Raw genomic sequence first — 71,250 nt, 5'->3', positions numbered from 1 at the left:
TATTTTTAGAGAGAAGGGAAGGGAGGGAGAGAGGGAGAGAAACATCAGTGTGTGACTGCTTCCCCATACCCCCACTGGAGTCATGGCCTGCAACCCAGGCATGTGCCCTAACTGGGAACTGAACCAGTGACGACTTTATTCACAGGCCAGCACTCAATCCACTGAGCCATACCAGCTGGACTTTTCCCCCAGCGTTACTGAGATACAATTGACTTATAACATGACATTTAAGGTGTACAATGTGCTGATTTGATACACTTATGTACTGCAAAATGATTACCACCATAGCATTAGTTAACACCTCTGTCATGCTGTATAATAAATTACCATTTCCTTTTTGTGGTGAGAAAATTTTAGATCAATTTTATTAGCAACTTTCAAGTATATACTACAGTATTATTATCTATACTACCCATGCTGTACAACTGATCCGCAGAATCTCTTCATTATTTAAATGGAAGTTTGTACCCTTTGACCAACCATCAGGCAAATGGTTTCTGGTACCTGATGGGACAGATGCCATCTTAAGAAGCAAGTTGCTTTCAGTGACCACCAGCTCATCTTGGAAAAGGTAGGCCCACATCACCTGAAAGGAATGTTCTTATATAGATCAATGGACCTGTTAAGCTGGCTACTGTTTTGAAACATATATGTCATAACAAGCACATTCCGTTTGGCTACAAGCCACCTGGGCTCTTGGAGTCTCTATGTCTCAAATCCATTTCCTTTCAGGTATGGAGATCCCCCATCTTGCTACTGCCCAAGACTGATTCTGTCCATAAGTTCCCTTAATGTATTAAACTCTGTTTAATTTTGAAATTGCCAGCCTTTCTTTGGTCTCTCAGTGTAGGGGGTCACTTTGAGTGGTATCAAGGACTGCAGTCCTGTGCAAGCTGGGGCCTGGGAGAGACTCCATAAGTCTTGGCCTGAACACTGGTAATGCAGTTGATAGGAAGAACCCGATAATAACTCTGAGGGCCCCTGTGGGAAATCAGACTTAGAAGTAAATTATACTCCTTGCAGCATGTTTTGTTTCTCCCTCAACCTCTGTCAATCTTATATCAGATAACCAGCTCAAGTCTGGGAAATAAATTTATAAAATTCCTGGACCCTGACTCAAATCCCATCTGGCGCCATAATGTTTACTCATCTCAGGCCCAAGCAATTCGGTGTGTTCCTGCCATTGTCTTCTTTAAACATCACCTATTGTCTGTAATCTTAAATTACTGATGTAATTAGATTACTTATACATTCCTGCTACATATTCCCCACTTGCAACCCTCTCAATAAAAGCCATGGATCATGGGCACTTAGGGCATTCCCCACTAAAGAGAATCACCTCCCCCTTTCCTTGACAGGCAAACAGTGTCTGGAATGACTCCCATCTGGGGCAAATCGGAAGGCTTCTTGGGCCAGAGTCCCCCATATCTCAGCCCTGCTCTCCTTTGGAGGTCAGTTTGAGTACACCTTGGGAAATTTTCCCAACACCAACATCTCACCTTCCCCAACCTGAGCCCCTGGAAACTGCCATTTAACTGTCTTTGAGTTCAGTTTTTGTAGAGTCCACATAAAAGTGGAGTCATACAGTTACTTGTCTTTCTCTGTCAGACTTATTTCACTTAGCATAATGCACTCGAGCTTCATTCAAATCATTGTAAATGGCAGGATTTCCTTCTTTCTCATGGCTGAATAATATTCTAATTCCACATCTTCTATATCCATTCATCCATTGATGGACACATAGATTGTTTTCATATTTTGACTATTGTGCCATGCTGCTTCTTCTTACACTGTGCCTGGGTCGTAGATACTCCATGGGATTTGTCACAAGTGAAAATTTCTTCTAAAGTTCCCAATACAAGCCTTTCAACCCAACCACGGTTGAGCCTCTAATACTTTATCCCAGAGTCTCCACTCATCTCCCTTCTCCTCAAGCCACTACCAACTCTAAAATACCTTTCAGACCAAGCTCCTGCCTCCTCACTCTTGGTAAATGCCTCCTGAGCCCCTCCTCATCTGATGTCACCTTCCTCTGACCTCTGTGGGAAATAGAATTTGTCATCTTATTGTCATCCCACATTCACTTGCAGTGTTGAAACATTAAAATGTTGTATAAATCCTTAATAGTCACAGTGCTATAAGTTTTGACAGGTGCTTAAAAAAACCCTCTGTTAAATGATTGTAATTTACATCTCTGGGCACCTGAGCCTGGCATAGAATGTCTCAGAGGGTATATAGGACCCTCATCTCTTGCAGAACTTCTTTACAAGGAAAGCTCAGGAGGCAGAACAGACAGACACACCTAGGAGTCATTCTCTGATATGACCAGTGCTACACTGAGCACCCACTCTGTGCCAGGACAGGTATGAAATGGCAAATAAAACAGACAAGTTATTCTAGTCCTGTGGGCCACAGGCATAAAAAGAAAGTACTGGCATCCCTAAAGAATTACTTCCTTTACCCATGGACAAAGCCAAAGAGGGGTAGGATTGAGGGTGGGAGGTAAAGATGGGGGGGAGAGGGGTGGCAAGAAAATGGAGATAATTTGAACAACAACAAAAAAGAAAAGAGCAACAGATAGTAGATCTATGGCTAAAGGGGGCTCAGAGTGGAATAGAAACATTTTAGAAGAGACTGGAGATGGAGGCTTTGGGGAGAGAACAGATAGTAGCCAGCAGGAACAGAGAGCAGCCAACAGAGAGGATGACTCAGCAGGACCCCGTTCTGAGTCATCATATTTAAGGCAGCAATCATTATGTTCAGGCAGACCACTCCCCTGAGGGGCAGCAGTGTGAGAGGAAACAATGGCTTCACCCCAAGGAGGGGCCTGCCCTGGCCCTGTGATGGCTAAGCCTGAATGCTGAGTGCAGTGATTAGATTAACAACTGAAGGAAACAGCCACAGACAGTACATTCCTGGAATTCTTGAACAGACTGCCTAAGGTGTCCTACCATAGAAGTTCATACCACAAAGTCAGGAAATCCAGACAGATCAGTTTAAGAAGCAGAAGCAAGAAAGAAGAGTGTCACAAATAATGGGAAGACAAAGAAACACTCCCCAGCCAAAGGGAAAGGAAGAATCCCCAGAAAGAACTAAATGAAATAGAGGCAAGTCAACTATCAGATATAGGGTTCAAAGCAATGGTTCTAAGGAAGCTCAATGAGCTTCTTTAAGAAGATGAAGAAGAACAGTGAGAGAGAGAGGATCACAAGTGCAAAGGAGAAAAATGAATAAGTACCTATCAATAATGACTTTAAGTGTAAATGGATAAAATGCTCCCATCAAAAGACATAGGATATACAAAACTTTTCATCCCAAAGAAGAAAAATACACATTTTTTTCAAATGCACATGGAACATTTCAAAGATAGACCACATGATAGGACACAAAACAAGGCTCAAAAATTTAAGGAAATTGAAATCATAACAAGCTTTTTCTCAGACCACAAGGGCTTGCAACTAGAAACTGACCTCAAAGAAAAAACTCAAAAAACATTAAAACTCGAATACTGAATAACATGTTATTAAACAATGAATGTGTCAATAATGATGTCAATGAAGAAATAAAAAAGTTTCTGAAAACAAATGAAAATAGACACAAAACAGTACAAAACCTATGGGACACAGCAAAGACAGTTTGAGAGGGAAGTTCATAGCAATGTAGGCCTACCTAAGAAAACATAGAAACCTTTCAAGTAAACAACTTAACACCACATCTTCAAGAACTGGAGAAACAACAACAAACAAAGCCTGCAGAGAATAGAAGGAAGGAGATAATAAATATCAGAGCACAAACCTCAGCAAATTCAGGAAAATTGAAATAATACCAAACTTTTTCTCGGGCCATAAGGGCTTGAAACTGGAAATCAACCTCAAAGAAAAACTTCAAAAACTTGCAAACTCATGGAGACTGAACAGTAGACTATTAAACAATGAATGGGTCAATAATGAGATATGAGAAGAAATCAAAAAATTTCTGGAAACAAATGAAAATGAACAGACAACAGTTCAAAACCTATGGGACACAGCAAAGGTGGACCTGAGAGGGAAGTTGATAGCAATACAGGCTTACCTAGAAAAGATAGAAACATTTCAAATAAAAGACCTAACACTGCAACTTCAAGAACTGGACAAACAACAACAAAAAAATCCCAGAGCAAGGAGAAGGAAGGAAATAGTCAAGATTAGAGCAGAACTGAATGACATAGAAATGAGAAGAACAATTCAGAGGATCAACCAACCTGGAAGCTGGTTCTTTGAAAAGATAAATAAAACTGACAAGCCTTTAAGCAGACTCATCAAGAAAAAAAGGGGGAGGACCCAAAGTAATAATATCAGAAAGGAAAGAGGAGAAATATCAACTGATACCACGGAAATACAAAGGATCATCAGAAACTACTATGAGCAATTATATGCCAAGAAATTTGAAAATCTTGATGAAATGGACAAATTTTTAGAAAAGTATAACCTTCCAACACTGAAGGAGGAAGAAACAGAAAGCTTGAACAGACCGGTAACAGCTGGGGAAATGGAAGCAGTCATCAAGAAACTCCCAGCACACAAAAGCCGAGGGCCGGATGGTTCCAAAGGAGAATTTTACAAAATATTTAAGGAAGAGCTAACCCCTGTCCTTCTCTGACTATTCCAAAAAATCCAAGAGGAGGGAAGACTCCCAGATTCTTTCTATGAAGCCAGCATCACCCTGATCCCAAAACCAGATAAAGACCCTACAAAGAAAGAAAACTGCAGACCATTTTCGCTGATCAACATAGATGCTAAAATTCTCAACAAAATATTGGCAAACCGCATCCAGCAATACATTAAAAAGATTATCCACCACGATCAAGTGGGATTCCTCCCAGGCATGCAGGGATGGTTCAATATACACAAATCAGTAAACGTGAAACATCACATAAATAAAAGAAAAGACAAAAACTACATGATCATCTCGATAGATGCAGAAAAAGCATTCGATAAGGTTCAGCACCCATTTATGATCAAAACACTCAGCAAAATGGGAACTAATGGGGCATTCCTCAACGTAATAAAGGCCATATATGAAAAACCTACAGCCAATATCATACTCAACAGGCAAAAACTGAAAGCTTTCCCACTAAGATCGGGAACACGACAAGGATGTCCGCTTTCACTGCTTCTTTTCAACATCGTATTGGAAGTCCTAGCCACAGCGGTCAGACAAGAGAAAGAGATAAAAGGCATCCAAATAGGAAAGGAGGAAGTAAAGCTATCACTGTTTGCAGATGACATGATAGTGTACATAGAGAACCCTGTAGACTCTACCAAAAAACTCCTCAACCTAATAAGTGAATTTGGCAAAACAGCAGGATACAAAGTCAACATTCAGAAATCAAAGGCATTTTTGTACACCAGCAATGCAATAGAAGAAGAAGAAATCAGAAAAAATAATATTATTCGATATAGCAAAAAGAAAAATAAAGTACCTCGGAATAAATTTAACCAAAGAGGTAAAAGACATGTACACAGAAAACTATACAACATCAAAGAAAGAAATTAAGGAAGACAGAAATAAATGGAATCATATACTGTGCTCATGGATTGGAAGAATTAATATCATCAAAATGTCCATACTACCCAAAGCAATTTATAGATTCAATGCCATCGCTATTAAGATACCAATAACATATTTCACAGAAATAGAACAGACAATTTGAAAATTTATATGGAACCATAAATGACCCCAAATAGCCGCAGCAATTTTGAGAAAGAAAAACAAAGTAGGAGGGATCACAATACCGGACATCAAACTCTACTATAAAGCCACTATACTCAAAACAATCTGGTACTGGCACAAGAACAGATTAATAAACCAGTGGAACAGAATAGAAAGCCCAGAAATAAGCCCAGGTCTCTATGGGCATCTAATATTTGACAAAGGGGGCAGAAGCATAAAATGGAGTAATAATAGCCTCTTCAACAAATGGTGTTGGGAGAGCTGGACGGCTACATACAAAAAATTGAAATTGGATCATCAGCTGACACCATACACAAAACTAAACTCAAGATGGATAACAGACCTAAATATAAGTCACAACACCGTCAAAGTCCTAGAGGAGAACATTGGCAGGAAACTCTCAGATATCCCACGCACCAATTTTTTCACTGATATGTCTCCTAAAGCAAGGGACATAAAGGAAAGAATAAACAAGTGGGACCTCATCAAAATAAGAAGCTTCTGCACGGCTAAAGAAAACATCAGCAAAATGAAAAGGAATCCAAACCTATGGGAAAATATATTCACTAATGATACATCAGATAGAAGTTTGATCTCCAAGATATATAAAGAACTCACTCAACTCCACTCCAGGAAGACAAACGACCCAATCAAAAAACGGGCCAAGGATCTGGGCAGATGCTTTTCCAAGGAGGAGATACAGAGGACCCAGAGGCATTTGAAAGGATGCTCAGCATCACTCGCCATCAGAGAAATGCAGATCAAAACCATCATGAGGCACCACCTCACACCAGTCAGAATGACCATCATAAACAGATCAACAAAAAACAGGTGCTGGTGAGGCTGTGGAGAAAAGGGAACCCTAGTTCACTGTTGGTGGGAATGCAGACTGGTGCAACCACTGTGGAAAGCAGTTTGGAATTTCCTCAAAAAGCTGAAAATGGAACTGCCTTTTGATCCATTGATTCCCCTGCTGGGACTCTACCCTAAGAATATCCAAACGCCAATACAAAAGAACCTATGCACCCCAAAGTTCATAGCAGCACAATTTACAATAGCCAAGTGTTGGAAGCCACCTAAATGCCCATCGGTAGATGATTGGATCAAAAAGTCATGGTACATATACACAATGGAATACTGCACAGCAGAAAGAAAAAAAGAACTCCTAAACTTTGCGACAACATGGATGGAATAGGAGAGCATTATGCTAAGTGAAATAAGCCAGGGGGTGAAAGACAAATACCATATGATCTCACCTCTAAGTGGAACCTAACCAACAATACAAAGATGCAAGGAAAATAAGATGAGCAACACTGAAAGGAAATAAATCAACAGAGACAAGAGGGAAGGGGCGAGGGGGGCGGGGAAAAGGAAGGGAAGGGGAAAGTCAAGGAACATATAGCAAGGACTTATGGACAAAACCAAAGGGGAAGAGTTGAGGGAGGGATGGAGGGAGGGGGCAAGGGAAACTGGTGGGGGGTAGGCAGAGACAAATGTATTTGAAAAAAATAAATTTAAAAAAAAGATCAGAGCAGAATTGAATGACATAGAGATTAAAAGAACAATTCAAAAATCAATATTCCAGGAGCTGATTCTTTTTTTTTAATATATATTTTATTGATTATGCTATTACAGTTTTCCCATTTTTTTCCTCCCCCTTATTCCCCACCACCCTGCACCGCCCCTTCCCCCTGAATTCCCCCACTTCATTCATGTCCATGGATGGTACAAATAAGTTCTTTGGCTTCTCCATTTCCTATACTATTCTTAACCTCTCCCTAGCTATTTTTTTTCTTTCTTTATTTTTAAATACATTTGTCTCTGCCTCCCCCCCACCACTTTCCCTTGCCCCCTCCCTCCTTCTTGAAAAGATAAACAATATTGACAAGCCTTTAAGAAGATTCATCAAAGAAAAAAAAGAGAGGATCCAAATAAATATAATCAGAAATGAAAGAGGAGAAATAAGTACTGATACTACTGAAATACAAAGAATCGTAGGAAATTACTATGAATAATTATATGCCAAGAACTTTGAAAGCCTGTGTGAAACGGACAAATTTCTAGGAAAATATAACCTTCCAACACTGAATGAAGAAGAAGCAGAAAGCCTGAACAGACTGGTAACAGCTGGTGAAATTGAAGCAGTAATCAAAATATTCCTGGCGCACAAAATCCCTGGACAAGGTGGTTTCACCGGAGAATTTTACAAAACATTTAAAGAAGAGTTAACCCCTGTCCTTCTCAGACTATTCCAAAAAAACCCAAGAAGAGGAAACACTCTCAAACTCTTTTTATGAGGCCAGCATCATCCTAATCCCAAAACCAGATAAAGATACAACAAAGAAAGAAAACTACAGGCCAATATCTCTAATGAACATAGATGCTAAATCCTCAACAAAATGTTGGCAAACTGCATCCAGCAATACATTAAAAAGATCATCCACCATGATCCAGTGGGATTCACCCCAGAGATGCAAGGATGTTTCAATATTCACAAATTAATAAACGTAATGCATTGCATAAACAAAAGGAAATTAAAAAACCTTATCATCCTATCAATAGTTGTGGGAAAAAACATTTGATAAGATACAGCACAATTTATGATAAAAACACTTAGCAAAGTGGGTATAAAGGGGCATATCTCAATATAATAAAGGCCATATATGAAACACCTACAGCCAACATCATACTCAATGGGCAAAAACTAAAAGCTTTCCTACTAAGATCAGGAACAAGACAAGGATGTCTGCTTTCACCACTTGTATTCAACATAGTGTTGGAAGTCTTAGCCAGAACAATCAGACAAGAAATAGAAATAAAAGGCATCCAAATGGAATGGAGGAAGTAAAACTATCATTGTTTGCAAATGACATGATAGTGTACATAGAAAACTCTATAGACTCCACCAAAAAGCTACTCAGTCTAATATATAAACTTGGCAAAACAGCAGGATACAAAGTCAATATTCAGAAATCAAAGGTATTTTTGTACACCAAAAATGAAATATCAGAAGCAGAAATCAGGAAAAAATCCCCTTTGCTATAGCATCAAGAAAAATAAGGTACCTGGGAATAAACTTAACCAAGGAGGTAGAAGACCTGTACTCAGAAAACTACACAACACTGAAGAAAGAAATCAGGGAGACACAAATAAATGGAAGCATATTCTGTATTCATGATTGGAAGAATTAACATCATCAAAATGTCCATACTACCCCAAGCAATTTATAGATTCAACGCAGTCCCTATTAAATTACCAGTGATGTATTTCACAGACATAGAGTAGACTTTTAAAAAATGTACGTGGAACCATAAACGACCCCAAATAGCCGCTGCAATTTTGAGAAAGAAGAACAGAGTAGGAGGGATCACAATACCTGACATCAAGCTATATTACAAGACCACTGTAATCAAAAGAGTCTGGTACTGGCATAAGAACAGATACATAGATCAATGGAACTGAATAGAGAGCCCAGAAATAAACCCATGTCTCTATGGGCAATTGATATTTGACAAAGGGGCAGAAGCATAGAATGAAGTAAAAATAGCCTTTTCAACAAATGGGAGATCTGGACGGCTACATGCCAAAAGGTGAAATTCAACTACCAACTTACACCATACAGAAAAATAAACTCGAGGTGCATAAAAGACTTAAATATAAGTCACAACACCATAAAAGTCCTAGAGGAGAACATAGGCAGGAGACTCTCAGATATTCCACGCAGCAGTATTTTTAACCAATATGTCCCATAGAGCAAGGGACATAAAGGAAGGAATAAACAATTGGTACTTCTCAAAATAAGAAACTTCTGCCTGACTAATGAAAACATCAGCAAAATGAGAAGGGAACCAACTGTATGGGAAAATATATTTGCCAATTAAACTTTGGACAAGGGTTTGATCTCCAAAATATATAAAAAACTCACATGACTCCACTCTAGGAAGACAAACAATCCAATTAAAAAATGGGCAAAGGACCTGAACAGATACTTCTCCAAGGAGGACATATACAGGGCCCAGAGACATATGAAAGGATGCTCAGCATCACTAGCCATCAGAGAAATGCAAATTAAAACCACAATGAGATATCACTTCACATAGGTCAGAATGGCCATCGCAAACAAATCAACAAACAAGAAGTACTGGCGAGGTTGTGGGAAAAAGGGAACCCTAGTACACTGTTGGTGGGAATGCAGACTGGTGCAGTCACTGTGGAAAACAGCGTGGAATTTCCTCAAAAAGCTGAAAATGGAACTGCCTTTTGACCCAGCGATTCCACTGCTGGGATTATACCCTAAGAATCCCCACACACCAATTCAAAAGAACCTATGCACCCCAATGTTCATAGCAGCACAATTTACAATAGCCAAGTGCTGGAAGCTACCTAAGTGCCCATCGGTAAATGAGTGGATCAAAAACTTATGGTACATTTACACAATGGAATACTACAAAGCAGAAAGAAAGAGCTACTACCCTTCGGGATAGCATGGATGGAACTGGATAGCATTATGCTAAGTGAAATAAGCCAGGTGGTGAAAGACAAATGCCATATGATCTCACCTATAAGTGGAACCTAGTCAGCAAAGCAAGCAGGCAAGGAAAATATGACCAGCAACATTGAAACAAAGAAGAAACTAACAGACAGGAAGGAGGGAGGGAGGGGATAGCAGGGAGGGGAAGGAGAAGATTCAGATCAAAGAACAGGTGTGAAGGACACATTGAGGAAGCCAAGGTGGGGAAAGATTGAGGAAGAAGGGAGGTGGGTGGGGCAGGGCAAATTGGTGGCGGGTAAATGGAAACAAATGTATTTGAAAATTTTGAAGAAGAAAGGAAAGGAAGAAAGAAAGAAAGAGAATGAAAGAAAGAAAGAAATAAAGAAAGAAGAAAGAAATTTAAAAAATTAATTTTAAAAATAAAAATATAAATAAAATTATACCTGTTTTTAGTGTAAAATTTTTTTATGTTTATTTTTTCTTAGATTTTACCTTTTTTCAATATTATAAACTTCTGCATAGAATTATTAAGTAGCCTTTATTTAAACTATTAAATGTAATTTCTAGAGAACATATGATGTTCCATTGAATTTGATGGCACAATACACTATTTCTTAAAAGAGACATTAAAAATATTAGAGCATTTTCTCTGTGAGAATACTTTGCTGTTACTCAGTGGTAAGAGAACAGTGGATGTTACTTCAGTGGTCTCCATAAACAGTAGTTGATTAAAGAATGGCTGAGCTCTGCTGATTGCATGGAGGGAAGGTGTGTGGAATGAAGGGGCCAAGAGGCTTCTGGTGGTCTGAGCCCTGCAAAGCTGCTGCCCTCTTGTTGTCAGGGCTCTGACCAGGACTTTACCAAATCCAGCTACTCAGGGCAGCAGAAGGTGGGTACAGGCTGAGTTCTCATTTCTGTTCCACCTTACTGGGGGATCTGGGCCACTGGGGCCCTCAATCTCTTCATCTAGAGTAAAGGGCCTTCCCCAGTGTCGCCACTGTTTGTACAATGCATGTGCCAAGGGCATTGGGGCACCCCATGCCAAGCTATGGAGCATCTTCAGCCTTGGGACTAGGGATAGTATGAGTAGCTGTGTCCAGCAGTCCAACTAAGCCAGGATCAAGCATGTGTGGAGCTTGATGTGGGTTATGGGCAAAGAACAAGGCTGGATGGAACCTCTGGGTGATACAGTAAGCAGTCTTGGGTCCTTAGGCTTGGAAAAGGTCTACCATGTAGAATAGCATTCTAGGCATAGCCTGTCCAGGGCTTTATCCACAGATGTGGGCACTGTGGGCAGAGAATGTGCTGGGTTCTTCAGGTAAATCATGCATAAGATGCTCTGGAGTCAACTGGGAAATGTTTGAACCAGGTTCTAGAACCTGCAGGTTGTCCAACTCTGGTAAGTTATGGAACCTCACTGAGCCTCAGTTTCCTCCTCTGTTAAAAAGGAGCCTCCCTTCCAGTGAGTTTCAGAGAGATATGGTAGATGTAAAGGGTCTACAGACTAGACCCTGCTACCTAGCAAGGGCTCAGGAATGGACAGTGGTTCACATCAGGCTTCTCCAGGTACATAACAGTGAACCAGCTTTTGCAGACAACTAGGGATAGGACAATTAGCCAGAAGAGTCCTGACATGGGGCAAAGACTGTATTTATCAGACTAGTCATGGGTGAGTAGGATTTTTGTGGATACAGCCTGGGGAAGTCAGGTTTAAACTGTGTCTCATCCTATCAAAGCACCTGATACAAAGGAGCCCTCATGAATGTGGAATGAGTGAACAGGGAGGGTGATCTGTGACATTGGTGTACACATCATGTGGCTGCAGTTTTTCATATGGACATCAGAGGGCAGAACTGTCTCATACATTTCCTGTGGGATGGAGGAGGGGCTCCTTCTTGGGAGTTCTGTGTGCTCCATGGGGATCAGCCCCAAGATTCAGGGCCCTCCATCCCTCACCCTGGATACAAGAGGCCATTCAGAACCCCAGGGAGGTCAAGACTCCTTCCCCAACATTCCATCTCCCCAGAAGAGAACAGTGAAGTTACAAATGTTCATCAATTTGACTAGATTTCTCAGGGTCTTGGCACAGACGTGCCCCATTCTGTCCCAGGGAATGTTCCCTTTCTCCTCTATTAGAGAAGTACTTTCCTCAGGGGGAAAGGATAATGCACAAGAATGCTGTCCCATGCAGTGGTTGCGACCAGTGTCTCTCAGCTAGGAGTTCTCCTCATGCCCATTTTGCAGGTGTAAAAACAGATCCATTGCAGACTCACCATTATCAATGAAGAGCAGAGCCCCAGTTGATCATGGAGTAGGATTCAGTGTGTGCGTACATTCTCTATGCACTCCCTCCCCAACCCACTTTGCTGTAATAATAGTTGGTGCCCTTAATGGGAGACAGGAAGGATGGCTGGGCACCTCTGAGGTAGGGAAAGGAGACGGCTGGCATTAGGCTCTGCTGGTCTAGAAAAAGGTATTTTTGAGTCTAAAATACTCCTCTTTTGGGGGGAAGGTTTCAGACTTGGGAATCAACCCTTGCATGGTGCGCAGGACCCTTCTGTTCGAGGAGTCTCTCATTTCTCTGGGCTCTATAATCCCTTGTTCAGGACTGACTTTTTGGCCTTGATCACTGTGGGTCTATAGGTGAGTGTGGTCCCCATAACACATACAACAAGGCTGTCAGTGCTCTCCCTCTTGCTCCTGGGCGAGGGGGAGGCTCAGGCTTAGCCCGACAGCACCACCTTTCCAGGGCTAGTGGCCCCCCGTTGGAGAACTGGCCACTGCACATGCACGCACACACAGACATGACACACATGCAGACACTCCTATATTAACACAGACACATATGCACATATACACAGATTTGATATGATACATACATTATCTCCACACATACCCTCCCCCTGGACACAAAAGCCACAGAGACAACAACAGACATGTCCATGGGATACATCCCAGAGACAGCTGGGTTGCCTGGATAAGCCTTTTTGGTGGAAGCAGATGTAGCTAGGGGCCAGTGTTCCTGCATCCCTAGAGTGGTCACTTGCCACTCCTGAAGACTCTGTCTATTCTGAAAGTCCCTCCACACCTGGCTCCTGACTTTGGGCAGTGTGGGGTCCATGGCTCAGTGTGTGCCCTTACATTTCAAGTGGGAACATGGCCGTGTAGCCTGGAGTTAGAGTCCCAGCCTTAGCAGGGAATGGGGGCCTTGCTAGGTTTGCAGAGGGCTGAGTTCCTCTGGCTCAGGCCATGCATGAAGCACTAATTCAGTTTTATGCACATATATTTATATTAACAGCATGCCTCAGAAAACCAAGATGGTCTTGGTAAAAGCTGTGTTAGAGAAGAGTTGATTTGAAGCTAGAGTTTTTATTTGTTCATGGCCAGTTTCTCTTAGTCAGTGAAGAACATCTTCAGCACATACCCAATGGACCTTCCATGTGAGCAGACTGGAAAAGAGCCCTTATAAACTGGGGAGCCATTTCAGAAGGGCCCAGAATTAGAAATAATATGGATGCAGGGAAGCCCTGCTTTTCCCAGCAGAAGGCAGACAATGGGCTGGTCTGAGGGACATAGGTCCCTGCCACGATGTAGGGGTGGGACACGTCCAGAAAGGATCAAGTTTTTCCCCCACTAGTCATCCAGGAACTCAACCTGAATCGTCATCTTTTATTATCTCATCAGCCCAATGAGGTAGATACTCTTGGCATGCTCTCTTTACAGATGGGAATATGAGACTTCAAGGGGCTTAGGGTGATACCCAAGGTGACCCCTCTGTCTTCTGCACAGCCTTCCCTGCCCCCCTGCATGGCAACCCTGCTTCCTTGTCTGCATCATGTTCTGCTGCCCCTTCTTTACTGTGTATGTCTCACCCAGGCTAGGACCAGGTAGGAACTCAGGAAACATTCGTGCAGGTTTGAACAAGTGAATGAATGAAGTCCATTTGGTCAAGGAGGTTGGGTGGTACAAGACTGAGCCATATTTTGGAATGAAAATGATGGAACTGATTGAGCCTTCTTGAAATCTAACACTTGCCCCCTACTTGACTGTTACACACAGTTCTCCAATTGTGAGTACAGCCAAAAAAAATATGGTCATTCCTTAGAAGATTATTTCCTTTAGAGAAGGCCCCTCAGCTGTGACCCTGAAGGTTTGGCCAGAGCATCCAGGAAGATGCTAACTGCACTGTCAGTGCCAGCCAGTGGGATCAGGAGGGTGGTAGCAGCTAGGGGACCTCCTGGTCCAGGCATCAGACTCACAGCTGTGAACATTCTGGGGGGCAGCACAGTGGGGCTGTTTGTCTTCATCCCTGGTTCTTTCTTTCTCTCTTCCCCTCATGAGGAAATGGTGAGCGTTGCTGAGGTGGACTCAAGATGCCAAGACCCCAGGAGAGGAAGCTGGTGGTGGCAAAAGGAAAGTGTGTGCTTGGAAGATGCTACACCATGTCTCAGAGAGGCAGAGGGTGCCTCAGACTCACTCAGTGCTCTCCAGTGTAACTGAATGAATCTGCCCCATGATGGAAAACCAGGAGACAAGGAGGCTATGAGGGAATGGCCAGGAGGCAGGAGGACCATGGAGTCGGGTGTCCAGGATGAAGTGAGGACAGAGTTTCCAGAAAAGGACATGCAGGGGCTTAAATGTGAAATGATACTGATGGTCCACGATGGGAGGCCTGGGCATTGTTTATTGTATTCATCAATAGGAGGTCACTGTTGATGTGGAAAAGAGCAGAGTAATAAAAAATAAGTGTAAATTTGATCAATCTCATATCTCATGCAGTAAACTCAGGGTTTTGTTCTCTTTCAGAATAAATTTCATGACCCGATATGCCTGAAGAGTGTCCATGTCTCTGCCTCATTCTGTGTTCCTCGGCCCCTCTCTCATGACACTTCAGCCTCCTTGGTCTCTTTTTTCCTAAACAGGCCACTTGTCCCATTCTAGGACCTTTGCATATGCTTTCCTTTTGCCAGCCAAGCTTGTATCTCTTTCCAAATGGCCACTTCCGTCTCATTCTGCAGGTCTCAGATGACATGTCACCTCCTCTGAGGGTACTCCTTCCCAGACATCTCTCCTAAAACTGATCCTTACAGTTATTTTCTTCCTGAAAGGCCAACATAATCTGCAAGGCCTGCCCCATGTACCTGTGCTGTTTGGCACTGGAGCCTCCTCCCCTGTGCTGAGGGAGAACTTGACCTATGCCTCCCTTAGACTGAGATGTGCTATAGATGTGAAATACACATCACATTCTGAAAATCTAGTAAGAAAAAAATGAATAAAAAAATGTGTAACAAATGATAGTCTTATATTAATTACATGTTAAAATAATGTTTTGAAAATACTGGGTTAAAAATCATTACATTAAATTTCACCTGTCTTTAAAAATTTATTTTAATGTGGATACCAGAAAATTTTAAATTATATGTGTGGTGTATATTTTATCTCTAACAGTGCTGCCCTCAAATTTAGGCAACCCAAGTATCACTGTGGACTAACTGCTGCCTGTTAAGATAGGTGGTCCTACTGCGTCTCAGCCAAAGGTGGGAGCAACCTCTTTGCTGAGATCAGGAACCTGCAGGATGGATGCTGTGAAGATGCAGGGTGAGTGGACCAAGATCTCTTTCCCTGCTCCATTTTTGGGACACTTTAAGATGAAAGCTCCAGTGATCTTCCTCGTTTCTTAGATGTTCAGGTATTTTAGAAAATGAAATCCAGACAATAATCAATACTAGGACTGAAATCTCAATGTAGGGAGATATCACTCCAACATCCCGGAACGTGCGGGCCAACCATTACAGGCCTTTATGAAGAGAAGCTATGGTTCCTTCTGAAATGCTTTCAAACATCTGGGAAGAATGGACTTAGATATTATGGCTGTAATCTGAGGTTAATAATACACAGGGTTCACAGAAGGGCACTGCACAGAGAGACTAGAAAATGTCCAGACCATGGGACCAGGAAAAGCGGCCTCTCTAGAGTTCTGTTGAAACTCTTACAGCTGGCTCAACAGAGTTGGAGAACTGAGCTCTCCTCTGGCCCTTTGTTTAGGCTGTTTCCTCGATCTGGAAGGCCCCTTTTCCCATTGCTCATACCAGCTCATGTTATTCCCTCCAAGAAGCCATCACAGAAGCTAATCCCCCTGCCCCATCCGTAGGGCTGGATGGCCCTCTTCTTTCTCTGAGGGCTTGGTCCCCACTGCCATAGTTGCTCACACTCACATCTCATCTCCTCATGCACATCTGAGGTCAGGGCCTCTGGGCCAGTCACCTTATGGTCCTCTCAGCTCTAAGCCCAGAGCACAGCTGTGGCACAGAGAACGAGGGTGTGAAGGGACTAAGCAAGGTACCCCAGCTTCCTCCATCCAATGGATTTTTTTCCCCTGCTTCATCCTCCACCTAAAAGTGGAACTCACATGGACTTTGTCTGGGTCCTTCTCTCCTACCCCATCTGCAATGAAAGCTTCAGGGAGGGATGATGAGGCCAGAGCAACATGGAAGTTTCAGGTAATAAGGCCCTTGTGAACACAGTGAGATTTTGTTTTTTCCATGATGAAAACAGAAAACTCTAAAAGAATATTTTCATTCAGGCCCAATATTTTCAGAGAATGATCATGTGACTTGATACACCAAAAATGGGCTTGAGGATAGCAGGACTAGGTGTGAAGGACTGTCCTGAGCAGCTGTACTTGTCTAATAGTCAAGGTAAGGAAATGAAAACAGGATCTCAAAGAGACATCTACACTTCCATGTTCATTTCAGCATCATTCATGATAGCCAAGATATGGAAACAACCTAAATGCTTGTCTATGTGTGAATGAATAAAGATAGGGATGTGTGTGTGTGTGTGTGTGTGTGTGTGTAAAATTCAGCCACAAGAAAGAAGGTGCTCTTGCCATTTACAACAGTGTGGATGGACCTTGAGGGCATCATGCTATCTGAAATAAGTCAAACAGAAAAACACAAATGTAATCATTTTATGATATACGTGTATTAAGTCAACACATACACCTTAAATTTCACAGTGTTATGTCTATTATACTTCTATAAAAGTTTAAAAAAAGCCAAAATGTGATGTGCTTCTCTGGAGTTTGGAAGGCACACAAGATAGTATTAAAAATGCTAAGGTCAGGGAGAAAGATGAGAAGGCTGTGTTGATAAAAAAATTAAGAGAAAAACAAATAATGTGAACTTTTAAACAAATCATCATTTTTAGGGACTAGAAATAGATTTATTTATTTTTATTTTTAATGAAATTACATTTATTGGAAAAGCATCAATGTAATATGTATTTATTTATTGAATATGTTAACTGTACCAGGGAATAACAGGTTCAATCTTTTCTTTCATGTTGTTAAACTGCACCCTAGAATACTGAAATTAAACCTTGACCCATATAGTAAATTAACTTGTTTATCCCTTTGTCTCTAGGTACAATTAAAATGAGCACAGCTCTCTGACTGTAAGGATATTATGGCAGAGAATTTAAAGGTGATTTCAGGAGACCCAGGTAATAATCTCTCTTTTTTTTCCCTTCTCTCTCTCTCTCTCTCATTCATTCCCTCCCTCCTTTCATCTCCCTTTTTCTTTTGTGAGTGTATCAGAAAGGGCAGTCAGAACACTCCAGGCCAAAGAAAAATTGTGATCAGAAAAAGAGAGACATGAAAAACACCCCTCAGTTCTGTACACTTGCAGCACCCTCTTTTTAGAGGTTGCAGAAGGGAGAGTGATGGAACCCAGGATGAAGGAGAAAAGGCCAGGTAGGTAACTGAATAGCCATTTTATTAGAATTGTATATGACACATGTTATAAATATGTTGCCATTAAGCTATGTGACTTCAATGATTAGATAATCAGGTAATTTAAGCAACTAAATAAAATACCCCATGATATTCTACTACTTTGTAACAAAAATAATATCTGACTCATGCTAATTTTTTTATTTTGATGGATCTATTGTGGTTGTATAGGAAAACATATTTGTTAAAAGTTCTGGGATGATGGAGTATCATATTGGCTACCTACTCTTACAGGTTCAGAAAAAAAATCTGTACTGCACCTCCAACTTTTCTATAAGCTTTTTATATTGCTTCAAAATAATAAAAAAAACCAAGAGTTAAACCAAGGCTGAAATTTATATAAGCTGACAAAGGCAAAAGCCACATTGATGAGTGGAAGCTCCAAATTTCAACTCAGGCATGTCTGACTCCTAAATCCACAACCTCCCCCACCAAGCACATGGCCCTAGACGACCCAGGTACCTCTCTCCACACCCTTCAGAATCTGCCCTAGAAAATATCTGTTCCTGTTCCTTCACCTGAGGAACAGCCTCTCTCTCCCAAGCAGAGTTGAAGTCCTTTAGATGGAACTGCTTCCTCAATGACCCCGGCCCTGCCCTGGCCCTGGCTCTTTCACACTTGGCCCAGCACCCACATTAGGGCACATGACTAATAGTAATGGGGTAGCTGAAAGCACTAAGTGCTCCAAGTAAGTTCTGGCTGGCTTCCTGTCCCCAGAAGTGGGGTTCCATCAGCTGAGTTCCCACTCCCCAAAAGTTCTTCAGCTCTTCCTAAGGATATCAAAATTTTTCAAACCACTAACAAGTAGGCATGGTAATTTTTTCCTTGTCTTAGTTCCATGCTGTTACCAACCCTACAGTTTGAGATTCCCTCCTAACCAAGTGGCTTGAATAAGGAATCTCATGAATTAGGGCTTCACATATTACTTCACTGCTTAAAGGCATCACCATTGCAGATTATCAGATATCACCCATGGCCAAAGGCAGAACCTGCTGCTCTCCTGCGACTTTCGGGCCCTGCCCTGCCTCACCACAGCTGAATCTGTAAGTGTAGAGCAAAGGGGAATATGTGTTACCTGTGATGCCACCCTCATTACCTGTGACTCTGAACCATGTGGCCACCAACTCGGCCACAGGCTCTAGAAGCAGGAGCTGGGAGGCCTGGGAGCTCAGTGTTGAGGCACATCCCACGACAGACAGTTTGTTCCAGATCAACCTGATGACCCTCAACTTGATTCAGGGCCTCTCCACTGTATGGAACCACATGGAACCTTCTAAGACCCAAAGAGGCTCTAGAGCTGGCATGGTCTCAGAGAAGAGTCAGGTGGAGATATCCCTGCATGCTGACAATCTGTGTCCAGCCTTGGTATTCTCTCCTGGTGGTGGGCATTTGGGGGATGGTGATCCTTGGCTGTAAATGTGTCACCAGCCAGGATGGTGGGGGAAAGTCCAGGCCAGGAAGGCCTTACTCATGCCCTGTGTGAGTACTCTCATCCTGCACTGCTTGGAAACTGGTTATGGGGAGTGTGGGGAACCTTGAGCCCATGGACAATTTCCCTTTCTACAGACCTGGAGTTTAGCAGGCTTCTTAAGTGCCCCTCCAGCCTGAGCTCTGTAAGGAAATGCTCTGTGTAAACAAGACGGCTGCTTCCTGCCTGACCCTCCCTGGAGTAGAGGTCCTTGTGACAGGAGCCTCTCCAGGATGCAGAGGAAACCTGCATTCATATAAATGGTGCCGTCCACTTCTCCACCCTGACCTGGAGGCAGAGATCCACATAGGCTCTGCGTGTGTGGGTGAGTTTAGCCCTATTTCCTGGGTGTTCCCCAGTGCATGCATTGAAGACAGTGAGAACCAGCCCAGCAGCCACAGGCTTAACTCAGAGCAGGCTGGGAACGCAGGGGTCTCCCCACACACCCCAGCAGGTGTTTCACAAAATATTAACTATGGTGCAAGCAGAAAGGCTTGCAAATATCCTTATACTTTGGGGGTTCCTCAGCCAGGTCCATTCTCACCAGGAGCTCAGCAGGGCTTGCTGGAGGTCAGAGAACAGCCTGCCAAGGAGAAGGGGTCACTCCAGCAGTGGGGGGGGTCTCCTCATCATTGACCATTTTGGAGTGGCCAGGCCATGGACCCTGGCCACCTTCATCTCATCCTCAGGAACGCGATCCTTTAGAACTTGAAAAGAGAGTAGCTGAGAGTATAAGAGACAGAGGGAGTGAGTGACCACATCCCTCTTCCCAACAGCCTGGGAGGGACAGGTCAGGATTGTCTCCAGGGCACAGAAGTTTCAGCTGAACTTAGCAATGGTGAAGTGAGTTCACACAACAAGGTACAAGCAGAGACTTCATTAGAACCCAGGTGCTCTGACTCTCCAGGTTTCTTTACACTGTACTTCCTCACTTGTCCAGGTACAACACCACTTCAAGCCAGAGCAATGGAGCATGAGACTATGTTAGATGCCAGATGACTCTAGGAGTTTCCAAGGATAATTTGGGTCTTTCCAGAGCTCCGGTGTATGCCTATCTTAGCGCTGAGGCTCAGCCGTGGGAAGGGAGGGGAGACCTTCGCAAATGCTTCAGATGGTCTGACAGCCCTTCCTTTCTGCAGGAGGAGCAGCTGGAATGGGAGCCATGTTGCTGTGCTCTTTGGTCCTCGCCCTCATCCTGCTGGTGGACTCTGGCATCGAGTGCGAAGTGAAGGAAGTTTGTCTTGGAAGCCCAGGCATCCCTGGCACTCCAGGATCCCATGGCCTGCCAGGCAGAGATGGAAGAGATGGAATCAAAGGAGATCCTGGACTTCCAGGTATGGGCTGGGAGACACCTCCTTCAGCTAAGGGATAGTGACCTGTTTTCAGGAACCCAGTGTATTTAGGGCTCTGCACTGGCTCCAAGGGGCAGCTGGATGGTGGGGCACGATGGGAGTTTCCTGGGGCTTTTAGACTGGAGCAGCCCTGCAGGGTCCCTCCTCAAAATGCCTATGTACTAACAGATGAGTCAGCCTGGCTGATACTGGAGGTCCAGGCACACAAATCCAACCCTGTGGTGGATGACAGATATCATACATCCACGTCCCCTTCTCTCTGCAGGCCCCATGGGCCCCCCTGGAGGAATGCCAGGCCTCCCTGGGCGTGATGGGCTTATTGGAGCCCCTGGCATTGCTGGTGAGCGTGGAGAAAAGGGAGAACCTGGTGAGAGGGGCCCTCCAGGTAAGCAAAGTAGGGAAGGTGGGAAGTGGCAACCTGAACACAGTGCCCATGTCATAGTCACATGAGAGATGATGGGGATCAGATAAAACTGTTGAGGCCCCCAAAAGGCATATTGCTCAATCTAAATAAGGGAATACAAGGTTAAAGAAAGGAATCAGAAGTATATGGGTTGTAGGCCATAATGCAGGGACCAATGGCTGTTGAAAGTTCTCACTACAGCTGCTGTAGGGGAGGCACAGGGTGACAGTATGGAAAAGAGAGCAGTACTGGAAAGCTTGGGAAGCACTTCTTAGGGGTGAGGTGCTGGGGACATTCTGAAAACTGTACTGGGTCATGTGGACCAAAAATCCAAGCAGATGGTGTAATTGAGAGCCCCACATGCAGAGGGAAACTCCAAAGCTTTGTATTGTAACCAAAGTCCATCAGGAAAGTACAGAGAGAACCATACTTGCCTTTGGGAGACGGATACCTGCCCAGAAACCAGAGAAGCCCACAGAAGTGAGCAGACAGAGCCATTAAAGACCATTGAAGGAGAGGAGAGCAGAGAGGAGCTCATCAGGTGCAAGGCTGTATGAAAGGACAAGTGTGTAGGGAGTGTGGAAACACACTTGAGTGTAGTGGACACTTAAAATGTGGGGGCTGAGCAGTGGGTATGGACAAGTAGAGAGAAGAATGCCAGACTTGTGGCTGGTATCACATCTGCTTGGCAGCAAATGGGGGTCTCTGTTGGCTTGCCCTCATTCTGGATGGGGTTTTCTCCACAGGACTTCCAGCTTATTTAGATGAAGAGCTTCAAAACACACTCTATGACTTCAGATATCAAATCTTGCAGTCAACAGGAGGTAAGAGACCCCTTAGGGGCTTATAAGACAGTCAGGGCTCTCCCTAAGTTCCCCTCATCTTTGGCACCAGGGTCCAGAAAGTAGAATGGGTGTGGACATGCATATCTTGGGGAAATTAATGATGCTTCCCTTTTCTGATGTCTTTGATGGCCCAGAGGAGGCAGAGGTAGACATAGATTAGCTCCCTATGTCATGGGAAAGCAAGCTTTCTGCCTATCTTGCTTTCTGTTGAATCCCCAGAAATTGCAGCTTTGGGCACATAATAAGAAAATTAATAAATAATTGCTAAATGTATTAGTGAATGAATAGAATGATGAAAGCATAGAGGAGAATTTAGAAAGACTAGGATTGGAAGATAGAGGGAAAACAGAGAAGCAGAGATGAAGAGATTGGAGAGAGTATAAAGGCAGAGCCCAAGTGAGACAAAGAGGTCAGTGGACTGACCTATATTCCTCTGTTCCCAGTCCTCAGTTTACAGGGTTCCATGCTGAAAGTGGGAGAGAAGGTCTTCTCAACCAATGGGCAGTCAGCCAATTTTGATGCCATTAAAGAGTTATGTGACAGAGTAGGTGGCAGCATTGCAGTCCCAAGGAGTCCAGAAGAGAATGATGCTATTGCAAGTATCGTGAAGAAGCACAACACTTATGCCTATCTGGGTTTGGTTGAGGGCCCTACCTCTGGAGTCTTCTACTACCTGGATGGGACCCCTATGAATTATACCAACTGGTATCCAGGAGAGCCCAAGGGTCAGGGTAAAGAGAAGTGTGTGGAGATGTACACAGATGGGCAGTGGAATGACAGGAGCTGCCTGCAGTACCGACTGGCTATCTGTGAGTTTTGACCAGGCATCAAGGCCATGGGAGAGATAGGGTCCTGTCTTGCCTTTCAACCTCCATCCTGCAGATCCACCTGATGTATGAGATTCTATAACTACTTTCTAACAAAATTTATTTGTGGCTATTCAAGTTGGAGGCATTTTTAGTTACTCCCTTCCCCAGTAGAGCCCTGACTTTTCCCTTAGATTACTAATCAGTCTGACATGTGCCCTGGAGCTCCTTCTCAGCCCTGCATTCTAGGCAGTCACACCTAATTTAGCCCTTTGTCAAGAGACAGAGACTTCTTTCTTCCTCCTCATATCCAGTTCCTTCATTTATAGATGGTAACAGTGAGGTGCTGGGATAGAAGGTCCCTCCAAAATCACGTAGAAGGTGCCTGCTTCCTGGCACCCTCTATTCTTTCTCTGCAGCCAATTGCCTGCCCAGTCTTATCAAGATTTATCAGTTCTGGTCAAGCATTTAATAGAATCAGCTCTCCATGTGGTCAGAGGGGCAGCTGGTGCTCCAACATGGTGAATGCCAACCCAACCACAGTGATTGGCATATATTATCCACTCCCTTGAGTCTTGGGTGCCAACTCAACTCTCCAACCTGAAAGCAACTAGCCCATACCTCTAGAGAAGATCTTACCCCCATCCCAGACGTATCCCAAATAATTTCCTGCTGATGGCCATATCTCCACACAACTTCAGATCTCATGAGATGTTCGCACCACTTATCACATCACTGACTATTTATCAAGCACATGCTATGTATCAACCACCTTGACAAGCACTTCTAGCAAATAAAATATTATTAAATGTTTACACAATGCCATGGGACCAGCATTATTTTTCATGTTTTTTATGAGGACACTGAAACTTAAAGAAGTTAAATGTTTTTGAGTTTCATTATATAGAGCAAGTGACAGAGGCTGGAATCAAACTCATCTACCTGGACCTGAAGCTTATGATCATATCTGCCCTACCCTCTCACTGAACAAAGATGATTTAAGTGTAATAAATCATGAATGTGTTAACATCAGTTTCCATTGCTCTGGTTCCAAGAAGCATTATATTTCTGCATTTTTATAAATCAAATTAACTGGCTCTGAGCCCCGCTTACCTAAAAAATGGAAAATTCAATTTCAGGTTATGCTTTCTTTGCTGGGTGGGAGGGCAACTTGCTCTCCACCCACAGGTTATATGGGCAAATAAAGAGATACAGAAAACATCTGGAAGAACATCAGAGCTGATGGCTGGGATTAAGATAACTCCTGCTCTGCCCTGGCTGGTGTGGTTCAGTGGATTGGGTGCCAGCCTGTGAATCAAAGGGTCACTGGTTTGATTTCAAGTCAGGAAACATGCCTAGATTGCTGGTTAGGTCCCCCATAGGGGGCATGCAAGAGGCAACCACACATTGATGTTTCCCTCTCTCTCCTTCCCTTCCCCTCTCTCTAAAAATAAGTAAATAAAATATTATTTTTTTAAAAAAATAACTCCTGTTCTAAGTCTATGTAGTCCATTTTGTGTGGTGATATCATGTCTTCCATTTCCCACTCAGCTGCCTGGATGTTTTCTTTAACCAGGGCACTGTCCCAGGTTTCTGTGAGCCACCCCAGTCTCAGGTATTCATGAAACGGGACAATGCTTCCGTGCTCTGTGGGAATAAGACCATGTCCCTTTGACTTGAGGAGGCAACCGTATACATGTCCCATTTAGAAAGGTCCTCAATTCTCCCACCTTCACATCCTTGAACATTCTTCCTTGCTGCATATAATTCTTTTCTTGGGCAAGAGTAAGCTCTGGATCGAAACCCACAAAGCCAGATGGGAATGGGCAGAAATATTTTTCATTCTTTTGTGAGTGGTAATTTTTAATTTGGTTATCTTGCTACATACTTAGGGCCCAGCACATAAATTATTGAGCCTTCCCCAAAATTCAAAGAGCAAGAGGAAGAAGTGTATGTTTCCCATTTTACAGATAAATGAGGCGGAGGGCAGACTCTGTCCTGCAGAATCACTCCAGGTCATCATGGATGGGGAAATACAATGAGTCGTCCCAGACACTTTTCTCTCAGTCTGTCAGGTGAAGGTGTGGCAGTTCCGTCTAGTGGAGAATGCCCTGAGCCCTTCTCTTCAAGTGGCTTTTATTGAGAACCATATGCGCAGGGGTATGGATGCAAAGCTCATCAATCCATGTCAAAAGGCTATGTTTACTGAAAACAAATAGAGATCATAGGTAACAATTGAAGGAACACAGGAGATTTGCCTCAGGTTGGGGTCTATGAATAATGTAAATTTCCTTTCCAGCATGACTGGCTATCATAGCTTATGAGGGAAGAACAAAGCGTGCTTCAAGGGACTTACTTCTAGGCCTGATTTCCCCCTGGGAACCACCCAATCCAGTTTAGGGCTGTCTCCAGTATTGTTTCAAGCCTGAGCCAGGTGGGTGGGGCAGAACTACTAAAAGATAAGAGGACTACTTTCAGATAGAATGAGGACTCCTGTCAAATGAAAGCCGGGGGGTGAGGATCTTTGTCCTTTCTCTGGGTCCCCCAAGTTCTTCTCTGATGCCCATGCAGCTGTGCCTGTCTTAGGTTGGCCCTGTCATCGAGGGGTCTTACCCATCATTAACTAATCAGCTATCCTCCAGGGCCAAGCAGGGTGACGTGAGGGAGGTAGGGGCTGTGTCCCTGTCAGGGGGACAAGTTTTGTATCGTCAGTGGCTTGTTCTCCCAGTCTCCCTGCTTAGCTTTTTGTTGTTGCAAAAAGTAGGAGTTCCTTCTTTCTTTCTTTTTTTAAAAAAATACAGATTGGTTTTATTATTTATTTTTTAAATGTCAAAATACATTATAAAATATTAAAAAATTTAAATCCATTATAAAGTCTCAGCAATTAAACCATGACACCAGCACAGAAATAACCAAGTAGATCAATGAAATATAATGAGCATTCTAGAAACAGATGTATATATCTGTCTAACAATGTAATATGTGATTGAACTGATATTTCAAATCAATGGGGAAAATAAGGCTTATTCAACAAAAAAAGTGATGGACCACTATTACTTGAAATAAAACAAATATAGAGTCCTATTTCATACATTATACAAAAAATACTCAGGTGAGTAAAAAATTAACATGTAAAGTCTAAGGAGTTTTAGGAGAAAATACAAAATAATATTTTTCTTACCCTGAAGTACAATATTCAAATCCAGCAGGTATAAAGTAAAATATTGAAATTATGACTATATTAAACATTTAAGACCATATAGTAATATACATATTAAAAAAGTTAAAGGGCAAGTAATAGGATAGGAAAGTATTTCCAACACATCTAAAAAAGGGTTAATAAGGTTTTTTTAAGGGAAAAAATTCTACAAACCATTAATCAAAAAATGGACAAAGAATACCCAAAAGTCATTTAAAGATTTGTAAAAATAATAAAAATAGACAAGAAACATAAAAAACAAGTTTAGTTTCAACAAATAATAAAGTAACAATTAAAATATATCATTGTGACAATCAGATTAATACATATTAAAAATATTGGTAATATCAAGTATTGGTGACTGTGAGAGGAACTGGGTATTCATAGACTCTTTTCCTTCATCTTCTTAAAGCAGTCCCTTTAGCATATTTTGCAATGCTGGTGTGGTGGAGGTGTATTCTTTCAGCCTCCTTTTGTCTGGGAAACTCCTTATTTCACCTTCCATTTTAATTGAGAGCCTTGCTGGGTAGAGCAGTCTTGGTTGCAGGTCTTTGTTTTTCATGACTTGAAATGTTTCTTGCCATTCCTTTCTGGCTTGTAGTGTTTCTGTTGAGAAGTCAGCTGTTAGCCATACTGGGGCTCTCTTGTATGTTACTACCTGTTTCTCCCTTGCTGCCTTTAGGATTCTCTGTTTGTCTTTGATATTTGCCATTTTAATTAGGATGTATCATTGAGTGGGCCTCATTGGGTTCTTGAATGGGATCCTCTGTGCTTCCTGGACTTGTGTGACTTTTTTCCTCAAATTAGGGAAGTTTTCCATCATTACTTTTACAAACAGGTTTTCCGTCCCTTGCTCCTCTTCTCCTTTTGGCATCCCTATTATACAGACATTATACAGACATTATGTAGGAGATCCCTGTTTTTTCTTTCTGGATCTGCCTGTGGTGATGTCATATGTTAACCCTGTCTGACCTGAGGCAGTCTGTTCAAGACTTCCAGGAATCTATTGTCTGTGGCTGTCTCCTTCAGCTGTTAATCTAGTCACTCTGCACTCAGCAGTCTGGTCTAGAAACCACAGGGCAGGGCAGAGTCCCTCCTGGGGGCAGGGTTATTGGGTTCTCTCAGGCTGCTGCCACTCAGGGGAGTGGTTTGCCTCAGCAAGATGGCTGCTGATGTGTAGAGGATGAGTCAGCTCTGGGATCCTGCCAGCTACTCTCTCAGTTCTTCCCCCAGAGCCTCTGTCTCCAGTCTCTTCTCAAGTGTCTCTAGATCTCTCTGCCCCTGCCTTTGCTGGAGACCAGGGTAAGTGGCTGCAAATAAAAATTCATACATTGGCTGTTTAAATGGATCCTTGTGCCTCCAGCTGCCTGTTTCTGGCAGAGAGCAACCCTGCCACTTTTTGCAGCTGGTTGTTATCTGTGTACTTTTTGGGCTCTGGTGCTGTAGGCTGGAGATCCTCGCTTATAGTTTAGACCCCGCTGTTCTCAGGAGGATCCAACTGGCTGTTTAAATATCCTTCTGGTGCTGCCACCCATGGGTGCCCCACCTGCCTTCTCGAGCCTCTACTGTACTCCTTACCAGTTAGGTTTTGCTAAAGCTGATTCCTCTGTCTGTCCGAGGTTATAATGCTCCTCTTTTGCTATTGTTCAGTTGTTTGTTTCAGGTCATTTCTCCACAATTTAGTTGTAATTCCATATTGGTCCTGGGAGGAGGTTAATGTGACTTCCACTCACTCCTCTGCCATCTTGATTCTCTCTTCTCATTTCTTTTTAGGTTTATTTTTTACTTTATGGTTTTACTTGCTATTGTTATTATATTATTTTATCACATTTTAAATTAATTATTGCTGGATTATAAGATTTATTTTTTGTTGAACTTATATTGGTCCATCTTTTTTGGATTCTCATTTATCCCCTGATATTTCTAATATAACTGATTATTTTATAAATACATGATTGTATTTCCAAATGACTGTAATTTTTGCCTATTCATTATGATATTAACATTTCTTATATATTATTTTTATATTTTAAAGTTTCCAGGAGCCCCTACATATTGTTGAAGATACTCAATGATAAAATATATCTTTTGGGGATACCCTGAATGTATAAATGGGAATATTCCCTATATTTTACCATTGAAAATGTTGTTTGTTTTAGGTTTCTGATAGATTCCTTTTATGAAGGAAAAGAAGTTCCCTTTTTTTCCTATTTTGCTGTGATTCATTTTAATCATGAATGTGTATTGAACTTTATAAGATGATTTTTTGGCATTTCCTTTAGTCTAATAACACTGACATGGTGTCAAATGTGGGTGATCTCCCGTTCCAGGGTGCCAGCATCTGGATCACACAGGGGAAAACAAGAGGCTTTAAGTGTCTCATATTTTAATGTTGGAGAAATGTCCAAGGGACACCACTGTGAAACCTGCAAGGAGAGGACTGTTCAACATGAGTGATTTAATAATTCCCATCCCCTTGGTCAATAAAGAGGGAAAAGAAGGCTGATACCCCTTGAATGGAAATTACCTCTTCCTCTCCTCTTCATGTTGGGTGGGGAAAAGACTCTATTATCCTCCTACTAATCTTGGCAAGTAGGGATGTCCAAATTACTTCACTTTCCCAGATTAAGTTACCTAAGGTAGAAATGGAGGGATTATATCGTGTTCTGAAGTTACTAAAGTACTAAATCAGCAGATGGCCTGATCTTGTTGCAGCATGGGGAGATAGAAAAAGGGAAAATAGAACTGGGAGCAGGAGTGTTTGGGGGAAATGTGGATTTCTATCGCTTGAATGGTTTCCCTGGGGAGTGCGAATGCCTCTGTCATGGAAGTTCACTGGGGTTTAAACTCTAATCATGAACATGTTTCTTCCCTTGAAGCAGGGGCACAGGGACTCAAAGAACAAGAGACTATGAATTGAAATGTTCACTGACATGATGTTGAAGGCAGGGAATGTGCAGCTAGAGACTCTTACAGAGTCCCTTGTCTGAAGAACTAGCTCCTGAGAGGGGTTGTCATTTGTAATCAGTCAACAAAGGGAACCAACAACCAGTCAAGGTAAGCCAAGAAGTAACATCGTCCCCAGTGACATGTGGTTCTTCATGGGAGCAGGTATTATCCACCTTTGGCATTATCATTTCTCTACACTTCATATATACAAAGAAATAAGAGAGAAAGCCACTGTCCACTCTTCACTTCAAGAAGCCACCACTCTCTGGCCATAATAGTGATGAATCAGAGATAAAACTGGGATCTCAATGACAAAACTTCAGGACAATAATCATGCATTTGGACTGTGTTTTAAATCAATTCTAGAAAGTTTGCATTGTGGGAGTCTGGGGAAAAATATGAAGAATATTAAGACCATGTATTAGTTTTGAGAAAAGGGTGAACTTACAGTTTTAAGATTGTACATATCTGCAGTAAGACTCTTAAACTTGTTATAAATTAAATTAGTGAGTTACATGGGTTCATTTTTTGATATTAAACCACGCTTGCATTCCTAGGATATACCCTACTTGGTCTAGTGGCTGATCCTCTCATCACACTAAGTGCCAGGTAGTATATTTGTATTAACTCATACCCCACTTTTAACCCCACTATTCCCAATTTACAAATAAGAATATTGATGCAAATAAAGATGAAAGCAATCGGTCAAAGATCATGAGCCAGTTAATGGTAGAATTGGACTATAAATATAGGAAGTCAGATTCCAGAAACTGTGCTATTAACCATCAGTGCTTGGCTAGACTGTAGTAGCTATTTTTTACTTCAGTCCTTCAGGAGGGTGTCTGTTCCACATGATACAATTATTCTAATATTAGTATCTACCAGGGACATATTTTTTCCATAATTGGAAAAAGCAAGAAGAGGCCATGTTAAACCTAAAGCACATGTAAAGCTGCTGCTCTCTTCATGTCTGCTCACTGTTACAAAACCAAACCAAATATCAAAAGGATTGAGGTGTTTACTACATGTACTCTATCTAGTGGGATACACTACAAAGGGCTTGAGTATAAAATTCTATGATAAGCAGAAATTGAATATGAGGAATAATAATTAAAACTTTAATACCCATATTTGCCAAGTTTATATTTTTGGCAAAAAAATCTGGTTTTGTTTTATTTTTTGGTTTTTTAGAAGATTTTATTTATTAATTTTTAGAGAGAGGGGAAGGGAAGGAGAGAGAGAAAAACATCAATGTGTGGTTGCCTCTTGCCCGCCCTCTATGGGGGACCTGGCCAGCAACCCAGGCAAGTGCCCTGACTTAGAATCGAACCAGTGACCTTTTGATTCACAGGCTGACACTCAGTCCACTGAGTCACACCAGCCAGGGTTGTTTTTGTTTTATTATTACCTATACAGTTATTTCCTTGCTCTAGTTCATTAAACATATTTTTTATTTTCATTAATTTATTTTTAATTTGTTTCCTATTTACTTATTTATTCTATATTTATACTATCTTTTAAAAATATTAATTTATCTGTTGCACAGAGTCAGCAGTCCTTGGAGAACTATTTCTTATTTTTCTTAATTTTTATTGAATTTATTGGGGTGATGTTGATTAATATTTTATAGGTTTCAGGTGTACAATTCTATAATACACTATCTCTATATTGCATTGTGTGTTTGTGACACAAAGTCAAGTCTCCTTCCATCACCATTTTTCCTCTTCTATCTTCTTCTACCTCCCATTACCACTCTTTCCCTCTTGTAATCACTGTATTATTCATACTATTGTCTGTGTCTATGAGATTTTGTTTTTTTCTTTTGTTTTGCTTAATCCCATCACATTTTTCACCCACTTTCCCAAACCCTCCACTCTAACAGTTGTTAGTCTGTTTTCTGTATCTATGAGTTTGTTTTTATTTTCTATGTTTGTTTATTTTGTTCATTAGATTCCACAACAAGTGAGATTATGTGGTATTTGTTTTTCTCTGACTGGCTTATTTCAGTTAGCATAATACTGTCCAGGTCCATCCGTGCTGTGGAGAAAAAGTAAGATTCCCTTCTTTTATACAGCTGAGAGATATTCTATTGTGTAAAAGTACCCAGCACAACTTTTTTATCTACTCATCCACTGATGGGCACTTGGGCTGATTCTAAATGTAGGCTATTGTAAATAGTGCTGCAATGAATATTGGGGTGCATATATTCTTTCAAATCAGTATTTCAGATTTATTTGGATATATTCACAGAAGTGGAATTGCTGGGTCAAAAGTCAGATCCATTTTTAATTTTCTGAGATATCTCCATACTGCTTTCCATAATTGCTGCACCAATCTGCATTCCCACCAACAGTGCAAAGGGGTTCGTCTTTTTCCACATCCTCACCAGCACTTGTCTGTTGATTTATTAATGATATCCATGCTGACAGGGGTGAGGTGATATCTCAGTGGTTTTAATTTGCATTTTTCAGATGATTAGTGAGGCTGAGCATCTTTTCATATGTCTGTTTGTCATCCTTATGTCCTCTTTGGAGAAGTGTCTATTTAACACTTTTGCCCATTTTTCAAATTGGGTTGTTTGGTGGGGTTTTTTTGTGTTGAGTTGTACAAGTTCTTTATAAATTTTGGATATGAACCCTTTATCAGATATATCTTTAGCAAATATGTCCTACAATTGAATGGGTTGTATTTTCATTTTATTGATTGTTTCCTTTGCTGTGCAAAAACTTTTTAGTTTGAAGTAGCCCCATTTGTTCATTTTTTCTTTTGTTACCCTTGTCCAAGGAGACATATCAGAAAAAAATATTACTGCAAGAAATAACTAAGATTTTATTGCCTATGTTTTCTTTCAGGATGTTTATGGTTTTACATTTTACATTTAATTCTTTAATCTATTTGGAGTTTATTCTTGTGTATGGTATAAGAACATGGTCTAATTTCATTTCTTTTTTTGCACGTATCTCTCTGCTCTGCTCCAAAACATTTATTGAATAGATTATATTTACTGCATTGTATGTTATTTCCTTGTGTATTAAATTAATTGACCATAGTGGCATGGATTTATTTCTGCGCTCTCTTCTGTTCCATTGATCTACGTGTCTGTTTTTAGGCCAGTACCATGCTATTTTGATTACTATTGCCTTGTAGTATAATTTGATATCAGGTAGCATGATTCCTTCAACTTTGTTCTTCTTTCTCAAGACTTCTGTGGGTATTCAGGGCCTTTTGTGGTTCTATATAAATTTTTGGGATATTTGTCCTAGTTCTGTGAAATACGCCATTGGTATCATGATAGAAATTGTGTTGAATCTATTGGTTGCTTTTGGTAGTATAACCATTTTAATGATATTAATTTCTCCTTTCATGAACACAGCATTTGATTACACTTATTTTTATCTTCTTCAATTTGTTTTTTCAGTGTCATAATTTTCTGAGTACAGGTATTTTACATCCTTTGCTAACTTTATTCCAAGTTCCTTTGTTTTGTTATAATTGTAAAGAGGATTGTTTTCTTAATTTCCCTTCCTGATAGTTTGTTATTGGTGTATAAAAATGCAACTGATGGCTCTGGCTGAGTAGCTCAATTGGATAGCATTGTCCCATTATGCCAAGGTTGTGGGTTCAATCCCTGGTCAGGACATATATGATATCTCTCTCTCTCCCTTCCTCTCCCTTTAAAATCAATACATAACAATTTTAAAAATAAAAAAATACAACTGATTTATGGATATTTATTTTATATCTTGCTACTTTACTGAATTAATTTATCAATTTTAGTAATTTTTTGGTGGAATCTTTAGGACTCTCTATATACAGAATCATGTCATCTGCAAAGAATGACAGTTTTACTTCTTCCTTTCCAATCTGCATGCTTTTTATTTCTTCTTGTCTGATTTCTGTGGCTAGAGCTTCCAATACTATGTTGAATAAGAGTGGTGAAAGTAGACATCCCTATCTTATTTCTGGTCTTGAGGGAAATACTTTTAGTTTTTGCCCATTGAATATGATTTTGGCTGTGGGTTTGTTCTATAATCCCTTTATTATGTTGAGGTATGTTCCCTCTATTCCCACTTTGCTGAGCGATGTATCATAAATGGGTTCCGGGGTTTTATCAAATGCTTTTTCTGTATCTACTGATATAATCACATGGTTTTTATGCTTCATTTTGTTTATGGGCTCTCTTCTGTTCCATTGTGGTGTATCACGTTTATTGACTTGTGAATATTGTACAACCTTGCATCTCTGGAATAAAGCCAACTTGACAATAGTTTATGGTCTTTTTAATGTATTGTTGGATCTGGTTTGCTAATATTTTCTTGAGGATTTTAACATCTATGTTTATCAGAGCTATTGACCTATAATTTTCTTTCTTTGTAGTGTCCTTATCTGGTTTTGGAATTAGGATAATACTAGCCTTGTAAAATGAGCTTGGAATTTCTGAATTTTTTGAAATAGTTTGAGAAGGAGAGGTGTAGTTCTTCTTAGAATGTTTGGTAAAATTCACCTGTGAAGTCTTCCTGGCCAGAATTTTTGTTTGTTGTGAGTTGTGTTGTGTTTTGTTTTTTTTAAATTACTGCTTCATTTTCATTAACTGTAATTGGTCTATTCAGATTTTCTAATTCTTCCTTATTCAATTTTGGATGATTACATCTCTAAGAATTCATACATTTCTAACATATTGTCCACTCTATTGGCATATAGTTGTTCATAATATTTTCTTAAATCCCTTATAATTCTGTGGTATCAGTTATTACTTCTCCTCTTTCATTTCTTATTTTATTTATTTGGGCCCTCCCTTTTTTATCTTGATGAGTCCAGTTAAAGGTTTGTTAATCTTGTTTATCTTTTCAAAGAACAAGCTCTTGGATTCATTGATATTTTGTATTGGTTTTTTAGACTCTATTTCATTTATTTCTTCTCTGATTTTTGTTATTCCCTTTCTTCTATTCACTTTGAGCTTTGTTGTTCCTTTTCTAAGTCCTTTAAGTGTAAAGTTAGACTGTTTATTTGAGATTTTTTTTGTTTCTTGAGGTACACCCGTAATGCCATGAATATGCATTTTAGGACTGCTTTCACTCTGTCCCATAGATTTTGGGGTTGTTGTGCTCTCATTTTTATTTGTTTTAAGGTATCTTTGGATTTCTCCCTAGATCTCACTGTTAACTCATTCATTGTTTAGTAACATGTTATTTAACCTCCATGTGTTTGTGTGTTTTCAGTTTTTTTCCTTGTAATTAATTTCCAGTTTCATATTACTGTAGTAAAAAAAGATGCTTAATATGATTTCAATCTTCTTAAATTTATTGAGACCTTTTTTGTGTCCTAACATGCGGTCTATTATAATGTGTTCTATGTGCACTTAAAAAGAATGTGTATTCTGCTGCTTTGGGATGAAATGCGCTGAAGATATTGATTAAATACAGCTGATCTAGTAGGTCATTTAAGGCCTCTGTTTCCTTTTGTTGCGGGAAAACAGACTCAGACACGGTTCAGGGAACGGAGTAAGCCTTTATTCATGGGCGCGCGGGCTCATTTGGAGGAGGCAGTCTCCAAATTCTGAGCCCCGAACAGGGGTTAGGCTGGGATTTATAAGCCTTAGCGTTGGGCTGGAAAAGGATCAGAAAGTCCTGGGCTGGGAGGGGGGCAAGGAAGTAGATTGTAAAGGTCCGCCCTTTGCCTGAGGGCTCATTGCAGCTGGCGGTGGTTCCTGGGCTAAGCAAATTTACAGAAGCTAGAGCGGAGCTGGTTAATAGCATCGGGCTTTCTGGTTTTTGGTTTTTCTTCCCCCCACATTTTGATTTTCTGTCTGGAAGATCTGTCCATTGATGTCAATGGGGTGTTAAAATCCCTGACTCAGACTGTATTTCTGTTGCTCTCTCCCTTTTTGTCCATCAAGATTTGCTTCACATATTTAGATTCTCCTATATTGGGTGTGTAAATGTTTACTATGGTTATATCCTCTTGTTGGATTGTTCCCTTTATCATTATGTTGTGTCCTTTGTTTCTCACTATAGCCTTTGTTTTAAAGTCTATTTTGTCAGATATAAGTACTGCTACCCCAGCTTTATTTTCCTTCCAATTTGTATGAAATATCTTTTTACATCCCTTTACTTTTAGTCTGTGTGTATCTTTTGACCTAAGATGTGTCTCTTGGAGGGAACACATATATGGATTTTGTTTTCTTATCCATTCAGCTACCTTATGTCTTTTGATTGGAGCATTTAAGCCATTTACATTTAAGAAAGTGATTATTGGTAAGTATTTATTGCCATTTTATTTTTTTTAGCTATGTTCCTTTTCTTCTTCTTTTCTCTTCCTCCTCCTTCCTTTTCTAGAAAACCCTTTAACATTTTTTGTAATACTGGTTTGGTGGTAAATGAACTCCTCTAGCTTTTTCTGGTTTGAGATGCTTTTTATTTCTCCTTCGATTTTAAATGATAGACTTGCTGGGTGAAGTATTCTTGATTAGGCGTTTCTACTTTTCATCACTTTGACTATTTCATGCCAATCCTTTCTGGCCTGAAATGTTTCTGTTGAGAAATCAGCTGGAAGAATGGGAGCTCCCTTGTAGGTAAGTGTCTTTTTCTTGCTGCTTTTAAGATTCTCTTAGTCTTGAAACTTTACCATTTTAATTATGAGGTGCATTGATGTGGGCATCTTTGGGTTCATCTTGTTTGGGACTCTGCATTTTATGGACTTGTGTATCTTTTTCCTTTATCAGATTAAGGAAGCTTTCTGTCATTATTTCTTGAAATAGATTCTTAATCCCTTGCTCTCCTCCTTCTGGTACTGCTATGATGTGGATGTTGTTTCTGCTACTTTGTCTTCCAAATCACTCATTTGATCCTTTGTTTCATCCAACATATGGTTTATTCCTTCTAGCATATTCTTCATTCATGACTGGATTTGTGTTTTGGTTTTTTTTTTTTTTTTGATGGTTTCTATGACCTTTTTTATTCTTGCCATCTTTTTGTTGAAGTTCTTACTCAGTTTTTTGAACTTCCTTATAAAATTTTTTTGGAACTTTTTAGCTGGTAAATTACTTGCTTCCATTTTATTTAGCTCTTTTTCTGGATATTTCTCCAGTTTTTTCATTTGGGGCATTTTTTTTTATCTCCCCATTTTGGTTGTGGCTCTGTGTTTGTTTCTACGTATTAGGTAGGCCTGCTATGACTCCAGGCCTTGGTAGGGTGGCTGTATGTTGTAGGTGATCTGTGGGACCCAGTGGCACAGTCTCCTTGATTACCCATTCTTGGTGCTCCATGTATGTCCTTGTGTGGGTTATGTAGGCCTTTCTGTTGTAATTGAGTCTTGATTGCTATTGGCTCATTTGTGTGTAGGGTTGACCCTCAGGCTGGCTGCCTGTGAGGATCAACCCTGATCACAGTATATGAGCAGCTGTGCAGGTGCTGATCACACAGAGTGGCATTTACCTCAGCAGGGTCTTGTGTCTACCAAGATCTCCTTTTGGATACCACACTTGTGAAGTTAATTGGATCCTGCTGTGATGTTGCCTGAAGGTGGTCACTGCATATGGTGGTTCTGGGTCCCTTGGGTTGGACTCTGATATGACCAATGTCAGACACTCCCTGTGGTTGGCTCTAGGTAACCTGTTTGGGTCTACCAAGTGATCCACATTTTGTGACAGCCTCTGCTGGGCCTGGGTGTGTGCAGGAAGGATCAATCTTCACAACAAATCCAGATTTTACTAGCACTGGTCCCAGGGGGCAGGTCAGCAAACTACCAAGACACCCTGAGATCCACCTCCAACTGCATCTACCTGCTTGCTGCCTGATAGGCTCACTCAGTCACTGAAAGGGCTTCTACTGGTACTCTAGTTGCATGAAATATGTTCTCAGTGAGTCATCAGGAAGGGAAGAATAGTGTTTAACAGAATAAAACAGGTTTGAACTCAGTTCCAGTGCTGGGTCTAAGGCCACACAGCAAATGTCCCAGGGTATACCAATTCTAGCTGCCACCTACCAGGTGCCCACTATGGTAGGGTAGAGTCTTGGGGAGTCATCAGGGTGATGCCAGCAGAGCTTATCAGGCCCAAATAGTCTGAGATTTGGCCACATGAAGGAAGAGTTCTGCACTGGTCTGGCATGTAAGGAAAAAATGGCCCCCATTCTAGAGCCACACAGTTCACTCTGTCCAAGGTTCTACCAGGGGAGTAAGCTCAATAGGGCAAGGTTGTGGGGAGTCAGGGAGGTGGAGATAGTGGATCATCTGTGAGTGAGAGGTGCTAGTTGGGCCTGGGGCAAGGTGGGAGGAGCAGCCCTCACCCCAGAGCCACAAAACTCAGTCTGTCCTGTATTCTGCCCAAACCTCGGCAGGGTGGGGCCACCAGGAGTTGAGAGTGTGGGGGCCACCTTTACCTCTGAGGGTAGGACTAGAGTATCTCCTGTGAGGGGGAGGTGTCAGTAAGTTCATCAGAAAGTGGGAGAAATTGCTCCTGACCCAAAGCCATACCACTCAGTCACCGACACCCCTGAGTCTGCCTGGATCTCTAGACCCTGACCCAGGGAGCTGACTCCTCAGCAGGACATAAGCTCTGCAGGGTGGGGGAAATAAGGAGTCCAGATGGTAGGGCTATTGTGTCCCCCTAGGATGATGCCATAGAAAGGGGAGTGCTCCACCCAAGAAAAATGGCATATACAGAGCGGGAGAGGTCTTAGCTGCTATGTCCTGAGCTCTTTCCCCAGAGCCATAAGCACCAGTCTCTCCTTACATGGTTTCTAGTCTGCTCCACCTTCCATCTGCCAGAGCCCATGGTGAATGGTTGCAAACAAGGTTTGGTGCATTGGCTCTTCAAGAGGGTACCTGCAACTCTAGCAGACTCCTATTTCTTCCTAATGGACAAAACCCCTACTGATTTTCACAGCCAAAGGTTATGTGGGCACCTCTTTCTGGCTTTGGTGTCCTGAACTGGAGAGCCTGACATGTAATTGAGACTCCATGCTCCTTAGGGGGAAGCTAAAATAACCCTCTAGATTCTCAGCCATCACCCATGGGAGTGGGGCCAGCACTTTTTACCTCTCCATCCTTCCAATCAGCCTCCATGTGGCTTCTTTTGTGAATTCTTGTTTGTAAGACTTCTATTCAGCTAGACTTAATTTGGACATTCATGTTGATTACTTTATGTTTTAGTTGTAATTCCAGTTTGGTCCTGGGAAGAGGCAAGTATGCATCCATCTAATCTGCTGACATCTTGGATGCTCACTTGGAGGACTATTTATGAGAGTTGTAATCTCAGTCAGCTTTCACTTTGTTTATTTCCTACTGTGTTTGGTAATTTTTGCAAAGTGAACTTAAATTTACCTGATGCCACCTGAGCAAATCCTGAGATGCCTGGGTTAAGGGTACGGTCCTCCATAGCTTTTATGTCCCCGTAGTGCACTACGTTGTGATGAACTGAGACACTTGAAATATAATTTTTTGTTTGACATGCACAGCAAAATTTATTAATGATAATTATAGCTAATAAAAATAATAGCATACATTCAAACTTCAGATCTATGAGAGGACATTCTTGTGGGTATGTGTGCTCAAAGGAGGGTTTTTTTTTTTACCTATAAAGTCAAGGCTTTCTTATAGTCCTTTTGCTGACAGTGCACATTCCTCCCTCCTCCGGCCTTATCCTTTCCCTCCCTTCTGTCCCAAATGCCCCTTTTTCTAAGTTTATAGCACATATAGGGTTCTGGTTTCATGTAAGTCACTCAGTTTCAAATTTCCACCTTTCTGGGAGGCCTGTTCACTTGTTATATGGGTTGAACGTTCCTCGTTCTTCTCTGAAACTGTGGGCTCTTCAAAGTTATATCAAAGGTATTAGGAAACACAGCCCTGGGAGGAGTCTTCTTTACAATGGGCCCCTCTTAGTGCCTGGCAGGTTCCTTTACAATAGAAACCTGAGAGGGCTGCTGAACAGAGAGCATGAGGACTTGAGTACACAGGACCGATGACTTTTGAGAAGTTAAAACACCAATCACAAAGCAGGGTCAAAGAAAAGTGGTCCAGTTCCTGCTCCCCACCAGGAAGAAAGCAAACCTTTTGAGTCATTTGATAAGACTAAGTGTTTCAAAGAGTGAGTGTAAGTTTGAGGGAGGGTAGGAATCAAAGTCATGTCAGGAACTTGAAAAAGGTCATTTGATTAGGCTTTGGCAATATAAACGGATACCCCTGGAAACCCAGGCATTGGGAGAGCCATCATAGACTGGTCTAGTATCTGGTCATTTGTGGTCTCTGCTTCTCTCCTCACTCTCTCAGTGGGTCCTCCTGTGTCCCCAGTCCTGGGTTGCACCTTAGAGACAAGCAGGTGAATCAAACAAAGCTCTGTCCTAGAAAAGTAGGAACACTGAAAAAGTGGTCACAGATGTTCACTCTAGCTGTAGAGAAATAAAGAAGGCTGAGTTTAGGACATGATGCTCAAGGATTCAATTATTCCATTAATATCTATTGAGCTTCGACTCTCTTTCTGGGCACTTTTCTAGGTGGGAATATAGCAGCTGAGGAAGACTTCTGTTCTGTTTTGTTCTAAAGGAATCAGATGGTCAATAATATGTAACCAAATAAAGATTATTTTATATAGAAATAAATTATAAGCTAAGCAGAGAATTCAAAAAGAGAATTATAACTTCACGGTAGAGTGGCTACTTAAAGTTAAACAGTCAGGGAAAAGCCCTTTCCCCAGAGATAATATTTAAGAAATCTGAATGACAACAAACAATTCTGCAAAGATAGAGAGAAGTGTCTTAGGCTGGAACAGCTAATGTAAATGCCACATTCAGCTTTGAATATAAGTTACCTACAAATACTTCCCCTTGTGCATAGCCCTCCAACATGCCCAAGGAAGACATTTGATAAATGTTCTCAGCGAGAAGGTTGGAATGAGGTGAATCAGTGTTGTCAGTAAACTAAACACACATGGCAGGGTGAAGTAGTTGGAACAACAGATACAGAGGTGTGTGCCTGTGTGTGTGCGTGCATACCCACACGAGCAAACACATAAACATGTGTTTGTTTGGTAGAATGTCTATGCATGTCTCTTATATAAAAAATATCTGTAGGGAAATAACCTGAAAATCTGTCATTCTAGAGGATTGGTTGCTGAGCTATAGAGATGGATGCATGGGAGAGGTCAGTAGAAGGAAAAGTTTAGGGTTTAAAGAAGAGAGCTGCCCAGTGCTAGGTTGGAAAGCCTACCAGCAGCCCTGAAGAACTACCCGGCATACAGCAGTTCTAAGGACTGTTGTTTATTAACCTGGGTTGAAGGTCAGTCCATTGTCCCTGGTCACCAGGTTAATTGGGCCTGACATTGTTGAGGCATCTGCCAGAGGCCTGGGCTAGAGGACATCTTCCCTACCACAGCCTTCATGCTCTGAGGAGTCCCTAGTGAGTTATTTCTGGAGCCAGAGGAGAAGTCCAGGGTGAAAAGTCTGGCCACTTGACTTGTTCCTGGTGAGATCAAAGCAGGGGCTTTGGTGGGATTTTCAGGCCCACTCAGGGCCTCTGTCTCTCTCTCTGACCTGTGGCATTTATGCTCTTTTTAGATCCACTTACAATCTGAAAACTGAAAGACGGTCTTCTCAGTCAAAGGAAAAGATGAAAGTGGAGTGTGTTTAAGCCTGACTTTGGCCTCCAGTGTAATCAAAGAAGGGAGAGGAAAGATAGAAATAGGAAAGGTAGAGAACGATGTGATAAAGTTTCCTTCTAACTCACTACTTCTCACTGAGTCCTGGAGGAAAGGAATGGATAAGGATGCTGACAGGGTAGAGATGGGCACATGAGTAGTTACCAGCAACATTAGGATTAGCAGCCAGAGAGAAGCAGAGGGAGAGGCCCATGGAGGCTGAACTGCCAAGGCTTCCTGGAAGAGGGGCCAGACTGAGCAAATGTTGGGGAGAACCTAGCAGCTGGATGGGGGTACAGAGCTAGGGAGGCCTCTGGAAAACATGCAGAGAATCCTGGCAGGAGAAAAAGCAGGAGCTGAAATCCTGCCAGGCCCAGTGTGTACAAAAATTCTAGGAGCTTGGGCTCTGCTTGGCAGAAAAGAAAAAAAAAAAAAAAAAGAAGAAGTTTGAACATTGGAAAATTTCAAACCAAGGGAAAAAAGAAAAATTAAGTCTATGTCGCAAGATTCAATGATCAAAGAAGGTTCCTTTTGAGGGTCAGAGCCCTGCCTCAGGACACTATGGGACCTACGCACCCAGAAAGGGCCTGTCACAAAATAGAGACTTTAGATAAAATGATTGACAGGCTCTGGGGAAACAGCTGTGGTTCTGAGGGTAGGCGGAGCCCTGAAGTGTAAAATAGGGATTTTATGTGAAATGGGAGAATGGATGTCATAAAACAGGTCCACCAAGAAATGGGTGTTGTGGGACATCACGTCACCTGCTATAGTTTGAGCCTAGTTTTACGGCCCATAGGAAAGGGAATAAGAGGGAAACTGAGGCTCACTTGGTCCTCAAAAAATGGAATTGAGAATGGATCCAAAGCTCACACAGGCAATCAGCTTGCCCTTGTGTAGGCCACCAGGAACAGGGCTAGTTTGTCATGTCCAGACCCCATGGGCTCTCATGATGGGGACTGCCTAACCTTCTAACATTCTATCCACAGGGGCACTTGAAGCCCAGGGAGAGCAGGCTCCCGTTACAGTCCTCTTGCATCTACCTTTGCTTTAGCACTGATCTAATTCTAACATGCTTTACTTGTCTGTCTCCTTGGTTGGCTGGAAGTGACTCAGAGCCATGGGTTGTGAATTCCCTCTGTGTGTGCTGTCTCGAGCACAGGGTCCAACATACCAGTGGGGTAGCGAATGTTGACTAAACAAGATAAGATGAAACTATTTCCCTTGACTTACTCCACTACCAGGTAAGGACCATGTTCCAGTTTTTATCACTTCCTATCCTTCTGTGTGTGGTGACAGTGTCCTGCTCAGAAATAAAATCCTGTGAAGATGCCCAGAAGACCTGTTCAGTGATTACCTGTGGCATCCCAGTCACCAATGGCACGCCAGGCAGAGATGGACGAGATGGACCCAAGGGAGAGAAAGGAGAACCAGGTACAGGAGGCTGGTCTGACTTCCTAAATTTCTACTCCCAAGAGAAGACTGTTCCCTATAAGGGATCTAACACAGAGCCAGGAGCAGGCTCACCTTTCATTATGGCGTGTGATGAATAACTCAGAATAATTCCTGTGCAATGCCATTCTTTCTAAAACAAAGATGCTTCTGTGGTTCTCCTGGACCCCACATTTCCCCACGGGAACTGATGATGTGTGGTTGTTCCTAACGAGGGGGTGTCCTGCCTGTCTGAGTAGCTGACCCTGGGATGCAGAAGAATCTTTTGTTTTCAGGTCACTGCTATTTTGCTGGTGGTTTCTGCACTCTCTGTGAATCTAGTACAGAGCGTTTGATGGAAGAGAATGAACGACAGCCACTGGGTCATTTTCCCTTTGTCTTCCAACAGGGCAAGGGCCCAGAGGTTTGCAGGGCCCTCCAGGGAAAATGGGGCCTCCAGGAATTCCAGGAGCTCCTGGGTTAACAGGACTGAAGGGCCAAAAAGGAGATCTTGGAGGTAGTTCAGGTAGGGAGCTCATCCCAGCACGGGGTGGTCTGCGGGGACCCAGGGCCCTGGGAACTCGAGAGCCAGGTGGGAGGAGGCCCTTCCCCTGCTGCCCCGCTCCCCCGCCGACCACCCCCCCCTCCCCCCGCCGCCTCCCACCGCGCATGCTCACCTCTGCTTCTTGACCAAGCACTCTCGTTCCTTCCAGTCTTACTTGGAGCCTGGAGGGATTCCCATGGGTGCCCGAGTACAGACTTCCCACCCCTCTCGGCCACCCCCTCAGCAAGCCATTGCAGGATTGGCGTTCCTGCTCTTCTTCAGCTGGAGCAGAGCAGTGTGAGGCTCCAGGATGCGAGGAAGGAAATGGGTCCCCTCAGGCGTTGGGTTTAAGTCTGTTGCCATAAGAGAGGCATGAAAATGGTGTGCTTCATAAGAGCCCTGGTTCAATAAAGTAATAAATAAAACAATTAAATAAAGTAACTGATTCAGAATGAAATTAAATAATTAGTAACAACAAAAGAAAAATGATGACGACATATTAATATTTGTCCACAGGCCTATCACGATAATAAAAATATTAAAGAGTTTGCCTAGAAAAACAAATAAAAGAGAATGATGAAAAAAAAATTCAAAAAGAAGAATGAGTTAGGTTGTTTTTTTAATTGTCATCCAAGAATATGTTCATTGGTTTTAGAGAGAGAAGAGAAGATAGAAAGGGAGAGAAAGAGAAACATCAATATGAGAGAGAAACATCAATCTGATGCCTCCTGAAAGTGTCCCAAACCGAGACCAAACCCACAACCTAGGTATGTGCCCTGAATGTGAATCAAACACACAACCTTTTGGTGTAGGGGACAATGCTCCAACCAGTTGAGCCACCTGGTCAGGGAAGGACTTTCTTGATAAATAATTATAGTATGACAATATTTAAGGAGTATGTGAAGAAAAGGAACCAGAGCTATTGTTCAGAAGTTATTATTAGTTTCATAGTTATAATTTATAAGTGTTATGAATTATGTCTGCAAAGGCAGGAATACCATTTTTATTTTCCCCCTTTCCTTCTTTTTTTTATTTTTCAGGAATAAGCATACTTCTTAATAAGATTTTTGGTCCCCAAAATACTCTTCTCTGCAATTTAGAGTTTTTTTTCTCAATAAATGCCCTTCTCCCTATTGTTTTCCAGTTGCTGAGACTAAGCTGGCTAACTTAGAGAGAGAGATAAGGAGCCTAAAGTCCAAGCTGGACCACACCCAAAAACGTAAGCCTTCTTTCTGCCTCTAGTGTGTTCCTAACTCACCTTTTTCTTCAGACTGCTCTAGGACTTCAGGAGGGTGGAAAAGAATCAACATTTCTGGATACTAATTATATATCAGGGCCTGTGCTATGGTGGCATTTTCTCCTAATATGGTTTCGTTTAATCCTCTCACCAGAACTATTTGTGGATATAATACCTATTTTATTTACAGGTGTGAGAAAATAGGTCCAGGTATTATAGATAATTCATCCAATAGCACGCAGTTTAGAGGCAACAAAGGAAAGGTTGCATGGAGGTTGGCTACCTTGAGAATCTTTGCTCCTTCCTCAGCATCCACTGTACTCAGACAGCTCTCCATGCCTCTTTCTTATCCTGGCGTCTAAGCCTGACACTGGGGCCCATGCATGTTTTCCTATGCCCTTTTGTACTGGCACAGTTTGTAACATAGGATATGCCAGGAGAGACCAGGTTTTCTGCTAGGACCTTGCCCCACCACTGAGGAGCTCTTCCTTACTAGGACCTGGCCTCAGGTGGTCAGGAGGCTGAGCATAGGCTGATTTCCAGAGTCCTCAGTTGCCAGACAAGGGTCTTTTTGCATACTGTCTGGGGCTGGGCTCCAAGCCAAGTCAACTCCACCTACCCTTTGCGATTTCAGTGCAAACCTTCTCCTTGGGCAAAAGATCTGGAAAGAAGCTCTATGTGACCAATGGTGAAAAGATGCCTTTTTCCAAGGTGAAGGCTCTGTGCACGGAGCTCCAGGCCACAGTGGCCACCCCCAAGAATGCTGAAGAGAATGAAGCCATCCAGGGTGTAGCCAAGGACAATGCCTTCCTGGGCATCACTGATGAAGTGACCGAAGGCCAGTTTGTGTATGTGACAGGAGGGAGACTGACCTTCAGCAACTGGAAGAAGGGTGAGCCTAATGACTTTGGCTCAGGGGAGGATTGTGTGATCCTTAAAGATGACGGAGAGTGGAATGACATCTCCTGCTCTTCCTCCTACCTGGCTGTCTGTGAATTCCCAGCCTGAAGAGTCAAGTTCCTCAGCCCCTCCTTGGCTCTCTGTGGATCTCTCTGCTGCTCTAAAAGAGAATTCACTGATGGTTTTCTCATGCTGTGTTGACTCATTCCTTCGTGGGGATGGGAGGAAAATGAAGGGAGGTATTTGATTGTGGGATGAGGAAGTAAAGAGAGGCTCAAAGTAGGACATGAGGGTGTCTGGCCTACTTCGTGGCAAAGGACACCCTCTGTCCTGCCTAAGAGCACAGCTTCGGGTCACAGTCAATCAAGAGAAGGGCCCAGACTAATCCTCTCCTTTTCAGTAAGAACACTGCAGCGCCTCAGAGGAGCCACTGCAGGGCCACATCGGTGTCAGAGTCAGCAGCAGATCTCAGCCCGCAAGAGATCCAATTCCTTTTTGTGCAAGTGCTGCCACAACTTGATGCCAAACTCCTGCCCTTGGTTCCTTCCCATGGCTGCACCAGAAAACCCTTCATCACCACAATGGAACACCTGGTGGTATGCAATTGCAATCTTAGAACGTCCAAACCTGTAGAGAATTTGTATAAAAGTTTATTTGAATCAAACAAAGGATAACTCCTGAAAGCAAGACAAAAGACTGAGAAAATGCTTCTCAGAATAACAGTTTGCAGCTTCTTTTATGTATTTGGAATTAAGGAGAGAACATAAGGAAGATTACATGAAGGTGGATGAAAGCAAGGAGGGGAATGGACTCCAAGGTAGTTAACAAGATCATGTGTCCTCTTGAGGGTGGTTTCTCTGAGGGGTCTGCTGGCAGGCATTTCGAAGGCGTGTTAACCAAGATGCCCAGAAACATGGACACGGCTTGCCTAAGACAAAGATAAGCATTTTACTAAATAAGTTAGATGCCTTCAGTGTGACTACTCACCATGACCTTCCCTCTTAGGAATACATGATCACATCACCCTGTGCATTTATTCTCCATAGAACATCTTTTCTTCCACACCAATACAGGTGACCATGATTAGTCCTAGAAATATTCTCATCCTGCCCTAGTAGCTGTGGCCTCCTTGTAGTTACTAGGGTGGTCTTGGGGAAAAAGGACAGGCTTCCCTTCCTGCATATTTCAGGAAACTGATTTGATATTGTGGCGCATGCAGCATCATCACTGGGGAAGGCCAGTTGTCAGGCAGAATCCCGAATACTCTCTTCACAGCGTATGGTCGGTCTCAGGGCACTGGTGGCCTCAGGCTCTCTGTATTCAGCATCCCCCTCCTTCTGTGAGGTCTTCATCCCGTTATAGGTCAATGGGTCCATTATTAGTAAAGACCAAAGGAAAAACTCCCCAACAGTGAGTTTCACACCCTGTGGGTCATCCAGCCAGCAAGTCACACCTCCCTCTGAGCACTATTCTGACACTGTCGGCCCACACTCCTGCTCGTGACCGTGAATGATTTTTAGGAATCTCTGGGTCGGTGGGCTGAGATTCTGCAGAGCCCAAGTTGTAAACTGGGGAGAGAGTGAGTCACAGCTCCAGTTCTATGCCATTCACAAAATGAGATTTGGAAAATGGGCCCTTCGTGAAATATTTGTCTTAAAATTACTTTTCCACTTTATTTTTCTTTGTATCTGATCTACCAGAGTGAGCGCCTCATACTTACTAAGTGCTTCATGAGTATTTGTCGAATGGGTACACCAAAAAAATTCCCAAATGGCTGAGTGCATAGGATACTGAGGAGAGTTGCAGGGAGAGGTCTTTCCCAGGTGCACTCCATCTGCAGGACTCTGGGGGCTGGGCTGAGAGCTGGACTGTGAAATGCTGCAGGCGTTGGGGCTGTAGGGTGAGAGTGACAGGACCCGTGTCCTTGGCCTGTAGCGTACCTACCCTGTCACATCACTGAGTTTTTAACCCCACAGGCCTCTTGTTTAAGCACTGCACTTGGGGAAAAGGAAAAAAAAAGTTTTGTGATGCAGAGCAGAACAGCTCACTATTTTCAATTAACATCCAGAATGCTTACCAAAGGAGTGGGAAACTGCTTAGTTTAGAGGCGCATAGCAAACCATACATTAAGGCACAAAGTAAAAGGAAAGACCAGAAACTTATAAGAAGAAAAGGATATACACGTAAGATGACTCAGAAAAAAAAAAATTACTGCAACCAAGCATAAAAGTTACACCTAAATTTTCTCATAGCCACAAAAGCAATGAGAACACAGATAGGTAACCCATATAAAGTTATTTCCATTTTATGTAAAGGGGAGCGGTGATCATGATTTACCCTGAAGGGAATGTCTTCTTTTTTATACTGTGCATAAAGTACAATATCTTTAGCCTATAAACCTGTAAATACACAGTCATGTACTTCACATGGATGTTTCCCAGTATACAATGATTGCACCCTCAGTCAGGGGAAACTCAGTAAAAATTTTCAGGACATGCTCTGATTCTTCCAGTCCCCTTTCAGTCTTCTCCTTCACCTGTTCTTATAGTTCTATCACCAATTACCTTTTTACAGCTTCTTTCTCTAAAGTTAGCCTCTTGCCACTGTTCTCCCCTGATATAGAATTGAGGTAACCATCTCCCTATATTCACTTCCCAATTCTTAACAACAAGCAGTGGAACCCATGCAAGTTAGCTGAAGGGAATGTGACATTAATCTAAAGATACAGGATTCTCATGAGAGTCCAAATATAGCACCTGGAGTTCATCCAGGCTTCCCAAAACCAGGAACAAGAAGGAAATTATAGACTCATGGTGACTCTCTGGACAGTCTCTCTCCTTTTCTCAAGGGCTGAAGGCAGGCAGTTCCCTTCACTAAGGGACATCTGATGATTACATCTCTCGCACAGGGGAACTAATGAAGGTAGGGGTACCATAAAAAGACCTTTGGGGTCTCAAGTGGCACATTTCCATGGGACTCCAGGAATAGGGATGACTGTGAGTGATTTTTGAACACTGTTTGCCTTTTCGTTTCTCAGCTGGCCTCTGGACCAAGAAACTGGCAGGCATTCTGAGATTCTTTCTTTCTTTGCTGCCTTTTCAAAAGAGTGAGGATTAAAGGCCGTGTCTCAGAGCATTCCCGGAAAGAAGGCTGGTGCTATGACCTTGCTGGAGCCTGGGCTGTCCCTCCAGCGTTATGCTCAAGGCAGAACAAGGCCTGCATCTCTGTGTGTGATGCTGAAGGAAAGGCAGTTAGGGTGGTGCAAAGTTCAGGTTTGGAAGCACCTCCCCAACTAATACATTGAGAGGCATGTTGGCTTCCTGGGCCTCAGTCTCCTATCTCCATTGGTCTATCAAGGCTTCTCCCTTCTAATGCTGGATGAATCAATGATCACACATAGTTTCAGTTTTGTGCAACCCATTTCAGGACCAAAAGCTACAGGATATGAGAACTGGTGTCAGTATCAGTTCGGTGTCAATTTTGTCCAAAGTAATTGTACCTGAACACTTAATCGCCTGTTTCTCAAGTCCATGAAAGCCAGCCTGACTAAGTTAGAATGGCCAATTGACGTTGCTCTCCAAATGGGAGCTTTGAGTTTAAATGACATGTATAAGTCAACGGTCTCCTATAAGATTAAAGACACAGGATTTGCTCTATGAGAAAAGCATGTCTAGAACAGTCTACTCTTAGTTTCAATCTGCTTTTCATTATGTAAAAACTATCAATTTTGAAAACTTTCAAGCTTAATTAGTACCAAGCAGGATTTTTGAAACCTCTTTTCAGCAGGGGATATAATCCTTAAAGTCAAACTGTTCTTATTATGTACTGAATAAATGTGACTTCAGATGTAATAAAACTATTATTTTATTTTTTGTAAAGAGCACGGGAGTTTCTTTTTATAAAAAAGTGAAAAAGGGTGAAAATAGTTACCAAAGCTTGCAGCATTAAAGGCCAAGGCTTCATCCTGGGTTCTGGATCTTGGAATTGCAGCATCTCACTCCTGCACAATAATCTATCTTTAGAATCCCACAGCTCTGTTGTTCTCCTGTTTAGCTGTGCCCATGCCAGGGGAAGGAAAATTGAGGCACCAGCTAAAGGCCTAGCATTCACATTTCTCAAACCTCCTTTCTGCCCTGCACCAACCTGCTTCCTTTCTCTGCGACTGCCAGAGACCCATCAGCAGGAGGGGTCACAGTCAGACCTGGACCTTGTATATTTACATGGCAGAGGGCCTCTGACCTGAGGGCTGTTTGCTCACAGTTGTGTAATTGATCTGTGCTTTAGATCCCGCAAGGACTCAGGGATTTTTTTTCTCGTTAGCCAGGAAGAGACCAAATGTCATCAAGGGGTCTGGCCTGGACATGTCGGGAAGTGGACTTTGTAAAGTGATTTTTGTCTTAATAACCTGAGTGGCTGATGGAGAGCTCAGAAGAGAGGAGGAGCTCAGGGCAGAGTCCATGTGGGAAGGAGTGCTCCCACACCTGTTTGCAGCCTGAGTACAGAGGAGAGTATCCCAAACATGGACTGGTGGCTTTTCCAGGAAAATACAGGTGTTGCACTCAAAAGCAGCAGGAAGCAGATAGCCATTTGTTAGCTAAGCAAACACCTTGGGTTAAAGTAGTCGCTGCCAACACAAGGTCCGGCCTGCTGTGTCCTGGCAAGCAGATGCTTGTGCCACCCCCAGGGGCTCTTCAGGGGAGTGACCAGCAGAAGTGCCCGGAAGGCTTACAAAATCAAAGGATCCAGCTGGTTCCACTCTAGACCTAGAGCATCAAATCTCAGAAATCTTCATCTGTGAGACCCCAAGGTGATCCAAAGATGTTTGGCCAGCTTTGGAAACAGCTGCTCAGGAAAATACCATCACCTAGCCACTCTCTGCCTGCCTCTTCCCTTCCCAAGGAGGAACTGGAGCCAGCAGGCCAGGGCTTCTGTGTCCTTGTAGCCCCCACATGAGGGAAGAGGGTCCTGCTTAGCTCTGTAGTGTCAGACCCCGAGTCATCTCCTTCAACTGGTCACTGCCCCACTAGTGCAATAAAGAGCAAATGCTGACCCCAATCCTTCCCTGTGCATTGCCAGGGTCTCACTGCCTCCTGACTTCAGGTCTGGGTCTGGGCCTGGAACAGCTCTGGGGTGTGTTAGAGAAGGTGGGGCACTGGGCACGAGAAACCTGAGTGGGGAATTGTGTGTATATGACTTTATGGGTCTCTGTGCATGTGTGAGTTCCTCTATAGAAACCAGCAGACCCAGTGCTTGAAATTCCCAGCATCCTGCTCTGAGGGCTCTCAGCCCCTGCCTTCCCCAAGCCCATGTCCAGGTGCCTTTCTCTGCATACCCATCACTGAGGAGCTCTGGGCAAGGTATGCCAGTACCTGGTTATGCAAAAAGGCCCACAAAGTGGCCCTGAGCTGTACACTGGGGCCCATAGGTCTCAACAGAGATTGCATGGTTGGTATCATGATCCCTTCCTGCCACCAGGTCTTGGCTCTATTGTCACTATTGGCCTCCCCTGCAAGGCTTCTATCTGACCACTGAATCTCAAGTTACTCCAACCTCAGTCACCATTACAACACCCTGTTTTGCTTTCTTATTAGCAAATGTAGATATCTGAAATCATCTTGACCATTTGTTTGAGTTGTCTCAGTGAAGCAAAGTCATGAAGAGCACTCTTGAGCCAGGCTGCCTGGATTCAAACCCTGGCTCCACCACATTGCAGCACGTCACATACACTCTGTGTGAGTTCCCTTCTTGGTAAAGTGAGTTATTGATAGTGCCCGCCTCACAGCGGGATAACTAGACTGATGAAAGGAAAGCATCCAGGAGAACACCAGCCTGCAGTAAATACATGCCAACACATGTTCTTGTAGTTGCTTTGATTAGTGTGACAAATTATGTTCTTCTAGGAAATTCCAGGGCCTAGAAAAGGACTGGGGACCACATCACTCCCCATTGCTGTTGAGATTGAATGAACAAACAAGTGAATGAATGAATTGCTGTCCTTCCACTAAAATGCATGACCTTTCTCTAGAGCTTCACTCACCTCCAAACTGGGTTCAGGAGAGAAGCAGAGAGACTTGTTTCGGAACAGTGCTCTGGGCACAGCCTCCTCTCCAGCGTATTTGGGTTCAGTTGGGCTCCTGGAGCTGTGGCCTCATGCTGCCCTCTGCTGGTGACTCTAAGACAGGGCTATCAAACTCGGAGATTCACATGGGGAAGCCAGGTGAGTCAGTGAGGCCCTTGAGCCCCTTGTGTGCAACTTGAGATGCTCCTGCTTTCCTCCTCCCCTTCTGCCCTGGTCCCTACACCCACTCAGAACACCTTCCCTCAGTACCCCTACCCTGTAAAGCCAGACCCAGACGCACGCTTTCACTGGTGACCAGACAGCCCTCACTGTCCAGAAAGCCCTGGCACTGGTAGAATTCTCTGCTCCTTGTCGGTGTCACTTCCAAGCCTTCACTGTGAGCCCTTCAGAGCAGGACCCACATGCCACCTTGACCCTATATTTCTCTGCTCACCCCAGATCTCTATGTCTGGGATGATTTGGGGATCGCTGCAAGGGTACGACTGGCCCCGTGGAGGCTGGATTGCGGGCATCTCCCTAAGCTACCTCTGTGAGCTTTCAAGGTATCGCTGTGAAGGTCAATCAGAACCAAGCCCTCGGCTTTCCCCACCCCCACCGCTCAGCATCAGAAGGGAGAGGCTCTGGGCCTTTCTCTGAACCAGGGCCTTTCAGAGAACATTGCCAAGGGTTTACTTGTGGTCTTTGTGGTGACCCCACAGTGTCTCAGCAGTGCAGAGCAGTTCAGGCAGAGGACCTGTAACTGAGGAAACTGGAGAGGCTGCCCTGGGACCCGTGAGGACACCAGAAACGGGCCCAGTGCACAGAGAGATGGTGGGGATCTCCCGCAGGTCAAATGGAGGTGACATTGTTGTCCCATCAGTCTGTGTCGTTAGCACAGTCCTTGGGCTTCCTGGAAGCCCAGCTGATGGAAGCACAAGGATTCTTGCAGAGGCCCCAGGTGTGCCCTCATGTGGCTCACTGATGAAGCTCAGGAGATCCCTCGGTTGGGTTCCCTCAGGTCTTGCAGAGCAGTACCCTCTTAAGCCAAGAATGGCAAACACTAGCACATGTGTTACCCATCTCCCTTCCCATGTCAGTGGCAGACACTGCTAATCACCTACTTTCTACTCAGCCTGGATGAGCCCCTGGAAGCCATTTTAACCCTGCAGCTATTACCAAGGGATCTGAGAGGGTGTGAGGAAAACAACGCATTGTCCAGCCCTGCCTGGCACTTCTGCCACGTTCAGCTTCCTGTTCAGGTGAGAAACGAGGGCATGGGCAATCCCGAGAGTACTGTCAGATTCCATATGGAGAGTTGCATGTGTGACCCTTTTCCCCAGCAAGAACGTCCTCTGGAGACAAACCCTGACCACCTGAGCGGCCCTTTCTCGTGCCCTGTCTCCGTCCCTAAGTGATCCTCTCCCCTACCACTGATCACGTCTGGGGCCCAAGTGCTCCAAAGGCAGGGATCAGAAAGGGTGGAGTGCAATTTGGATGCCCCATGCGAAAGGGATCTGAGGAGTCCAGAGGCAGAAGCACCTCCTGGGTCTGAGAGGGAGGATGGATGGATGCATTGCAGACGGCCTAACGCCACACTCAGTGCCCATGCTTTTATTTTTTAATTTTTAATAATGAGAGGAAAGTATATTTCCTCTGAGTGTATGCATAGATTTAACTCTAGTCCATGAATTTTGGATACTTATTGCTGTTTAACTTGAGTTTCTTTTGTGACTATTAAGATTATACATTTCTTATGTTTCATCACTATTGGTCTTTAGTATTTCTTATCTTATGAATTTTTCATTCTTATACATTTCTCCTCTCATTGCTACTTATATATTCATCATTTTCTTAAGATTTATCTGCTATGTACTTTGAAATAAATCAGCATTTTATTTTACTCCTTGTTGTTTTCCTTTTACAAAGAGAAAATTTACAATATTTTTGTGTAGTCAAATGAAACATTTTTGTTTTGCATTTGTTTTTACTCTATATCATTATTAGATGGTTCTCCTATCCAAGACTACATAAATTACTACCTATATTTTTTTCTGATTTTTAATTGTCTACATATAACTAAAAGAGTCTGGTTTATTTTTCCTGTAAATGCTTAACCATTTAACAGTAATTGAACAATTATTTCCTCATAATTTTGGTAATCTATTTTTTTTAAAGATTTTATTTATTTATTTTTAGACAGGGTAAAGGAAGAGAAAGAGAGGGAGAGAAACATCAATGTGTGGTTGCCTTTCATGCACTTCCTACTGGGGACCTGGCCCACAACCCAGGCATGTGCCCTGACTAAGAATTGAACCAATGACCCTTTGATTCACAGGCCAGTGCTCAATCCACTGAGCCATACCAGCCAGAGCTATTTTTTTAATTTTATCTTTATTGTATTTTTTTCCATTTCCAATTAGCCCACTTGTATCTCCTCCCCTAAGTGTGGTGATTGTGAGGGTTAGTCTATTTTTATCATGCATATATGATGTATATATGTATACATAATGGGCCTACTTTTGGTGGCTTTTACATTGTTCTATCCATTCCTGTGTCAGTAACACACTGTTGCAATTATGTTAGTTTTCTAAAGTTGTTTAACATAAGATGAACGAGTCCGTTCCCATTATGTTATTTAATTATTTTTCTGACTATTCTGGGATGTTTATGCTTTCAGAAGACCTCCTGAAACAGTCTTCCCAGCCCCTCTCTGTTTTGGAACTGAGTCTTTGGAGTCGTCACATCCCGCTCACCCTCTTCCTATCCTCCCAGGCCCTCCGTAGCCATGGTCAGGAGTGCTGGGCTTGCCTGCACTCACACTGGCTGTGTCCTCCCCTTCCAGCCCTGATCCTGCTTTCTGGTCGCAGAATGTATTTGCTTGGCCTGAAATTGTCATCTGACCTTTCTCTTCTAGGCTGGCCCAGCTACTTACATGTGATATGAAGTATTCAGGGAATTCATATAAGTGGAGGAAGGCTGACATCAGGTTCAAACTGCTATTTCCTCAGATCAAAAGGCCTGCAAACATCTTGAAAACTCTTTATTTAGCCCTACAGACAGGCATACAAATAGAAATTAAGAATTTCATTCACTCAACTCTTGCATTTATTCACTCTGTCTACATACTAAACAAATACGAAAAGTGCTGTTGGCTCACTCAGAGAAGGCCCTTGTGAGTTCCTCTGCGGTTCAAAGTTGTTTGAGTCAGGTGGTCCGAGAGAGACTACATCACTTTAGTAAATGGAAATCAAATATGTTCATATTCTAAATTTATCCAATAAAGATGGGGCTCCTACACTGAAGTAACCACCTCCAAATCTAACTCAAGGTCCAGGTAGATCCATCCAAGTGATTTTCAAGGACAGGTGTTTTCCGTGCATTGGCTCAGGTCTCCAGGATGCTGGGTTATACAGTAACATCATAACCACCAACGCTTCTGCTCTCAGCACAGCGGTGGAAAAGAGGGCATTTGAGACCTATGCACTGGACCTGATCTCCTTCTACCCAGAAGAGACACTGGTCACAAACCTGTTTTCACAGGGTCTCTCTTTTTGAAATATTGACAAAGAAGAAAAAAAAAACCCCAAAAAACCCAGCAAAGTCCACCCCAGGCCTAAGAGTCACAATTAGGTTGAACAATAATAAGGAGGGTCTTGGTCTCTGAGTCGCTTGGTGATTGCACCAAGAGAAGGCTCTCCTCTTTTTTTCCTGGCTCGAGACTTCATAATCAGTCACTCATTTCAAATCTACTAGCTGAGCACCTCAACTGTGTACAAGAACACAATTCTATAGCTTATACCTAATGTTAGGGACGTGTAGGGCTCTAGCATCTATGAAGTTATGACCTGCTGCCTGGATAAATTTCTGACTTATAAATTAATATTTTGTTCCCCCTAATAGATACCTGGTTTCTTGGCTCTAGCATATAAATAACTGGTAACTTAACATCAAGCATACCATTAAACTTGAATTAAGGATTCCCAGAAGAGAAGAGTGATTGAGGATGCCCAGAACTTAAGTGACTCAGCTGTCAGTGTTTTATATCAAGGGAGCTCAGAACAAAGATAGGATCCTAAGAAAGCAAGCATCAGAATGCTCCCATGTAACTTCATTATGAGATGTGAGCTGGTTTAGTGCCAGGAGGGTTAAGACACAAGAAGTGATCTGAGGATATTAAACAGAACAGTGGCTTCCCTATGAAATTGCTGTCACCTTCCAGGCATGGAAGGAACCCAATCTGCTCCCATGATGTCACCTGGCATTGAGAAGGTCAAAACACCTCCTGAGATGTAAATCCTATCTTCAGCACCTAGGCTGCTAAACTAGAGACCATGGCTACTATGGTTGGGCTTGGTCAAATAGTGTTTAAGATCTGTGTTGACCTCAGCCCATGAGTGTGAGCGCAGGAGAGGTCTCTGTGCTCAGGAATGGGTTAAGACCTGAATTTTCTGAAGTACTCGCCTTAGTCCTCTGCTTCAGTCGGGCTGTGACTATAGAGTCCAAATGACCCTCCTTTCTTGTTCTCTGCACTAGAGACAAACCGGACCCGATCTAGGAAGCTTCCTCCTAGAACATGGGGATCCAACTTTCTCGTCCTTAACACCACAGATTTTTTTTTCTTCCTACTGAGTCACATGGTTCTGCCATTCTTTCACTCTTGTCAAGAAATGTTTGGCTTAAGTCCTGGGGTGGGTAGTGGCTACTTTTACAGGGTCTGCACAGACCATCATGACACTGCATGACACATGCATCCCACTGACCATATTATTCTGTGTCGTCCACTCCCCAGGTTTAGTTTATTAGACCAGAGGTGGGCATCCGAAACAGGGAGATTTCATTTCCACAGGAATGTCGACTTGATTTCAAGCAACAGTTGCTGATCTCTGTGTGACACAAGATTCCCTATGTTTGGGCAGTTGAGAGACTAGGAGCAGAGGGGGTGTGAAAAAGAGGAACAGGGGCAAGGATGCCCAGAGGGAGGCAGACGCAGAGAATGCCCAGCGTTGCTTGTGCAACCCAGTCCTTGAGCCACTTCAGAACTCTTCATTTTTAGTGAAACCTCCTCTTTTTGCTTGAACCATATTCAGTTGTTTTCCATCTTGTTTGCAAGGAAAAAAGGCCTTTCGGGGCTCCCTGGCTGATCGTGTCGAGGTGTGGCCCCGGTACTGAAGATTATGCTCACTGTTGTGTAACTGATACATTTCAGAAGCTGCCAGGAGCTGGAGATCTCTTTCAGTAGCAGGAAAAAGATCTTAGCAGAGAGCCTGAGCTGTGTGCTGTTGGGAGGTGTGGCTCTTTGTGTCCAGGTGTGCTGTTCTACATTAGATGTGTCCACAAGAGTGTGGGGAAGAGGGGTGGGACTTAGGGTTCCCCTATCAGGGGGAGCCAGAAAGGGCAGTCTTCCCAGTGCCTGGGAGCAAAGGAAAGTGGTTGTTTTCCTGTCTGGGGAAGGGGTATTTGTTGCTCCCTCCTATAAGTTTGTGGTTCATCCAGGTATCGTTCCAATTCCTCTAGAACAAGTGCCATTAAACTCAATTTATATACAGAGACCTCTGGCCTAAAAATTTACAAGCCAGTCCTGGCTGGTGTGGCTCAGTGGATTGTACGTAGTTCTGTGAACCAAAGGGTTGCTGGTTCGATTCCCAGTGTAAGGTACATGCTTGGGTTGCAGGCCAGGTCTGCAGCAGGGGGCACGCAAAATGCACCCACATATCCATGTTTCTATCACTCTCTTTGTCCCTCTATTCCCCTCTCTAAAAACAAATAAATAAAATAAAATAAAAATTACAAGCTGAGTGTACAAGGCTTGGGCTCAGATGACCTTATTTGTATGGCGAAGCTGTAGCACTACTAATACCACCTGTGGCCCCGTGCAATTTCCTCTGCTCTCTGTGTCTTGGTTTCCGTATCTGTACAGTGAGGAGGAGGATCTGCATAGGTTGTCTCAGAGACAAAGTCAGGAAAGAACCTCCTGGAAAGGTCAGGCACGAGGAGGACTGGTACGAATGTGAGCATGGCTGGACACCCTCTGTGCCTGAGATTTCAGATGGAACTGAAATTGTGCAAATGGTAACCCATTTTATGATACAGGAAGCATACTGACATGGATAGAAAGAGCTCCTAAGTAGCAAGGACTAGGAATAGGCTATGGGATGAAAGGCCATGCAGTGTGTCCAGGGAGCAGACGATCTGCCACATCTACCCACTGTGCTGTGCAGCTTCCATGGCTCAGGCTTTAGAGCAAGATGCAGTCACTGAGATCTCCCAGCCCTTGGGCCCCATCTTGCATTGGATAAGGAAGTCTGGGGCAAAGGGACAGGCCTGGAGCGGGGATACTCATCTGGATGGCCTCAGTGGAAGGGATCCGAGCCATGGGCAGAATGAGCTCATCCCTGGACTGAGGCTACGGAGAGAAGAGAACAGGGAGTTCAGACTTTAGCATGTCACCATGAAGAGGTCAAGAGGAGGAGCCAGGACTAGGAAAAAGAGGATGATTAGAACAGCCATAAGAATAAAAACAAGCTAGAGTGGTATCTTAGAAGATAAGAGGAGCAAGAATGACAGAGCAGATGTTAACCAGATGGGTCACATGTGACTGACAGTTGAAGAACTCAGAGGGCTGAGCAGGAGCCATTGGACTTTACAGAAGAAAGGTCTTTGAGACCGAATTTTATCCCTTGGGATTGGGAAAGCAGGTTGCCCATTCCTCCTGTGATAGTTCAGCCAGTGAGTGATGCCAGTTTCATATTTTATTCTGAGAGAGGCGTTCCAGGGAGCCCTACCTCTGGCCTCATCCCATGGCTCTGAGGAGAAGCCGTGGCCAGCAGAGGTGTCAGCTTATTTCAGGGACATTGGCAGCACACAGGTCTGGGCCCTGACTCACTGGTCAGGCTCCTGGGCCATGAGTGCCCCACCCACCCTTGGTGGCTCAGAACTCGCAGATCACAAGGCGTTTGTCTCCACAGGACTTATCATTCCACTTCCCATTGTCGAAGATTTCCACACAGTCCTCTTCTCCACCATCATTGTTGGGCTCCCCCGGGGCCCAGTTGGAATACACCAGGGTCTCCCCTGTGGGGTAGGTAAACTTGCCCTCTGTCTTGGAGTCAGTCATGCTCAGGAACGCAGCCCCCTTGTTCTGAGCTGCGACCAGCTGTTGCAAGGCCTCATTCTCAGCTGCAGAGCGCGGGGAGGGCAACTCCCCGCCGGCCTGTCTGCATACTTGCTGTGCTTCTTGAAACGATTTTTCAAAGCCTCCTATCTTGAAGATCTTCTCTCCAACACCTCGTCCATCAGGAAACAGATCCACTACAGAAGAGGACAGACGATTCTGAGTTCTGTCAGCACGCAGCCAAAGCGCAGCGGACCCTTGTGCTCCAACCAAGCCCCAGGCCTCCCATACAGGATATCAGGGCACCAGATAGGACAAAAGTGAGACACTTGGTACTGGAGGAGCCCCATCTTGACAATGTGCTCTATGAGGTGGCTCTAGTTACAGGTGAGAACCCTGGGCTCAAAAGTTAAGAGGCTCAACCTCACATAGCCATCAAATGTAGAGTTAAGAATTAAACCTTATTTGATCTGACACTAAAGCTTACACATGCTCTTTCTGTTTCACCCCACGCTAAATGCCAAAATTGGCTTGCCAATTACTGGGTAGGACTGTACCTACTCTGGCCATTGAAATGGCAGCCTGCAGTCTGGAGTAGTCTCTGAGACCAGGGAAAACAATGCAGGTGCTCACCCTGACCTCACTCTGAACCCGCGTAACAGCAGAGCACGTGGGATTGTCAGAGGCCTGTGCTGTGTGTGCGGTGTAGGAAAGAAGAGGAAAGGGAGGGCCATCTCAGAGCAGCGATGTGCTAACCTCTGCACTGTGTGCCGCCCAGTGCGGGCCTCACGGTGTGCGTGTGTGTGAAGCCTGAGGTCTGGGTGAGGGGTCGAAGGCACCGGATCTGTGTGCAGGGGAGTTGCGGGTGGGGAAGGAATCAGAGCTGGAGAGCCCTGTGTGGGAATCAGAGGGCCAGGTGTTCAGCCCCACCTTGGCAATGACTGTCCAGGTGGGTGAGGGAAAGTCACTTCCTTTTTGAGGATTTCCAAATTCTCGTCTCTAAAGCAAAAACATATTTTACAAAAGCATCCCCTATGTGACACTCAATTATCTAATTTTGTTCCCTCACTTTGACTCCTGTGTTCATGCGTGGAAATCTTCAGCGCTCCTGAGATGGCTGTGCGCCAAACTCATGGGACTGTCAGGAACCCAGGCTGTACCCGAACCCACTGCTCTTTACCTGTGAGCACCTTACACAAGGGCCCAGGGTGCCCATTCTCCACAGGCTTAGAATGGCACCCAGAGCAGCCCTGTGCAAATCCAGCACAAGAGGTCATATGTCAGTACATGAGCCCAGATGGGTATGCATGTGTGTACATGAATATGGCCATGTTCCATCAGAATGTACATGGGAGCCGAAAAAGTCCATCTGGATGTGTGTGAATATTTGTGTGTGCCTGCATAAAAGTGCATGTGCTTGTGTAGTTAGAAGATGTAAAATGACTGACAGTATGTATGTAAGTACATACATGTGTAGAAGGTGCATATCATAAGTTTACCTGTGTTTGCATAAGTGTGCATATGAGTAAGTGAGTCCATGTGCAAATATGTTTGTGGAAGGAGGAAAACACCAAATGCTTGAAACTGTCATCTTTGGTACGTAGGTACTTAGTTGGCTTACTGTTTAGGGCCAACCCTATGTCTCACCCTTTATACTGTCCTCCTTCAGGACTCTTCTTTTACGGATCAATGAGATTTGCTGAATGATTTGAAATCAAAGCTGACATCAGGGAGAGCAGAGGAGGAGGGGGAGCAAAGTAAGGAGAGAGGAGGCGATTCAGGGCGCAGGCACAGGGCACTCGGATGTGTGCTCCCGGAGGCCTCAGACTCCTCAGCATTCCAGGCTTGGGGAAGAATCTCTGCGTCGAACACTCAGGGCCCAGAGGCAGCCTGCCCCCTGCCAGACCCAGAGCATGCCTCAGGTGAGATTCTCAGTGGCCACTTGCCAAAGTCTGGCTCTCACCAGCCTTGAATCAAGGACAGCACCCCAGCCCCAACTCTCAGAGCAGAGTCTGCAATCTCTGCTGCTGTGGGCTGGGCAGCGACATCTGGGGATGTTACCACACCCAGTCCTACAGAGATAAGAAACACATCCTGGGTGGTTGGGTGTCCCTATACATCAAAGGGACAAACACAGGGTCTGCAGGGGTGAAGGTCTGCTGAACACTGGGCTCAGGGCCTTGATGGGACTCGGGTCACGGTTGGCTGTGATGTTGGGGACATTCTGGAGCCTGATAGCTTTGACCATGCTTCTGCCAGCCCACTGGACTGGTGATAAGGGCCACATCCTGCTACTTGTCCCTTGCACCTACCTCCTGCTCCAGGAACCTGTGGCTGCACTGCTCTGTCCCACCCTTATCCTTAGCCCCACTCCCTGCCCCAGGCCCAGGTCCAGCCCATCACCCCGACCCACTGCAATCCCAGGCCCACACCTGCCTCAAGCCCAGCCGACTCCAAGCCAAAAGACAAACCCAGTCTGAGGCCTAGGCCAGGTGTCTGGCTCAGGGTCACGTCCAGGTCCAAGGACTCACCTTTCCTGTACCGATTGAAGGCACCCTCAAGGCGTTGTACCTGTCCCTGTAAGGCCTCCACCTGCCGCCTCAGAGCAGTGGCATCTGCAGGAGACACAGGGAGGCTGAAGACTAGTCCAGCACAGCCAGGGATCGGCTCAGAGTCTGGGCCCCAAGGGAATGGTGCCCAGGTGCCGGCACTGTTGGGGTGCAGTAAGGAGCTGGGACTGGCCCCCACGAAGCCCACATCTGCTGACACCATTGGCTCTGCTGCTCACGACATTTCCTGTGCTGCTGTTGTGAACAAACTGCGCCCTGAGCAGGTCCTTGCACCCCACTGACATTGGTGGCACTGTCTCTCCACATTCTCAGAATCTGAAAATGCTTGCTTTGGGAGGTGGGTTGGGGAGACAGGGTTGCACGTTCCTCAGGTACTTCCCACCCCCTGGATTATTTGATGCTCAAAGCTGTCTGGTGAGTGGGAAGGGGGCTGTGCTTGTCCCCATGATCAGATGGAGAAACAGCTCAGGCTTGCCCCCACCAAGTGGTAGAGTGTAAAACCAGAGCCCGATTTTCCTGCCTTCCAGCCCGTCAGCCTTGTGTGCTTTTCACGCACCCCTGGAACGGGCTGACCACTGAGTGGAGGGGCTGTTCTGGGCTGAAGAGGGCCCTCCGCCCTTCCCCCTGCCCCGCTAGTGGGGGTTCCCAGAGCTAGCGGATGCTGCCTTACCTGGAAGCCCACTCTCTCCTTTTGCTCCTCTGTCCCCAGGAGCACCTCTGTCCCCCTTCAGTCCTGGGGGGCCCCTGGCACCTGGAGGTCCCTGTGAGCCCATGGCTCCAGCAGGCCCTGAGGTCAGAGAACAGTTGGGTGAGCTCTGCACACATCTCCCAGCATGTTCACCCTCCCAGTGTAAGGTCTGTGCTACTGTCCAGGAATACACCCTCCTCACAGTCTGTTCAGAACCCAGCCATGCACCCTGTCTGTACACGGACCTTCCCCATCACCCAGCAACCTATATTCAGACTATCCTTGTGACTCATACTGCACTCTCCCCAGGTACAAAGAGTTCCTCCTGCCCAGTGAGGCACCGCCCTGGCATGCCGACTCTCCCCACTGCCCAGGAATGCCAGCCCTGATGGCCTAGGGGGTGATGGTGAAAAGATGAGCATTAGCTGCTTCAGGTGGAGACAGGAGAATGAAGCCCCACCATATCTTCTTCCTTCACTCACCTGCTTCTCCAGCATTTCCAGGGGCTCCACGCTCACCAGGCACACCTTTCTCTCCTTTAAGACCTGGAGGGCCTCTTGACCCCACAGAGCCTTGCATACCTGGGGCACCCACTTCTCCTGAGGAAAGAACAAATAGGCACAAATGCTGCCGAGAGTGTGTGTGGCATGTATCATTTCCTCAGTGGCAGAGATCTCTCCCACAGCTCTGCAGTGAGAGAGAGAACTGGGGGCACTGTGATCCTTATTGCATGGGCTCCTCTGTGGAAGCTAACAGGAAAGTACTGTAATGTGGGGAAAGGGACCACAACAAGGCTGACCCAGTCCTGATGGTCTGGGCTTTTCCTGGCCCTCTAACCATGCCTTGGTCACATCATGGTCTGCTACTGTCATTCCTCCCTTCTTCTTTCCAGACTGGTCACATATCAACCACCTACCTTTGGGCCCGATCTCTCCTTTGGGGCCTGGTTTGCCTTGAGGTCCTATGTTCCCCTGCATTCCTGAGGGACCCTCTCTTCCAGGTGGACCAGGCATACCTGGAGGTCCTGGAGGTCCTGGGGAAAAGGACCAGCCCAGTCAGTGCACTCATCCTTCTTGGAATTGTGAGTGCATAAAAAGATGAGAGCAATAATGAAGGCAGAAGAGAAGCACCATCTTACAAATGAAATCCAACAGTAGTTTCAGCCTTTTCCTGAAATAACCCAGAGCCACCTTCAGAACAACCTTCGTCCTGGGATGGGATATGTGCATGCCTACCGACATAACCTAGTGGCAGCAGCACCACTTACAGACATTGCATTCCACACCCAGCTGCTCACCAGGTGGCCCAGAGTCTCCTTTTGGTCCAGGTTCTCCAGCAGAGCCATTGTCCCCTCTGGGCCCAACTGGCCCAACTGGTCCAGGCATCCCCGTTTGTCCTACAGCTCCAGGTAAACCTGTAGCAGCAAAAGAAATGGGCATGCACCTGGCCCTAGGCCTAGGAAGAGCCAGCACCTGCACAGTCAGTTCCGTGGCATTCCTTCAGGGTTCTACAGGGTGTAGACATCCCACCTCCACACTCCTTGGTCCAGTGGTGATCCAGGAAATGGGTGTCCCCATCCCCATTTTACAGGTGAAGAAACTGGATCACTAGAGTTGGAGATGGATTCAAGTCAAGGCTTGTCCTTCTTTCCATGCAGTGCATCTTCCCCTGCTCCAAGGCTGCAGTATTTGCAGCAAGCAAATGTCAGCATTTACCCTTGATCATGGACTCCTTACTTTTTCCTTCCTAAGACCAAACTCTACATCAGAATTGACACCACCTGATACTAGTCACCAGGGAAATGCAAACCAAACCCATGAGATACCACCTCACACCTGTTAGAATGGCTATTACAAAATAGACAAAGCACTTCTTCTTCACTTAGCATAATATTCTCCAGTTCCATCCATGCTGCCACAAAAGGTAGGAGTCCCTTCTTTCTTTCTGCTGTATAATATTCCATTGTTTAAATGCACCACAGTTTTTTATCCACTCATTTATTGATGGGCACTTAGGCTGTTTCCGGCACTTAGTTATTGTTAGTGCTGCTATGAACATGGGAGTGCTTAAGGTTTTTGAATTGGTGATTCAGGATTCCTTTATATATTTATAGCAATAGAATTGCTGGGCCAAAAGGCAGTCCCATTTTTAGTTTTTTGAGGAAATTCCATACTGTTTTCCACAGTGGCTGCTCCAGTCTGCATTCCCACCAACAGTGAAGTAGGGTTCCCTTTCCTCCACAGCCTTGCCAGCACTTGTTGTTGTTGATTTATTAATGATGGCCATTGTGACCGGTGTGGGGTGGTATCTCATTGTCATTTTAATTTGCATCTCTCAGATGGCTGGTGTGTGAAAGACAAATACCCTATGATCTCACCTTTAAGAGGAATCTAACGAACAAAATAAACTAATCAGCAAAATAGAACCAGAGGCATGGAAACGTGGAACAGACTGACAATGACCAAAGGGAGGAGGATAATGGTGGAAAGGAGGGGAAAGTACTAGTCAAAGAACATGTATGAATGACCTATGGACATGGACAACGGTGTGGGGACTGTGAGAGCAGGGGTGAGCTGTGTGGAGGACAGCAAAGGGGAAAAATTGGGACAACTGTGACAGAATAATAATTTTAAAAATTTTGAAAATGTTCTCACGAAAAAAAGGGAGAGTTAGTATGTGAAGTGAGGGATGTGTTAATTAACTAAATGCTGAGTGTCCTTTCATAACGTATTCCTGTGTAAAATCATCACATTGTACACTTTAAATTTTGTCAATTATACTTACATTTAAATTAAATCATAACCTCCTCCCCAAATATAAAATAAAATAGACAAAAGATAACAACTGTTGGTGAGGATATGGAGAATAGGAACATTTGTGCACTGTAGGTGGGATTGTAAATTAGTACAGACACTATGAAGTCCATATGCACTTTCCTCAAAATATTAAAAATAGAACCTTTGGGAATTTATCCAAAGGAAACTAAACACTCATTTGAAAAAAAAAATCTATACTTTCATGTTCATTGCAGCTTTACAGTAGCCAAGTAATGGAGACAAGCTAGGTGTCCACAGTAAATGAATAGATAAAGACGATGCAATACACACACACACATACACACACACACACACAATGGAATATTATTCAGCCATAAAAGGAAAAGATCCTGCCAATTGTAACAATATGAATGGGCCTTGAAGAATAGTAATTGACATAAGTCAAGCAGAGAAAGACAAATACTGTAGGGTGTCACTTATATGTGGATTCTAAAAAAAAAACACCAGAACTCATAAAATAAATACAGAGATCAGATTATTGGTGGTTGTGAGAGGTAGGATCTGGGGGGTGGGCACAATACGTGAAGGTGTTGAAACCATACAAAAATCCAGTTTAGAATAAATAAGTCTTAGGAAGGTTATTTACAGAATGGCAACTATGCTTAACAGTGCTGTATCATATATTAAAAAGTTGTGAAGAGAATACATCTTAAAAGCTCTCATCACAAGAAAAAATATAACTGTATGTGGTAATGGATGATCATGTCACAATGTGTATTTACAAATATTGGATCATTATGTTGTACACCTAAAACTAATACCATGTTATATGTCAATTATACATCAATATAAAACATAGGAAAAGATATGTAACATCTTCTTGAACCCTTAAAAAACAGACCAAATTATTATCTAATGCATCATTAAGAAATAAATGTATGTTGTAAGAATTATGTTCAATATGATTCTGTTTAATACATAAGTACAGACATGTAGGGCACATGCATATGTAATACACATTTTGGAAAAAAGGCTTATACAAAAGTGTTTTTTTCTAAGTGACACAATTAAGGTAATTTTTATTTTCTTTTTTTATCTTTAGTAACCACATATTTTTCTGTTGGAAAAATAATCAAACACTTAAAAAGGACGTGTTACCTCAAGAAAGGCTGCCTAAGCCTGAAATTATACAAGATTTACCCAAAAAAGACTAATGGGAGCAAATGGATATAAATATTTAAAAACTATACTCAATTCTATGAGTTTGATGATTCTTTTTTATTGAGGTGAAATTTACCTAATGTAAAATTAACCCCTTTAAAGTATACACTTTAGTGGTTGGGGGGAGGGAGGGTGGCTAAAAGATAATGTAAAAAAATACAATAAAGATCAAAAAGATAAAAAAGAAAGAATAAAAAAAATAATAAAGTATACAGTTCAGTGGCATTTAGCACCTTCACAATGTTGTGCAACTACTGCCCCTGTTTAGTTCTAAAACATTTAATGACCCCCCCAAAAAACTTCATAGCCATTAAACAGTCACTCGTTACCTCCCTTGCCCCTACACTAGCCCCTGGCTATCACTAATCACTATTCTGCTTTCTGTCTCTATTACCTATTCTAGATGTTTCATATCAATGGAAACATACAATATATGACCTTTTGTGTCTGACTTTACTAACTGGGAGTGACTTCTTGAGATTTGTCCACTTTGCAGCATGTCTCAATATTTCATTCCTTTGTATGTCTCAACAATATACTTTGTATGGATAGAACATTTTGTTTGCCCTTTCATCAGTGGATGGGCACTGGTTTGTTTCCATCTTTTTGGTTGTTGTGAATTAAGCAGCGATAAATATTCATGTGAAAAAAAAACAAAAAAGATACCAGGAGGAAAGGGGGTATACTGTGATGTGGGGAAGGTAGAAGAGGGTACAAGGAGGATACATGGTGATGGAAGGAGAGTTGACTTGGAGTTGTGAACATACAGCACAATATACAGATGAAGTATAATAGAATTCTATACCCGAAATCTATATAATATTATTAACCAATGTCACCGCAATTAATTCAATTTAAAAAACTTAGAAAGGCTGATGGTGTAACATAGCATAAAATTCTTTTTATAAAAGAAATAACACCTGACAGGTGGTACTAACATGTTCATTCACATATTTGTCCATTTTCTCATTGTTCCATTTATTGGTTCACTAAGAAACTATCTATGGAATTTAACTTCATGCCTAGCAGTGGCCAAGATAGAACGTTAGAACCAGGTCCAGTCCTGCAAGGGGTTTGTAGCAGAATGCCTAACTGGGAGGCACAGGAAATGAGTGTGGAAGACAAAGTGTGAGATGCCCCTCATCCTATCACAGTACCCCTATGCCAGCACACACATGTATACTCAGAGCTCTGTTACTGAAGGACAAAATTGAACTTAAAGAGTGAGGATGATCCAGAGAGATTTGTAGAGGAGAGGTGAAAGTTCAGGCTTGGAAACCCTGCTTGCAGGGCAGGAGGAGCCAGGCCTCTCTGGGGCAAGAATGTGCTGGTGGTGGGGGACTGGTACTTTAAGAGGTCATGTGCTTTCACTTACAGTCCTCACTAGGAATGAAATGGAACATAGAGGGTTCCAGAATGGGCCCCACATTTCATATTCAACAGCACACTATGCAGGGGCAGAGATGTCCTGACCCCGGGCTAAGCCTCCCTTGGGTTTCATCCTGGCTGACATGGCAATGAGTAGATGGGCCAAGGGAAGAAGCCAACCCATAGAAGGCCACATTCAAGGTTGCCCATCCTTGGCAAACAAGCATGGAGGTCAGGAGACTCTGAGATGGAAAAGAGACACCCTCATCAGCAAGCACTCATGTCTCCTGAAGCACTAATTTTGCATCCTAGTATCCCAATGAGACGTATCCCTATACCCTAATGCCACCAGAAGTGAAACTTCATGTACCAGCAGTCTGGCCATTTACCCACTATTTGCTCATTTTGGGGGTGAGAGGAACCAGAGGATATGAGGGGAGAAATTGGGCTAGATGGGAGTTGAGGGGAGACACATGGAGGCTCAGAACAGCCAGTCATTTGGCAGATGGCACAGTGGTATATTAGGTGGACTCAGTGTCTAGGGGACTTCTCCTTCTCAAGGAGGTGGGTGTCCATTCCCAAGGCTTCTACAGCAGAACATCCAGGCTTGCTGAGTTGGTTATGATCCCAATGCCTACCCCTGCCCACCAGCACAAGCCCACTGTCCCAGCTTTACCTGGATCCCCCTTCTCGCCCCGGGGACCCTCTCTCCCATCTCGTCCATCACGACCAGGCAGGCCATTCTCCACAGGGCTACACATGACCAGGGTGCAGGCACCAGGCACTGTTTTCTGGGAATAGGTCTTCATTCCTGTTCCCAGAGACCTCGGAGGCTGAGTGACCAGAATCAGCATGGAGAGGAGGAGGAGGAGAGGCATGGCCTAGGCAGATGGACAGGAAGAGAAAGGACATGCTCTTGGTTCTAGAACATGGGTGAGTTCTTGGCCCAGCTCCTGGAAGTCAGGAGAGGAACTTCTACCTCTTCTGCCCTTCTGTGGGGTCACAAGCAGCACGACTCCCAAAGCAGTTTAGGACAACATGGGCACACAGTCTGGCCTGGGAGGGCTTGGCTACCTAGCTGAAACTTGGATGTGAGTTCACAGTAGCAGCTACCTTTTCTCAGGTACCCCATTTTGTCCCTTCTAGTGACTTCCCTTGCTTACTGCCACCAGCAGGGACAGTGGCTAGGCTGTAGAACTCCTCACTGAGGCCGTCTGTCCCATTGGGAAGGATTCATCAAGTGCCTTTGAGCAGGACCTATCCCCTCTTTGAATCTCTTTCTCCCTGACGGTATCATTAAGTTGGTTGGCTTAGCTCCAAAAAGGCAAATCTGTTTCCTGTCACTTGTGGCTATGGATGGACTAACACTTGCGGTCTGCAGTGCAAATCTGAAAAGAAGCCAAAGTCCACAGCCACTTAGTCAGAATTCTTAGTGACTCTTGTCCTGAGCACAAGATGGGTATGTGACTGCACGTTCTCCAGGTCATTGGGCCATTCCTGGAAGACCCCAACTCCATAAAAAAAGTTCCAGAGGGACCCAAGGCCCAAGTTCTCAGAGATACTATATTAGCAGTTAGAGAGATCCTGCGACACCTGGGTCCTGCTCAGTTCACCTGAGACACCTTGGAAGAAGGGCCTCAGGGATGGGTCGGGGGGCATGTGAGATGTGCTCAGTCAGGGACAGGGTAGTTTTAGAGCAGGAAAGAACAGATATCTAATAGGGCATCCAGTTGCCATGTAGAGGGACTTGAGAGTTAAGTGAGATCAGGGTGGCTTCAGGATCTGCTCACTCCCAGTGTTCTGCTTCTCTCCTCCCTGATAGGAACTGTAGAGTATGAGCATGGACTCACGGGAGTTGCAGAGTCTGGGAACAAGGCCTGAGGGACCTGTGCAAAGGTGAAGAGGGTCACCAGGTAGCTGGAGGTAGTGGCAGGAGAGAGACTTCCTGGACAGGGAAGTGCTTTCTTCTCTAGCTGCTGGTGATTCTGGGTTGTGAAGGACCCTATTTTACATGAGGACTTTTTCATTTTGAATTCATCACTTCCTCGGGCCTCTGGGGATTCTCTAGAAACACCCAGGCAAGCTCACAGGCCAGCAGCAGCTGACTTGCTGCATTTGCCGTGGCAGGACCCCAGCCATGAGTACGAGAGGACCCAGGCCAGAGCAAGAGCATTGTCACCTGGCCTGCCCCTGCCTCAATTCCGGGGCCCTACATCCAAGTCTGGGGAAGAATGAAAAGAAGTAGGAATTCTGTCCAACAGCTCACAATGGCACAGAAGGCACCACCATCCATTGTTGCAGAAGGAAGCTTTGGAGGAAGCTAACTCATAGGTCTTAGACCTAGGATTTAGCTGAGGCCTCTTAGTTGGGCCTATAGAGGGAATGGACAGAGCCACAGTCCCTTCATCCTACATAGTGTTCAATTTATGCCAAGATTTCAGACTAAAATTTTATTTAAATAAATGACTCCTCCAAAAATTGATAGGTAATTAGTGACCTAGTCTAGTAAGTACATGTCTTAGGTAAAGATTTGAGGCTAAAAGAGAAACATGTTTATCTATGTCTCACAGGTTATTGGTGTGAGAATAGCCTTAGAACCCAGACCCATGAACTTCTGGTCTGTTTCTCCTTCACCATCCTTCCCTGATGAAGAAATCAGGGATGGAGAGGAGCCAAGACTGAACATGGAGCTGCATTTTCAATTGAGGCCTCCAGAAAATGGCATCTGGGATCTGGGTGGGTGTTATATCTCACTCTCCCACCCTCCCCCAGCCCAGAAAGCAAACCTCCCACTGAGCAAAGGAAACAGAGTGAGGGGCAGGAGAGCATTCCTTATTCCTCTACTCTGTCCCCGTCCCATGCCCATACCTATGCCTCCTACACCAGAACAGCTATTGCCTTCCTCAACACCAGTAAAACAGACCACTCCTGATGGGCAGGGGGATATTCACTGGGCATAGGGAAAACAGCATGAGAAGCAAGGACAAAGACACTCACCGTTGCTCCCTTTAGGGTTCCAGGATCTCCAAGCAAACTAGCCTTTCCTTGGCAGACACTGGCTATTTATGCTGCCTTGCAACTGAGCCACCTAGCCCTGGTCTTTAAGAACTCTTTAAGAAGGGGCGGTTTTCTTTCTCATTGACTCACTCACTCAACCCCTACCTGGGCTCTGGAAACCTGCCACCGATATTCCTAACACTACACATATATCACCTTAGAGTTTACAAAGCACCTATGATCTCACTTGCATGACACTGCAGTTCTGTAAATTGTCATATCCTTGGTGTCTGGATTTACAGATATCCAGGAATACAAGGTCCAGAGAAGACCAGTGAGTTGCACAACGAGCCACAACTATTGCAAAAGCAACCTGCATCTGCAGATTTAGAGCCAGGACCTGCTGCACCAACTTGTCTTCGTCCTTCACCTCAATATTGCTGTCCAGATAGTGGGAAAGTGCTGGGAGTTCTTGGCATTTCTGGGCAGGTCAGGGGTTGCAGAAGCGACAGCGGCCTGTGAGGACAGTGGCCAGGGAGCTGCCTGTCACTTGCAGGGGTCATTTTTTGCTTCCTGCTCTCCATCTTGGAGAGACTCTCACTTGCCTTTTCTGGATGGACTTCCCTTAACTTCCTTCCCTTCATCTCCCCACTTCCTTAGCTGGGGTTTCCCTGAGTATTGCTCTAGCAACCAGTTTGGACCCCTGAGCTGCTCATACACTATTGCAGCCAATCCCTAGTGAACTCTAACTTCCAGTGACTTTGGGGCATGTTGTGAATGAATTAAAATTATACCTATTTTTTTGTTAAGTCATCAAAAAAATGTATTTTTTGGTGTGGCACAGAATTTTAATAACTAGTTTATGTGTGCTAATTGACTGAGATGAATAAGGTTGAAAATCAGTGACATGAGAACTTGGAACACAGGATGCAAGACAATAGTTCTGAGCTCCTCACCTTTGCCTGATTTACTATTGTTTGATTTCATTTCCTGGCTCCAAACATTTGGCCCCAGACTTTGACTTCAATTCTTGTCCCATGGGTGCCAAAATATTGTTCTCAGTTACTCTCCTTGATATTGGACCTTGATCCTTCTATGCCCATGGTCTGAATTATTTGTTTCTCATATAGCAGTTAATCTAATCTTCAAACTCCAGCAAGCTGAAATATCTAAATATTACTACTGCTTGTGAGTTCTTCTCACAGGGCAACCCACCCCCTACTACCCGCACTGCAGACTAAGAGATTCCAAATATGTCTCTTTGCTTGCAAAGTGAAGAGGCACTCTTAACAACGTTTGGATTTGAAAATTTCATGTTAAATTTTTCCCTGAAGCAACCTTCAGTCTTTGTCAATATTAATCTTTGTCATTCACTTTGGGATTATTTCCAACCAGATTAGAGAAGGTAGGCTCTTCTTCTGCATTACTGATGAGAATGGAGCTCACTTGAACAGAGACCCAGCCATATCCCAAGTCTTGTCCATATCCCAAATTGGAAAGTTCCAAATTATTTCTGAACTTCAAATATCGAATCATTTGTGAACTAAAAGAAAAAAAATTCCAAGGGCCACTTCAACAATTCCTCCAGAATAGCTTTTTTGATTTGAGGGAATGGTTTGTTGTTGTTTTTTTTTTAACTTTATAATCCTGTTAGCTTTTAAACATGCATGAAAGTAAAAGTTCATTATGAACTTGATTCCATTC

At 43.7% G+C, this 71,250-nt stretch overlaps 3 protein-coding genes across 10 annotated transcripts; 2 read left to right on the top strand and 1 right to left on the bottom strand.

Annotated features, from left to right (window-relative positions):
* Positions 1–19,738: 19,738 nt before the first annotated feature.
* LOC129076320 (pulmonary surfactant-associated protein A) lies at positions 19,739–23,984 on the top strand. The gene is made up of 5 exons (XM_054580486.1): positions 19,739–19,789; positions 20,604–20,798; positions 21,082–21,201; positions 21,966–22,043; positions 22,508–23,984. The coding sequence occupies exons 2-5, from the start codon at positions 20,618–20,620 to the stop codon at positions 22,882–22,884; spliced, it is 756 nt and encodes a 251-aa protein (XP_054436461.1). The 5' UTR covers positions 19,739–19,789; positions 20,604–20,617; the 3' UTR covers positions 22,885–23,984.
* A 3,238-nt stretch (positions 23,985–27,222) lies between these two features.
* On the top strand, positions 27,223–44,946 carry LOC129076272 (mannose-binding protein A-like). Of its 8 annotated transcripts, XM_054580433.1 has the most exons (7): positions 27,223–27,371; positions 28,949–29,126; positions 29,576–29,627; positions 41,889–42,078; positions 42,485–42,601; positions 43,764–43,838; positions 44,491–44,946. In XM_054580433.1, exons 4-7 carry the CDS (start codon positions 41,898–41,900, stop codon positions 44,862–44,864), a joined length of 747 nt encoding a protein of 248 aa, XP_054436408.1. In that variant the 5' UTR covers positions 27,223–27,371; positions 28,949–29,126; positions 29,576–29,627; positions 41,889–41,897; the 3' UTR covers positions 44,865–44,946. The 8 variants fall into 8 exon arrangements, with proteins under 8 accessions (XP_054436408.1, XP_054436407.1, XP_054436405.1 ...); XM_054580432.1 differs by lacking the exon at positions 29,576–29,627; XM_054580431.1 differs by lacking the exons at positions 27,223–27,371; positions 28,949–29,126; positions 29,576–29,627 and adding exons at positions 40,316–40,475; positions 40,568–40,699.
* Positions 44,947–57,555: 12,609 nt separating this feature from the next.
* SFTPD (surfactant protein D) lies at positions 57,556–70,027 on the bottom strand (the record flags this gene model as incomplete). Its single annotated transcript, XM_054580481.1, has 9 exons — positions 57,556–58,122; positions 60,457–60,540; positions 61,166–61,282; positions 61,666–61,782; positions 62,100–62,216; positions 62,481–62,597; positions 67,226–67,430; positions 68,400–68,534; positions 69,794–70,027. Coding segments are annotated over 9 exons (1,506 nt in total), but the record flags the coding sequence as incomplete, so codon positions are not given.
* Between the last annotated feature and the right edge of the window lie 1,223 nt (positions 70,028–71,250).

This window comes from Pteronotus mesoamericanus, unplaced genomic scaffold (assembly GCF_021234165.1).
Source record: "Pteronotus mesoamericanus isolate MK-2021 breed Mesoamerican mustached bat unplaced genomic scaffold, CSHL_Meso_final contig_59, whole genome shotgun sequence".
Taxonomy (NCBI): Eukaryota; Metazoa; Chordata; class Mammalia; order Chiroptera; family Mormoopidae; genus Pteronotus; species Pteronotus mesoamericanus.
Note: the sequence above shows the minus strand (reverse complement) of the source record. Positions and strands in the feature narration are given on the sequence as shown.

What these genes read in the sequence shown, in the direction of transcription:
- LOC129076320 (XM_054580486.1), top strand. Translation starts at nt 20,618, where the DNA reads ATGGGAGCCATGTTGCTGTGCTCTTTGGTCCTCGCCCTCATCCTGCTG. An exon ending in AGGAGATCCTGGACTTCCAG is followed by an intron (nt 20,799 to 21,081) that starts GTATGGGCTGGG and finishes TTCTCTCTGCAG; the next exon opens with GCCCCATGGGCCCCCCTGGA. An exon ending in AATCTTGCAGTCAACAGGAG is followed by an intron (nt 22,044 to 22,507) that starts GTAAGAGACCCC and finishes CTCTGTTCCCAG; the next exon opens with TCCTCAGTTTACAGGGTTCC.
- LOC129076272 (XM_054580430.1), top strand. Translation starts at nt 41,898, where the DNA reads ATGTTCCAGTTTTTATCACTTCCTATCCTTCTGTGTGTGGTGACAGTG. An exon ending in GGGAGAGAAAGGAGAACCAG is followed by an intron (nt 42,079 to 42,484) that starts GTACAGGAGGCT and finishes GTCTTCCAACAG; the next exon opens with GGCAAGGGCCCAGAGGTTTG. An exon ending in GCTGGACCACACCCAAAAAC is followed by an intron (nt 43,839 to 44,490) that starts GTAAGCCTTCTT and finishes TTGCGATTTCAG; the next exon opens with TGCAAACCTTCTCCTTGGGC.